This window comes from Sciurus carolinensis, chromosome 10, assembly GCF_902686445.1.
Source record: "Sciurus carolinensis chromosome 10, mSciCar1.2, whole genome shotgun sequence".
Classification (NCBI taxonomy): domain Eukaryota; kingdom Metazoa; phylum Chordata; class Mammalia; order Rodentia; family Sciuridae; genus Sciurus; species Sciurus carolinensis.
Genome location: NC_062222.1, coordinates 119,207,130 through 119,279,218, shown reverse-complemented (window position 1 = coordinate 119,279,218; position 72,089 = coordinate 119,207,130).

Here is a 72,089-nt window from a genome sequence, read left to right as displayed (position 1 = left end):
AGAATATTTATATTCACATTTATGCCTAAAGCTTTCTCTCTTTATAGGTGCATTTAAGCTGATTGACACCTGACCTTTTTTTGAAAATGTTAATAATCAAAATAGCATATGATGAAATAATAACATTCATTCATTCCTTTGTCTACAAAATATTAATCAGTATGGGTGACATGATATAAACACGATTAAATGAGTGATTTTGAAATGGTGAAATATAAAGTTATAGAGCTTCTGTGCTTGTCTAAATTTTTTAAATCTCTGATTTGAACAAATTGTCATTTATATCTTCCAAAGAACACATTACCTCTATGCGTGAAAAACCCAGATGATCAGCACTGTCAGATTTTATTATTATTGTGACAGATACTTTAGCATATAAATCTTAAACTAATGAAAAAATGTCATCTTCTTTCTGGAGCTAAGTGTTCAAAGTGCATCAACTATTTGATTTGATAGACATTTCTTCAGAAGACTTGGGAGGAATTACATATTAAAAATACTTTGTATATGAAATTCTTATCACTTATACTCACCTCTACAATGGATAAACTAATTGTAAACCACTTTTGAGAACTAGATTAACAACTTTTTTTTTTTTTTACCTGTAGCAATGGAACTCTAAAAATACTGAGCAATATTTCTGCACATTTCAGTCTATATCCATGATTTTCTTCTTATCTATTTTTATTAAAAAACAGAAAACAATGCAAGAACTTTAGGCACAGAAGCAATGCCTTATACATCTTTAAATCCATCATAGTAAGTGTGTCCCATACATTAACTAGAGACTGATTGAGTCCTTACCTGACCAATACTCTTGGATATTTTTAAATCATTCTTAAATATATTTATTCTTATATATACTTTTTATATGCATAGGGTAAGCGAGAGCTATTGTAATGTTTCTCAAAATTCTGTACACATCAGACCACCTGAGTGTTTACTAAACTGCAGATTCTCAGGCCACCTCCACGGGGATTCTGATTCTGAAAGTCTCTAGTGGGGAAACACCTAGATTATACTCATATAACACATGTAGGAACACATGTAGGTTTAATGATGTGCAATGTTCAGTTTATGTGATTATGTACAGACTGTCTATAAAATTGAATTTATAATTGAGTAAGGAAACAATATGTTTATTTTAAATATTCCTGCTCTTTTAAAATAAGTCTGTTATTATAATTATTTGCAGGAAAGAATTGATCAAAGTTAAATGTCTAGAGAACAACAATATTCACTCTCATCTTTCAAAGTAATTTTACTAAAACTGCCTCTGCTACATAATACATCAGGCTATCTTTGCTCTGAACAATTCTAGTGCAATAGTCTATAGGTCTCTTACCAGATACTAGTCTGAGCTTTGCTTCCATGACCAGAGTTTCAGTGTAAGTAATGCTTTTTGCTACTAAAGCACAGGCCAAAAATTCTTTGACAACGCAAGAGGCAGGATAATATTCCCCTCTAGAGAACTCAGGGCATGTGCTTGCTTCCATTAGGAAGATCACGAGGCATTCTGCTGACCTTCCTTCTGGACACACTCAGAATCATGAGCATTTGGACCACAAATCTGAAAGATGAGCCATTTTCATTTTGTAATCACTCCAAGTCATTTTCCTGCAGTGCAATGTGTATCTTCTGATTCTAGCTGAATTATTTTACTCTAAGGTGAAATATCCTAAATGATATTCACCATGGAAATAGCATTTTTGATCCTAAGAAAGTGCTACATTTAGCAGAATTTCATACTGAGTTTCAAGCAGTATTAGTCCATGGAGGTTTCCTTCTAAGAAGTAGTTTCATGGTCATATGGGAGACTCTGCATACTATGCTGTAGCTTTTAAAGATTCTCACAAACATTAATATATTAAAGGTCTGAAGTTGCCCTGGGAGTAAGAAACTTCTTTAAAATTGCTTAACTCAGCATTTTCAAGACTAATTTGTCTATATAGTCTCCTTTTCCTTTCGTTGCTATTGATTATGTACAACAGCCTATTATGTAGGACAGCTTTCTCCTTGGAGACCTCTTGCCACTTCATAATTCCTTTGGAATGCAGTGTCATTAGCCTGATCTAGACTTCACTCAATATGCTCAAAAAGATGAGCCTTTGGGCTGTCCCTATGAAAGATGATAGACAATGAGATTTTCTAAAATCACTTCAAGTCCTGTTAATAGAGTATAATTTGAAAAATCTCTATATTGTGGTTTGGATCTGAAATATCCCCCAAAGGCTCATGTGTTGAAGTCTTGGTCTCCAGAGCAGCAATGTTCAGAGGTGGGGCTTTTAGGAAATGATTGATCATGGGGGTTTTAACCTCATCTGTGGATTAATTCGTTAATGGTTTCGTAATTTGAATGGACTGCTGGGAGATAGTGGGACCTGTAGCAGGTGGGAATGGGTCCTGTGTGTGATCACTGGGAACTGTACCTTGTCTCTGGACCTTTCTGCTTGCTCTCTGTCCACTTCCCAGGTGCCAGAGGCTGAGCAGCTTTGCTCTGCCACTCTTCCACCATTGTGTTATGCTTCGTCATAGATGCAAAGCATGAACTGAAACTTCTGAAACACACAGTCAAAACAAATCTCTCCCCCTTTAAGTCGTTTTCCTTAGGCATTTTATCACACCAATGAAAAACTAACAATATCTTTAAAGAATTAGTTATTTACATTCTCTTACCCATCTCTCTCTTTTTCATACAGAGAAATGAAATACCAAGTCCGTCTGATTTCAGTTTCACACTAGACAGTCTCCTGTCCAGTCTCAGTGATATGGGTCTAAAACATCATCTTTTATTTAAAACATTTCACTCTTTTTTGACATGGTCCTTAAATCTGCATTTTCCTTTCATAAAAATCTACCTATAGATACTATTGATGGTGTAAAATCCCTTTTTAAGTATTCTAATGACTTTTCCTTCTATAAAGGATAAAGTTATAATTCCCTGGAATTTCATTTAACGTCATCTCGATATCATCGTAACTAACATTTTTAGTTTTATTATGCTTTAAGTTCATACATTAATATTTTTTACATGTCAAATGAGTTGGATGTTCAAAAAATAGTAACCACACAAGTGGGCATGTAAGTAGGGTGGTTAACCCATCTCTCTCTTGTTTGGTAAGAACTATAGACACCTTCTTACCCTGTTCACCTAGTGGCATACATGACACTCAAAGAAGCCATATTTCTTTAATGTGAATTTGATGATTTAGAACAATTTCTTGGAGCAGGGCTCAGACCTTAAAACAAAATAGAATAATGATTGATGAAAGAGAAATAAACATTTAAGCTCTGGGAAGCCATGTAGACAGCACAAGGAAAGTTAATTTGAAGTGAAACAGTCGGACAAAGCAGACATGGAGAGAGAAAGAGAACTATGAGACAGAGCATGAATTTCCATATTATTCACTCACCTAAGGTCAGTATTCTTGAAGCCTTGTAGGCTATAGCTATCCAACCAATGCTTATCTTTGAGCAAGCTTATCACAATCTTGATTTATATGTACCCAAAAGATTGAGGACCCCCACGAACTACATATATATGCACATGCACACGTACACACATTCCACATTACTTTTCTTATGCTGGGAATGTTTATTTCTCTGTACTTTTGTTTTGCCTACCACTTAAAACCTACCTCTTACTTGTAGCCCACCCTGACTTGCCATTCACAGATACTTGTTTTAGGCCTGTGGTATTCTAAACAATTTTATAAGATATCAGAATTATGCACATTTGAGAGCAAGACTGAGTCAAAGTTATTGTATAGAATCTAATGCTTATATTTAACAGCATGGATGCACTGATAATACTATTTTGAATTACAGAAGAAACAGGAGTCAATAAACTGACTTATCTCCTCTACAGACATACATTTTTTGATAGGAAAAACTAGCTTAACACAAACATCACAGTAGCCAGGAGTGTCAATTCCTGGAGAGCACACTTGCTTTCCTATTGTGATCTCAGCGAATACCTCTGTGCCAAGGATGATGAAGCTCTGATTATCTATTTGTTACTCCCTAGGAATAGTGAGAAATCACATCCAGATGGTTTGTATAAATATGAGAAATATCAAAAGCAAGTTTTTGTAAGGATCCTAGACATTATAGTAAGGGAGGGAGTCTGACGGCTGAACAGAGACCCCAACTGTGTTTGAGAGATGCTGCCAATGCGTAAGGAGTCAATTTCTTTCATATAATACCTTTAAAATGGATGGCCATGCAAAAGGGCAAAATCCAGTAGGCATTAGCAAGTTGATAGATGAAGAAATATTACATATGCTTTCCAAAAATTAAAGGTCATCTGGACTTATTGCCAATGGCATTCAGTATCTAAATTGATTTTTAACAGTTGAAGCAATGTGTCAAGCAAAATTGTGACTCACTTGAATAAATCAAATTATTTACACAGTATCTAATATAGAGACTCAACTTCTAACTTCTGTCCCTACAATGCACTTGCTGAGTTAGGGACAAGGGTTCACTCCAAGAAACTTAAGTTTTAATAAGAATAAAAAAAGCATGAGCTGAAAGGGTAGACAAACTTTTTCTCAAAATGAACTATACCAAGCATCTAGCCAGTCAATCTGTTTTATATCAGGCATTGTTCTAAGAAATTAAAAGGTCAGACAAGGCAGAGCAAGAAATGTAAAAGATAAACCATCATTTTTGATGAACTGTTAGGTTCCAGGTAATGCATTAATTGCTTTACTGGTATTTCATTTAATATTTTTAAAATTATTTTTCAAATGGCAGCATTTCATTGTATTTAAAATTATTATATTTTCTGATGAATTAAGTAGTTTGCCTCAGATTTGCTCAGTTGTTAGTGTTGGCCCAAGATTTAAATGGGGTTTCAAGATGGCGGACTAGAGGGTGGCTGCATTTCATGTTGCTCCAGGAGTCAGGATTCAAGAAGAGGAGATATTGAGAGATTGGGACCAATTCAAAGTCGCCGGGTGAGTCTCTCCCATTGGGGAGGTGTCCCAGATGGGGCGGTAGTCCCGGAACGCAGGGAACTTTGTGAAGTAGAATTGCCCAACAAGACACCTCTCCCCCCGCTGGAGCAGTGAACTCTGACAACTGGGAGCATCGTAGAGGAGGGTTGCTCAGCACAATGCTTGGACTCAGAGCAACCCACCGGGGCTCTGATGGGCCGCTCAGAAGAGGAGGCGCGCGGCGGGTCGCTTGGACTCAGAGCCACCACACCTGAACTCCAGGCGACTGCCCTGAGGAGGAGGAGGAGCGCAGCGGGTTGCTTGGACTCGGAGTAACCGCACCGGAAATCCAGGTGGCTGCTTGGAGAACCCGTGCAGCCAGTCGCTTGGATTCTGAGTGACTGCACTGGGGCTCCGGGCGGCTACCCGGAGGAGGAAGCACGTGGTGGGTCACTTGGACTCTGAGCGACTGCATTGGGGCTCCAGGTGGCTGCTCAGAAGAGGGGCCGCACAGCCAGGCGATTAGGTGCAGAGCATGGTCCCAGGACCTAGGCGGCTTCTTGGTGGAAGAGCTGCACAGAGACAAGCTGAGGGGTGGAGCAAAGGTTCCAGGACTGAGGACAGCTTCTCTGAGGAGGAGTAGCCTAAGGAGACTAGTCTGCGCAGGGCAAGGCTCCCAGGCCCAGGAGGTAGCTCTGGGACCCTGGGTACGTTGCCTAGGAAGGCTGCCCCACCCAGGCAGCAGTTATGGATTAAGGGGAACCTCTAGGAGGGTAACTGACCAGCGAGACCTTCCCACAAGGCGAGTCTTCCCTGCCGGGTAAGGTTTTCCCACAAGAACGGTAAAACCAGAGACACAGGCCCAAACGGACCTTGCCTCAGCCCGCAGCCTAGTTCCCCTTTGGATGACCATTGGTCAACAAGTGGAGGCACCTCTCCCAATAGCAGGGAATATACCCCACCTAAAGGCCACCACCCCTAGAGAGGCAGCTTCCTTGTGGAGCACCACATTATCAACTTCCTCCAAGACTTCAGGCTACTAAAGGCTAAGAGGGGATATACTAGAAATCTTCAGGGACACTATAAGTCAATAGAGGAAATCTGCAATATCTCAGTGATCCACTGATACCTGAACATTATGAGAAAACAAGAGAAGAAAATGCCCCCCAAAAATGTAGATGTTACATCAATAAAATCCAACGACAGCATGGCAGAAGACATGATAGAAAGGGAGTTCAGAATGTACATAATTAAAATGATCAGGGAAGCAAATGAGGAGATGAGAGAGCAAATACAGGCATTGAAGAAGGAGATGAAAGAGCAAATGCAGGCATTGAATGAACGCACCAATCGACAGTTAAAAGAGCAAGAACAGGAAACAAAAGATCATTTCAATAAAGAGTTAGAGATATTGAAAAAAAAAAAACTTAACAGGTATCCTTGAAATGAAGGAAACAATAAACCAAATTAAGAACTCCAAAGAAAGCATAACCAGTAGGATAGAACAACTGGAAGACAGAACCTCAGATATTGAAGAAAAAAATTTAATCTTGAAAACAAAGTTGACCAAACAGAGAAGATGGTAAGAAATCAGGAACAGAATCTGCAAGAATTATGGGATATCATGAAAAGACCAAATTCAAGAATTATTGGGATTGAGGAAGGCTTAGAGAAAAAAACCAAAGGAATGAACAAACTATTCAATGAAATAATATCAGAAAATTTCCCAAATCTGATGAATGAAATGGAAAATCAAGTACAAGGGGCTTATAGGACTCCAAATACACAAAATTACAACAGACCCACACCAAGGCACATTATAATGAAAATACCTAACACACAAAATAAAGACAGAATTTTAAAGGTTGCGAGAGAAAAGAACCAAATTACATTCATGGGGAAACCAATATGGATATCACCAGATTTTTCAATCCAGACCCTAAAAGCTAGAAGGGTCTGGACCAACTTTTTCAAGTCCTGAAGAAAATGGATGCCAACAAAGAATCTTATACCCAACAAAACTTACCTTCAGATTTGACGATGAAATAAAGTTGTTCCATGATAAACAAAAGCTAAAAGAATTTACAAAAAGAAAGCCAGCATTATAGAACATCCTTAGCAAAATATTCCATGAGGAAGAGATGAAAAACAAGATGCAAATCAGCAAAAGGAGGAACTATCCTAAAGGAATTGTCAAATAAAGGAGAAACCAAGTCGTGTCAAAAAAAAAAAAAAAAAAAAAAAAAAAAAGCCAAATGACTGGGAATACAAATCATATCTCCAAAATAACCCTGAATATTAATGGCCTGAACTCATCAATCAAAAGGCATAGACTGGCAGATTGTATTAAAAAGAAAAATCCAACAATATGTTGCCTGCAAGAGACTCACCTCATAGAAAAAGATGCCCATAGACTAAAAGTGAAAGGATGTGGAAAAACATACCATGCACATGGACTTAGCAAAAAAGCTGGAGTATCAATCCTCATTTCAAATAATGTGGATTTCAAGCCAAAGTTAGTCAGAAGGGATAAGGAAGGATATTTCATACTGCTTAAGGGAAGCATAAATTAGCAATATATAACAATCATAAATATCTATGCCCCAAACAGTGTCTCATCCATGTATGTCAAACAAATCCTTCTCAATTTCAGAAACAAATAGACCATAACACAAAAATACTAGGTGATTTTAACACACCTTTCTCACCACTGGACAGATCTTCCAAACAAAAATTGAACAAAAAAACCATAGATCTCAATAACACAATCAATAATTTAGACTTAACGGACATTTATAGAATATACCATCCAACCAAGAACAAATACACTTTCTTCTCAGCAGCACATGGATCCTTCTCTAAAATAGACCATAAATTATGCCAGAAAGCTACTGTTAGCAAATACAAGAAGATAGAGACACTACCTTGTATTCTATCTGATCATAAAGGATTTAAATTAGAAATAAACGAAAGAGTAAAAAACAGAAACTCCTCCAACACCTGGAGATTAAACAATATGCTATTATATGATGAATGGATAACAGAAGATATCAGGAAGGAAATTTAAAAATTCTTATAGGTAAATGAGAACAAAGAAACATCATATCAACATCTCTGTGACACTATGAAAGCAGTACTTAGAGGAAAATTTATTTCATGGAGCACATTCAATAAAAGAAGAAAAAAATCAACAAATAAACGGTCTAACACTAAAGCTCAAAGCCCTAGAAAAAGAAGAACAGACCAACACCAAAAGTAGTAGAAGACAGGAAATAGTTAAAATCACAGCTGAAATCAATGAAATTGAAACTAAAGAAACAATACAAAAAATTGACAAATAGTTGGTTCTTTGAAAAAATAAACAAAATTGATAAACCCTTAGCCACACTAACAAAGAGAAGAAGAGAGAAAACCCAAATTACTAAAATCAGAATGAACTAGGAAATATCACAACAGACACAACTGAAATACAAAACATAATTAGAAGCTATTTTGAAAAGCTATATTCCAACAAAATAGAAAATTTTGAAGACATCAACAGGTTTCTAGAGACATATGAATTGCCTAAACTGAACGAGGAGGACATACACAATTTAAATAGACCAATTTCAAGTAATGAAATAGAAGAAGTCATCAAAAGCCTACCAAAAAAAGAAAAGTCCAGGACTAGATGGGTTCTCAGCTGAGTTCTACAAAACTTTAAAGAAGAGCTCATTCCAATACTTCTCAAAGTATTCCATGAAATAGAAGAGGAGGGAACCCTCCCAAACTCAATCTATGAAGCCAATATTATCCTAATAACTAAACCAGACGGAGACACATCGAGGAAAGAAAATTTCAGACCAATATCCTTAATGAACATCGACGCTAAAGTTCTCAAAAAATTTCAGCAAATCGCATAAAAACCATATTAAAAAGATAGTGCACCATGATCAAGTGGGTTTCATCCCAGGATGCCAGTTTGGTTCAACATCAGAAAATCAATAAATGTAATTCACCATAACAAAAGACTTAAAATCAAGAATCACATGATTATTTCAATAGATGCAGAAAAAAGCATTTGCTAAAATACAGCATCACTTCATGCTCAAAACACTAGAAAAAATAGGGATAGTGGGAACATTCCTTAACATTGTACAGGCCATCTATGTGAAGTCCATGGCTAATATCATTCTAAATGGTGAAAACTGAAAGCATTCCCCCTAAAAACTGGAACAAGCAGGGATGCCCCCTTTCACCACTTCTATTCAATATTATCCTTGAAACTCTAGCCAGATCAATTAGACAGACCAAAGAAATTAAAGAGATATGAATAAGAAAGGAAGAACTCAAACTATCCCTATTTGTTGATGAAATAATATACTTAGAGGAACCAGGAAATTCCAACAGAAAACTTTTAGAACTCATAAGTGAATTCGGTAAAGGAGCAGGATATAAGATCAATGCTCATATAATCTAATGCATTTTTATACATATGTGATGAATTTTCAGAAAGAAAAATTAGGAAAACTACCTCATACACAATAGCTTTGAAAAAAATAAAATACTTGGGAATCAATCTCACAAAAGAGCTGAATGATCTCTACAATGAGAACTACAGAATGCTAAAGAAAGAAATTAAAGAAAACCTTAGAAGATGAAAGATCTCCCATGTTCTTGGATAGGCAGAATTAATATTGTCAAAATGGCCATACTACCAAAAGTGCTATACAGATTCAATGCAACTCCAATTAAAATCCCAATAATGTACCTTACAGAAATAGAGCAAGCAATTATGAAATTCATCTGGAAGAATAAGAAACCCAGAAGAGCTAAAGCAACACTTTGCAGGAAAAATGAAGCTGGGGGTATCACAATACCAGAACTTCATCTATACTACAAAGCAATAGTAACAAAATCGGCATGGTATTGGTACGAAAATAGACAGGTAGATCAATGGTATAGATTTAAGGACATGGTCACAAACCCAATGAATACAATTTTCTCATAGTAAACAAAGGTGCCTAAAATATGCAATGGAGAAAGATTGCCTCTTCAACAAATGGTGCTGGGAAAATTGGAAATCCATATGCAACAGAATGAAACTAAACCCATATCTCTCAACTTGCACGAAACTCAACTCAAAATGGATTAAGGACCTCGGTATCAGACCAGAGACCTGCAGATTATAGAAGAAAAACTAAGTCTAGATCTTCAACATTTCGACCTAGGACCAGACTTCCTCAACCAGACTCCCATAGTACAAGAAATAGAAGCAAGAATCAATAACTGGGATAAATTCAAACTAAAAAGCTTTCTCTCAGCAAAGAAAACTATCAGCAATGCGAAGAAAGAGCCTAAAGAGTGGGAGTAAATCTTTGCCACTCATACTTCAGATAGAGCACTAATCTCCAGAATCTATAAAGAACTCAAAAAACTCTACAGCAAGAAAACTAATAGTCCAATTGACATATGGTCTAAGAAAATGAAAAAACACTTCATAGAGAAGATCTATAAGCAATCAAGAAACATGAAAAAATGTTCCACATCTCTAGTAATGAGAGAAATGCACATCAAAACCACACTAAGATTCCATCTCACCCCAATTAGAATGGCGATTATCAAGAATACAAGCAACAATAGGTGTTGGCAAGGATGTGGGGAAAAAGGTACACTCATACATTGCTAGTGGGGCTGTAAATTAGTGCAGCCACTCTGGAAAGCAGTATGGAGATTCCTTAGAAAACTTGTAATGAACCCACCATTTGACCCAGCTATCCCACTCCTTGGCCTATACCCAAAGGACTTAAAATCAACATACTACAGTGATGCAGCCACATCAATGTTCATTGCTGCTCAATTCACAATAGCCAGATTGTGGAACAATCCTAGATGCCCTTCAATTGATGAATGGATAAAGAAACTGTGATATATACATATACAATGGAATATTACTCAGTCATAAAGAATGATAAAATTATGGCATTTGCAGGCAAATGGATGAAATTGGAGAATATCATGCTAAGTGAGATAAACCAATCTCAAAAAACCAAAGGACGAATGATCTCTGTGATAAGAAGATGATGACACATAATGGGGGGGTGGTAGGGGTTAGTGTTAAGGCTAGGGATAGGATTAGGGTTAGGGTTAGGGAGGGGAGCAAGAATGGAGGAAGGAAGGAAGGTACAGAGGGAAAAGAGGGGTGGGAGAGGTGGGGGGAAGGGAAAAAATAACAGAATGAATCAAACAACATTACCCTATGTAAATTTATGATTACACAAATGGTATGCCTTTACTCCATGTACAAACAGAGAAACAACATGTATCCCATTTATTTACAATAAAAAATAAATAAATAAATAAATAAAATAATCAAAATAAAAACTAGCTTTAACTTAAGCAACATTAAATGGTCTTATTGATTTAATATTGTAGAAAACTGATAACTGATTTATTAATATGAATTTTGTATGAAGAAGAAATGAAACAAGAAGCTGGAAACCTGAATTCTGTCATAGTCTTATGAGAGTAAGCTCTTCAATTTTTCTGTGTTTCAGTTTCCTTACCTCTATTCTTATGTAGTTTCCTGTCCCACCCTATAAAAATTGTATTTGAATTAAGTGTCAGTAATACAGAAAATGAGGAGTGTTAATAAACAAATTGAAAAAAAAAGATTTAAATGGAAGATTTTGTTCTATGAACTTCCAATCTTGTCCCTGAATTCTAGTTACTGTTTTCTACCTTATCTACCATGATTCTGTATGTACTTCTATTATATACTGTATTGCAGCTAGATAATATATTAAATACTGTTCTCATCTGAGAAATAAACAATTTTTTTTCCCCACCAATACACAAGATATGGAGCAAATAACATTGTGGAATCATTTTCTACTTAATTATGTAATTCTAATTTAGAGTTTCTTTGAGAAACACTTGTATTGGTAATGTTGTTCACATAGTTCTTAATATGAGTAGAGCATATAATGTAGATTAATGATGCTAAGGTGACTCAAATGAATGCTTTAAGTGCTTTAAGTATAAGAGGCCAGATTACCATATTTTAAATCATCCATTCCCTAGGATACCATTAAATTATAAACAAGAATCTCCTTAAAACTAGCAGACTCATACCAGTGGAAAAAGCAGGAGGTGGACCTATAAAAGAAAAGACTTTTAACAGATTACAGAAATTAAGAAATAAGTGGAGGAAAATAAAGTAGATTGTGAATAATTTTAGGTACGTATACCATAAAGCAGAGCAGACCATCTATTTTTTTGGAAGCAGTTGTTCATAAATTCATCCTGAAAAGGAACAGAGATTAAGATGCTAGGTAAAAGAGAACTAGTTTTGGAAGATGTGCCAAAAATTTTATTGAAAATAGACATACCTAGGAGGATCCAAGATGGCAGACTAGAGAGTGACTGCATCTCCTGCCACTCCAGAACACAGGATTCAAGAAGGGGAGGCATTGAGAGACTCAGACTAACATAGAACTGCGGGGTGAGTCTCCCCCACCGGGTGAAGCTCGGCCCAGAAGGCAGGCCCGGACAGGGGCGGCTTCTCAGAGCAGGGAAGGGCACTAGAATCTTCCCCACGCAACCCTGCTCCCTCTGGTGGCGGGCTCCTTCCACAGCCAGTTTCTCGGAGCAGGCTGCCCAGTGAGAGCCTTTCTGCACAGAGCAAGCTCCAAGCCCTGGACCCAGTGGTGAGCTCCGACCTGCAGGCAGCTTCAGGGACCAGGGCAGGGCAGCCAGGGATTTCCCCAAGCAGCCCTGCTCCCTCCGGCGGCAGGCTCCTTCCACGGCCAGCTTCTCGGAGCAGGTCACCCAGTGAGAGCCTTTGTGCACAGAGCCAGCTCCAAGCCCCGGACCCAGCGGTGGGTCCAGGTCCGCAGGAGGCTTCAGGGACCAGGGCAGGGCAGCCAGGGACTTCCCCAAGCAGCCCTGCTCCCTCCGGAGGCAGACTCCTTCCATGGCCAGTTTCTGGGAGCAGGCTCCCCAGTGAGAGCCTTTCAGCACAGAGCAAGCTCCGAGCCCTGGAACCAGTGGTGGACTAAGGGCAGCTTTCTTAGGAAGCACTGCATTATCAAGTTCCTCCAAAACTTCAGGCTACTGAAGGCTGGGAGGTGATATACTTGAAATCTACAGGGACACTATAAGCCAATAGAGGAAATCTGCAATATCTCAGAGTCGACTGCTATCTGACCCATAAGAAAAAACAAGGGAAGAAAATGCCCAAAGAAACCTAGATACTGTATCAATAAAACCCAATGACAGCACAGCAGAAGAAATGTCAGAAAGGGAGTTCAGAATGTACATAATTAAAACAATCAGGGAAGCAAATGAGGAGATGAGAGAGCAAATGCAGGCATTGAAGGAGGAGATGAAAGAGCAAATGCAGGCATTACATGATCATACCAATCAACAGTTAAAAGACCAAATACGGGAAACAAGAGATCTTTTCAATAAAGAGTTAGAGATACTGAGAAAAAAAACAAACAGAAATCCTTGAAATGAAGGAAACAATAAACCAAGTTAAAAACTCCATAGAAAGCATAACCAATAGGATAGAACACCTGGAAGACAGAACCTCAGACATTGAAGAAAAAATATTTAATCTTGAAAACAAGTTGACCAAACAGAGAAGATAGTAAGAAATCAGGAACAGAATCTACAAGAATTATGAGATATCATGAAAAGGCCAAATTTAAGAATTATTGGGATTGAGGAAGGCTTAGAGAAACAAACCAAAGGAATGAACAATCTATTCAATGCAATAATAGCAGAAAATTTCCCAAATCTGAAGAATGAAATGGAAAACCAAGTACAAGAGGCTTATAGGACTCCAAATATACAAAATTACAACAGACCCACACCAAGGCACATTATTATGAAAATACCTAACATACAAAATAAAGACAGACTTTTAAAGGCTGCGTGAGAAAAGAATCAAATTACATTCATAGAGAAACCAATAAGAATATCACCAGATTTTTCAATCCAGACCCTAAAAACTAGAAGGACCTGGAACAACATTTACCAAGCCTGAAAGAAAATGCATGCCAACCAAGAATCTTATACCCAGCAAAACTTACTGTCAGATTTGACAACGAAATAAGATCCTTCCATGATGAACAAAAGCTAAAGGAATTTACAAAAAGAAAGCCGACATTACAGAACATTCTCAGCAAAATATTCCATGAGGAAGAGATGAAAAACAACAATGCAAATCAGGAACGGGAGGAACTAGCCTAAAGGAATAGCCAAATAAAGGAGAAACCAAATCATGTCAAAAAACAAAAATGAATCAAATGACTGGGAATACAAATCATATCACAATAATTACCCTGAATGTTAATGGCCTGAATTCATCAATCAAAAGACATAGACTGTAAGATTGGATTAAAATGAAAAATCCAACAATATGCTACCTGCAAGAGACTCATCTCATAGAAAGAGATACCCATAGACTAAATTTGAAAGGATAGGAAAAAACATACCATGCACATGGACACAGCAAAAAAGCTGGAGTATCCATCCTCATTTCAGATAATGTGGACTTCAAGCCAAAATTAGTCAGAAGGGATAAAGAAGGTCATTACATACTGCTTAATGGAAGCATAAATCAGCAAGACATAACAATCATAAATATCTATGCCCCGAACATTGGCTCATCCACGTACGTCAAACAAATCCCTCTCAATTCCAGAAATCAAATAGACCACAACACAATAATACTCGGTGATTTTAACACACCTCTCTCACCACTGGATAGATCTTCCAAACAAAAACTGAATAAAGAAACCATAGATCTCAATAACACAATCAACGATTTAGACTTAATGGACATATATAGAATATACCATCCAACAAAGTACGGATACACTTTCTTCTCAGCAGCACATGGATCCTTCTCTAAAATAGACCATATTTTATGCCAGAAAGCTACTGTTAGCAAATACAAGAAGATAGAGACACTACCTTGTATTCTATCAGAACATAATGGATTGAAATTAGAAATAAATAACAGAATAAAAAACAGAAACCTCTCCAGTATATTGGTCTGAAATTTTCTTTCCTCGATGTGTCTCTGTCTGGTTAGGTATCAGGGTGATATTGGCTTCATAGAATGAGTTTGGGAGGGTTCCCTCCTCTTCTATTTCATGGAATACTTTGAGGAGTATTGAAATGAGCACTGGAGATTAAATAATACACAATTATATGATGAATGGATAACAGAAGACATCAGGAGGGAAATAAAAAAATTCTTATAAATAAACGAGAACAAAGATACATCATATCAAAATCTCTGGGACACTATGAAAGCAGTACTTAGAGGAAGATTTGTTTCATGGGGCATATTCAACAAAAGAAGTAGAAATCAACAAATAAATGACTTAACACTACAGCTCAAAGCCCTAGAAAAAGAAGAACAGACCAACACCAAAAGTAGTAGAAGACAGGAAATAGTTAAAATCAGAGCCGAAATCAACGAAATTGAAACAAAAAACAATGGGAAAAATTAAGAAAATAAAGAGTTGGTTCTTTGAAAAAATAAACAAAATTGATAAACCCTTAGCCACACTAACAAAGAGAAAGAGGGAGAAAACTCAAATTACTAAAATTCGGAATGAACAAGGAAATATCACAACAGACACAACTGAAATACAAATCATAAGTAGAAGCTATTTTGAAAATCTATATTTCAAGAAAACAGAAAACCTCGAAGACATCAACAATTTTCTAGAGACATATGAATTACCTAAACTGAATGAGAAGGATATACACAACTTAAATAAATCAATTTCAAGCAATGAAATAGAAGAGGTCATCAATTCTACCAACAAAGAAAAGTCAGGGACCAGATGGATTCTCAGCTGAGTTCTACAAAACCTTTAAAGAAGTGCTCATTTCAATACTCCTCAAAGTATTCCATGAAATAGAAGAGGAGGGAACCCTCCTAAACTCATTCTATGAAGCCAATATCACCCTGATACCTAACCAGACAGAGACACATCGAGGAAAGAAAATTTCAGACCAATATCCTTAATGAACATCGATGCAAAAATTCTCAACAAAATTTTAGCAAATCGCATACAAAAATATATTAAAAAGATAGTGCACCATGATTAAGTGGTTTTTATCCCAGGGATGCAAGGCTGGTTTAACATCCGGAAATCAATAAATGTCATTCACCATATCAACAGACTTAAAGTTAAGAATCACATGATTATTTCGATAGATGCAGAAAAAGCATTCGATAAAATACAGCATCACTTCAAGCTCAAAACTCTAGAAAAAATTGGGATAGTGGGAACATTCCTTAACATTGTAAAGGCCATCTACGCTAAGCCCACAGCCAATATCATTCTAAATGGTGAAAAACTGAAAGCATTCCCCCTAACAACTGGAACAAAGCAGGGATGACCTCTTTCACCACTTCTATTCAACATCGTCCTTGAAACTCTAGCCAGAGCAATTAGACAAACCAAAGAAATTAAACGGATACGAATTGGAAAAGAAGAACTCAAACTATCCATGTTCGCTGATGACATGATTATATATTTAGAGGAACCTGGAAATTTCAACAGAAAACTTTTAGAACTCTAAGTGAATTCACTAAAGTAGCAGGTTACAAGATCAGTGCTCATAAATCCAATGCATTTTTATACATAAGTGATGAATCTTCAGAAAGAGAAGTTAAGAAAACTACCCCATTCACAATGGCATCGAAAAAAATAAAATACTTGGAAATCAATCTCACAAAAGAGGGAAAGACCTCTACAATAAGAACTACAGAACACTAAAGAAAGAAATTAAAGAAAACCTTAGAAGATGGAAAGATCACCCATGTTCTTGGATAGGCACAATTAATATTGTCAAAATGGCCATACTACCAAAAGTGCTATACAGATTCAATGCAATTCCAATTAAAATCCCAATGATGAACCTTACAGAAATAGAACAAGCAATTATGAAATTCATCTGGAAGAATAAGAAACCCAGCATAGCTAATGTAATCCTCAGCAGAAAGAGCAAAGCAGGGGGTATTGCAATACCAGTACTTCAACTCTACTACAAAGCAATAGTAACAAAAACGGCATGGTATTGGTACCAAAATAGACAAGTAGATCAATGGTACAGAATAGAGGACATGGACACAAACCCAAATAAATACAATTTTCTCATACTAGACAAAGGTGCCAAAAATATGCAATGGAAAAAAGATAGCCTCTTCAATAAATGGTGCTGGGAAAACTGGAAAACCATATGCAACAGATTGAAATTAAACCCCTATCTCTCACCCTGCACAAAACTCAACTCAAAATGGATCAAGGACCTCCGAATCAGAACAGATACCCTGCATCTTATAGAAGAAAAAGTAGGTCCAAATCTTCAACTTGTTGGTTTAGGATAAGACTTCCTTAACAGGATTCCCATAGCACAAAAATAAAAGCAAGAATCAATAACTGGGATAGATTCAAACTAAAAAGCTTTCTCTTGGCAAAGGAAATTATCAGTAATGTGAAGAGAGAGCCTACAGAGTGGGAGAATGTCTTTGCCACTCATACTTCAGATAGAGTGCTAATTTCCAGAATGTATAAAGAACTCAAAAAACTCTGCATCAAGAATACAAATAATCCAATCAACAAATGGGCTAAGGAAATGAACAGACACTTCACAGAAGAAGATGTACAAGCAATCAACAGATATATGAAAAAATGTTCAACATCTCTAATAATAAGAGAAATGCAAATCAAAACTACCCTAAGATTTCATCTCACCCCAATTAGAATGGCGATTATCAAGAACACAAGCAACAACAGGTGTTGGAGAGGATGTGGGGAAAAAGGTACACTCATACATTGCTGTTGGGGTGCAAATTAGTGCAGCCACTCTGGAAAGCAGTATGGAGATTCCTTAGAAAACTTGGAGTGGAACCACCATTTGACCCAGCTATCCCACTACTTGGCCTATACTCAAAGGACTTAAAATCAGCATACTACAGTGATGCAGCCACATCAATGTTCATTGCTGCTCAATTCACAATAGCCAGACTGTGGAACCAACCTAGGTGCCCTTCAGTTGATGAATGGATAAAGAAACTGTGGCATATATATACAATGGAATATTACTCCACCATAAAGAATGATAAAATTATGGCATTCGCAGGCAAATGGATGAAATTGGAGAATATCATGCTAAATGAGATAAGCCAATCTCAAAAAACCAAAGGACGAATGATCTCGCTGATAAGAGGATGATGACATATAATGAGGGGTAGGAAGGGTTAGCGTTATGGTTAGGGTTAGGTTTAGGTTTAGGGTTAAGGAGGGTGGTAAGAATGGAGGAAGGAAGGACTGTATAGAGGCAAAAGAGGGGTGGGAGGGGTGGGGGGAAGGAAATAAATAACAGAATGAATCAAAAACATTGCCCTATGTAAATTTATGATTACACAAATGTACGCCTTTACTCCATGTACAAACAGAGAAACAACATGTATCCCATTTGTTTACAATAAAAAAAAGAAAATAGACATATCTAAAGTTTAACAACATGACCCACACAGCTTAAGCAAATCCCTCCTACAGTATCAATTTATGATTCAAGCAATTTAATTCACTATTGCTGAATTAAAAGTAATAACAAGAAGTAAATTGTCATCATCTACTTATCAGGGAAAACATTTGGCAGGAGGTAGGGGGGTGGGGGATGAGAGAAGGACGGAGGAACTTTAGATAACATAGAGGAAAATGAGAGGGAGAGGAGTATGAAAAATGGTGAAATGAGACAGACATCATTACCCTATGTACATGTATGATTACACGAATGGTATGAATCTACATCATGTACAACCATAGAAATGAAATGATAAACCCCATTTGTGTACAACAAATCAAAATGCAGTCTCTAAAAACTAAAAATAAATTAATCAATTTAAAAAAAGAAGTAATTTCGTGGGGACTTGCTTTTCCGGCAATATGTCTGTATCAACATACATAACTCCTCATAACAAAACACTTAAAAATATGGGCAAAACACATTTACGAATGCTTTTTCTGTGAAGAATGAAGATAGAAAAAAAAAAAAAGAGTAAGGCTAATTTATAATGTCACAGCCAAGAGAGTAGTAATGATGAGAAGTAAGAAGTTTCTGAATCTGGCCTCTATCTAGGGTATCAGCTGCCTTGCTTTGTTCCAATAGCTCATGCTTGGGGGCCTCAGAGTGTAGGAAATACTACCAAAGATCCTACATACTTCCAAGAAAGACAAAAACATATGCCATCTCTTAGTTAGCTTTCTGTTTCTATGGAAAAAAAAAATCCCTGAAATAACTTAAAGGAAGAAATATTTCAGAGGTTTCAGTTCATAATCACAGGCCTGGTCTTGGACCTGTGGCAAGGCAGAATATCATGCTGGGGAGCGATGGATCATAGCTGCTCATATCAAGGTAATTGGGATCGAAAGAAAAGAGAGGAAGACAAGGGTCCCTCCTCTATGCCCTACCTCCTCCATACAGAACCACAGGAAAACTGAGAGGAATTGTGCTTGTTCAAATCTACTTTGGGTGGAGGTAAAGTAATACCTATGTGAAAACATATAATCACAATCTAGCCTTCCCAGGGTTTGTGTTCTGTGAAACTCTTGGTAAACTCTAGGGAACAGCTTGGGTTATCATGCTCTTACCAAAATTACAGTGGGGATGGTAAATATAATTAAAATTCTCTTTTTAACTCAGGGTTCTGTTGATATACATGCTCTTTTATCTTGTTACTATATAGTATTTTATAGTCCAAATGCATTTTGTAAACAGAATATACCATAAGTACTTAAAAATTAATTGTCCAAGAATGAAGGGTGGTGAATTGGAATGTGGCCTCCATAATTACTCTCCATCAAACTGGGCCTGCTAGTTGATAAGCCTCCTCACCTTCACTGAGCTCCCTATCAGTCTGCCTTTTTGATTTATTCCTGTGTTTAAACCACAGTGGTTCTCAGTTACTTGAGAACAGACTGGCATGAAAGAACAAGAGGTCAAGGAATGTAAAGGGGGAAAAATAATAAAACACAACAAAAAAACCAAGGAAGAAGATGAAAGAGGAATTTAAATTCAATCAATATAAAAAATTTCATATCACACTCCATTAATGCATTCAGAAAAAATTAATAGTAAAAGTCATCTATGTGAATGCCCTAAAAATCTAAAAATTGATCCAAATTGGAAATCTACCATTGCTTAAATTACATTAGCATGCTGTTGTATGATTGTAGCATAATGTTAAGCTAATCTTCTAGAAAATGGAGCAGGAAAACAAAAAAGAGAAGTTAAAAGACAGAAGGAATCAAGCTAGAAATTGTATCATTTTACTAGTAAATTAATTAGAAAAAAAGAGAAGAGAAATCAACCAAAGGGCATTATCATGAAAATAATAAAAGAGAATTTGTCACAAAGGAACATTATCTTCAAGCTGAAAAAGCCTATCAAGAATTCAGAGAAAGAAAGGATTTAAAAGAACTCCACCTTATAAATAGCAATTTGAATTTTTTTAACAATACAGATAAAGAAAAATGCCAAATAGCACTTGGACAGGAAAAAATGTAAACTTATTTGAGAAGAAAATAAAAACAACTGGAAAGAAAATGTATTTAACTGAATTAAAAGTAAGGGAACAACACCTTTAATATTCTCAAAGAAAATGTTTCAACTATTACATACTTATTCAATTAGAATACTGCTCTGACAGTTTTTCTCTCTCATACTCTTTTTTAGGGAATTCTCTGAAGTTGGTTTTAGGAAAAATCAGGGAGGAAATCAAGAAACAAAAATGACAGGGGATACACACAACATAGAACATAGCCAGGGAATAAGTGAAGAACATCCTAAAAAACAGTTATGCAGTCTACCTCCAAAGTGGTCTAGGTACATAAGAGCAGGGAGACACAATCTTTGGGGCAAGAGTGTGGGAAATGAGAAGAATCTATGGTTTTGATGGTTTTCTTAAATAAATAATAAATGCAAGGAACTTTTACAAAATCTTAGACCTGGGTATGTAAGTAAAGGCAATTGAAGCATAACATATAGTTCTGTAGTAAATGTCCTAATAAAATCCCACTGAAGTAAACATTATTTACAAGTGCTCTGATATAAAGCACAAAATAGAAGGTAAATGCTGCCAACTTAATGCTGTAAAAGTCAAATAACATGTAGCTGAGAAGTTTTTCCCACAAGTATTTTTTCACAGATTTAACCAACATCACTGTATTTTTGTTGCATTCTACATCTGCACAAAAATCTGTCCTTAAAGATAGGATTTTTCTCTCAGTAGAATACTGGAGTCATCTGGCTGGCATGAATATTTCTCCCATATAGTAGGGAACATATCAGTGGGTGATATGTTCTTGCAACAAGAAAATATGAAAGAGAGAAAAGCAAGGAAAGCATATGGTATATTCTTATCATGGACAGTTAATCCATCAAAAGGAGCAAGAAAAAACCCAGAGAGTAAGGAGGTGAAATCAAATATTTTCAACCATCCATTCATTCATCCTTTTAATACCTATTATTTGAATACCTCATTGGTTTTAGTCAGGGTTCCAGGTGCTGCTGTGAAAGTTCCAAGGGAATGATCTAAAAATTATCTTCTCATCGAATTTAATTCTAGAGAATTGTAAGAGCTGACACTTAGAACTCTTACTAAGTAATCGTCAGGCATAGTTCAAAGCATTTTGCAGAAGTTAAATTTCTTATGATGGACTTTCTGGTCTCTAGGACAGACCTAGGATTTATTGATATGTGTTCAGATATATTGAAAGTCATATAGAAGGCAAGACCGCTCCCCACTCTTCACCCAGAGTGAGATGGATTGTGAGTTGCCTAATTTTAAGGTAGCTCCTCATCTCTATTAAACTGAGATATGGCCATACTGACATTGCTGGGGAAAAGGAGCTTTTGCAGTTTAGTTCTCCCAGTGCAATCTCAATTTCCTTATAATAATATGTTTTAAAACTAAGTTACTACAAGAAATAACCACCATGTCTCAGTGACTTGGTGAGAAAATTTTTATTTCCCATTGGTAGTTAATTGACCACATTTGTGTCTCTGAGTGATTTATTCATCCAGAGATGATTGATAAGCCCTCCATCACTGGGAACATATTGCTTCCTCAATTACTTCAGTAGAAAAAGAGATATTCTAGAGAATTCTATAGAGGCTTTTAGTGCCTATTTTGGAAGTGACTCAGATCCCTTCCACTTATATTTCACTGGACAGAACAGCCACATAGCCTAGAAAACTGCAAAATTTGAAATTAGTGTGGAGCAAAGAGAGTATGTGATGAATAGAGGGTTCTTTTTCACCTTCTAAATGAGGAATTTTCAGTGAAATTGAACTTCAAAAGCAGAAGATTGAGTTACAAGAACATTCTAGATAATAGGTGAACTGAATCAATAGCAAATGTTGTGGTAAACCAGTAAGTACAAGACCAGACACATGATAGAAAGTAGACTCAAAAAGTTTCTCTGTCACATATGGCCAACATGATGCTAATTTACTTGTTATATGGAAGCTGTTGGTCCTGGGTCAAGTCAAAAGACATCAGATCATGAAGTTTCATCAAAATGCAACTTCACTATCTTCATTCCATTAAGCGCCGAGATTGAATGAAGTTAGAGGAGTTCTATGTGAATTTCAGAAGAATTTGTAGACCACATTTCACTTCCTCTAAGTTCTTTACTCCCAGTCCCAAACTTCATCAAGATATATCCTTAGAAGTTAAGATGGACACAGGTATGAATTTGACAGATCTCCCTTGAGGGAAGTAGTCAATGATAACAGCAGAGTCGCCAGATTTTGGTTTTTTACCTTAGATAGAGGGAACAAATTTATTCAAGAGTATGTCTTACCCAAGATGGCAATAACTGATGTTGGTATGGCCTTGATGGCTTAGGTATTTTGGGTTAACACAAAACACATCTGATGAATTATTTATAACACAGAACTTTCTGTGGAGTTGATTGTGACTTTCTTAGTTCAAAAAATGGACATTTTTCTCTGACTTATCTTCCTATTTCTGCCTTTGTTGCATTTTGGATCTGGGATATTTCCAAGAAGCTCTTGTGTTGAAAGCATGGTTCCCAAAGCAGGAAGATTCAGAGGAAGGGTTTTTAGGAAACAATTAAATCATAAGGACTCTGAACTCATCTATTAATTCACCGATGGTTGAATGGACTACTGGGAGTTGGGACTTAGTGAGATCATGGAAGCAGGTTACTGGTGCATGCTCTGGAAGGGTTTGTCTTTTTCCTACACCCTTTTATGTCTGCTTTCTTATGTCATGAATTGGATATCTCTCTTCCACTGAGCCTTTCAACCATGATGTTTCTGTCTTGAAACTGGCTAATCATAGACTGAATTCTCTAAAATCACAAGCCAAAATAAATCTTTTCTCCTCTAAATTATTCTTGTTAGATGTTTTAACCATGACTGTGAAAAACTGATTAACCCTCCCTTCCACAAAGGTTGATCCTCTAAAACATCTTACATACACTGAAATGCTCAATAGTTTAGGACTAACTCACAAGGGAAGGGAGGTCAAGAAAGAAGACTGGAGAACTTAAAAGAAAAATCTACTTAAAAATTCTATCCCAAATTCTCATACCTTTCATCAGTCCAGGTAAACAGATCTACTTTGATATCCAAAACAAAAACATAATTTTGTCTCTTGGAGAAATAAAAACAGAACAAAATGCACCTGGAATGCAGAGATTGTTCTGTAATCCAAGGCCTTAAACCAGGATAGGTCATTACATAAGGGGGTTTGATGAAGGTAATAATATAATTGACAATAGTGTTAACATTTTAATACTAATTTATTAATAGATAATGGACAACTGAAATAATAGAACCCAGTTGAACATATTTAATCACCAAAAGTTAGATGGGTATAATTATTATCTAAGTGGCAAAGTCGAATTTCTGCTTATGGGCAGTGACATAAAGAGTTAAAGAATCAGTTAATTGAAATACACTTTCATAGGGACAAATAGATTGTCATCCAACATGGCACAAACATTTGTAATAAATTAAAGATAGAACTGGGCCAGTTTGTAGCCCAGAATTGCTGACTGAAGAGGAACTTGGACCTCCAATGGGAAGAAGCTTGCAATATCATGGAAAATATTCATGGAAATGACGCCTGAAGTCCTTCCCAAAAGGAACTGACATCCAGGCATTGTTTCATGACAGATGGATCAGTGCAATTGGACAGGCACCTGTGCAAAGAAAATGACTGGTACTTAGATTTATTACTTGGCAATCACCTTCTCGAAATTTTTAATAATTTTATCTTTTAACCTGTGATATATAAAATTGAAGTCCAAGGGAACCAAGCAACATCTGTTAAGGATTTGGAACTTTAATTTACACATGATCCTGCCTCCTGCCTCCTATCACCTCCCTACTTCCCTGTGACTTGTTCGCTGTCTACTCTCTCCCAGTAACTGCCATTTCCCATGGGTCTGGTTGGAGTTCTGAGCACAGGTACCCAGGCTGGGTGCAGGTGGTATCAGATGTAAGGTCTGCACTCACCTAATAAACATCCTTGTGCCTGAGATAAGCTGTATTAGAAAATATGTAAAATACACCATGACAAATTGAGAATGAAACCATGGAAGAAAGGAAAAAGTTATTTTTTCTTCATTTTAAGATAACTGTCCTGCATTTTCAGTTTTCACCTGATCTAACAAATTATGGAGGCACTACTTTAAGACATTTACTCCGGCAAGTATGCATTGGGAAGACAGAAATGTTCAAGCAATTCAAGGAATGTCAGATACGGTGTTTGAACTGCCATTGATATCAACTGCTTGAAATGTCATTAACTGTGGTATCATTGTTAGCATGGGGACATATAAGTATCAGGTAGTAAATGGAATCCCAGACTAGGTGCAATATACACTGGGTACATTCAGTGTGCGTCTCCATTCGGTGGTGTTTACCAGCTCCCTGAATGCATAATTGGAATTGCCCTGCTTAGTAGTGTGTGCAACTTCTGCATTGCATACTCAGTGTGTGAGATAAGGAATAACATGGTGGAAAGGAAAAGTGTTAGCCACTGAAACATTTCTTTCTGACCAAAAGAGTTAATTGTAATAATAGGTAATGAGTGGGAGTATGTAGGGAAGACAGAACAGCACCATCTCACAGGATCTAAGGGTTGTAAGGGTGAGAGTACTTCTTTAATTCACCAGTCTGGTCTTTGACTCTGTATTTCAGGTCACAAGAGCACTGTAAGATGATGGTACCTACTGTAACACACAAATGGCAGTCCCACCTACAGCTGCTTACTTCATATGGTTTATTTGCTGGAGAAGATGAATAAAGCACAAGGTGGGGAGAGCAGCAGCAATGTTGCAAATACACTGTTTTCTATTCTAATGAGAAAAGAGGATCAGGAATAGCATTCACATGAAGCAGACAATAATAGACACTTCCTGTTTGCTTCAAGGATAAATTATCGACTCTCTTTCCCTCTGTCTAGACTGGACTGCATAGACATCCATATTGATCTATGACATCAGACTGAATAAAGAAGGCATATTTTGTAAGTTGGAGGACTTGTGAGAGTCACAAGCTACTGAACATAGGAGAAGAGCCCTAGAAGTTTTAAGGGCTTTATGATCAGTAAGTATTTTAGGGTTTGGTTGATGAGAAGTATTACAGAACATTGTCTCTAAAGTAAAAAAAAAAAATGGAATATCACATCTCATAGGTCATGTACAACTGACAACCAGCAATGTTCTGGAGGCAGGATTTTCCAACTGGAAAATGATCTGACACATATCCTGGTGGTGACAAGAAGTCCTACAGCTTTTGGGAGCAGAATAGGACAATTTACCAAAGTACATCTAGGCTTAGATATAAATAATCCTGCCACATTGACCCTCTAATCTGGAATGATCTACAATTTTAGAGATATCCTGGTGGGCAAAATGTCATGTGGTATAGGAGAACTGTGATGCAAGTCCCCTTAGGTCCTGGAGAAGAGTTATGCCTCCTACAGCAGGAATTGATATACCTAAAGTAAAACCCCTTGGAATGCTCCTGGACTCTAGTAGAAACAGAGTGCAAAACAATGTGACACCAGATGAGCACTCTCTGGAACTGCCTGTCTCCATGAAGTCTGTCAGATCCACGAACTTATAAAATCATGTGGATTCTGGAGTAAGCATCACATGATGGAAGAGGTACTCTTGAACTGATCAGCTATTGTATGGGAGAATAAATGTCCTTAATTTCTGGATTCTGAAGAATAGAGGTCCAACCTACTCCAGGCTTCCATAGTCATTGGGAATCCCCTATACCTCAAGGGGCACATGTAGGAGATACTGGGAAATTGTTCCAAAAGTTCCACTGGGTAGGACTTACGAGGGCAACCATATTAATTATGGAAAATAATATATATTTATTTTACATATTCAATGGTTCAGTGAATGTATTTTGCCACAGCTTGACATAGGATGACAAAAATTGAAAAAGTTAGGAGGTGGAAACCAGGGAGTTAAGGGTGGGGAGAGCAGAAGGGAAGCAAGGAGATCATGCGGTATTTTTCTTTTAGCATCTGGTATATTTCGCTTAGTATAATGTTCTCTAAGTTTTTATTAGTACATTTTCCTGCCACTATAGTGAAACCCCTGAAACTGGGTAATTATTAAGAAAAGAGGTTTATTTACCTTGCAGTTTTGGAGACTGAAAGTCCAAAGTAGATTGCAATAGCTCTGTCAAGGATCCCTTGCTGCTCCACCAACACAGCAGATGCAACACAAATATGGGAGCATGAGCAAAAGAGAGAGATCACATTGCTAGACATGAAGTCAGGGCCAGAAGAAGTCCTTAGTGTCTTTTACAACAACCTCCTCTGGGTAATCTAACAATGGTCCCACAAGAACTATCTTAATTGCTTCCAAAGATAGTGCCTCTAATGACCTCCTACCAGCTCCTGCTCTTTAACGGTCCTACCACCTTCTAACATTGTTATCCTGGTAACTAAGCTTCTAACAAATAAAACTTTGATGGACAAACAACCTTGGAACAATGCCAAGTTTCATTCATGTTGTGATAGAAGACAGGATTATGTATTTGTTTATTTCTGGGACTAGGGATTGAATCCAGGGACACTTAACCACTGACTCATATCCCCAGCCCTTTTCCCTTTCCTATTTTTTTTGAAACAGGGTCTCACTAAGTTGCCGAGGCTGACTTTGAGATTTCAATCCTCCTGCCTAAGGATTCGAAGTTGCTGGGATTACAGATATCTGCCACCATGACTAAGCTTGTCAGCAATAATTGCAGCAATGAAAAACAGACTAACACATATGCTGTCCCTGCCATGCTGATCTGCCTCACTACAGACGCAGAAGCAGGGACACCAAATGATCATGGGCTGAAACTTCTCAAGTCATGAGCCAAAATAAATCTTTCCTATGCTAGGTGGATTTTTTCAGGCATTTTATTATAGCAATGGAAAACTGACTAACATATTTGTCAGTACTTACTTTTTTCTTTTTGATAATAGCCATTATTACAGGTGAGAGGTTTTCATTGTGACTTGATTTGTACTTCCCAGATGATTAGTGTGGGCCATTTTAAATGTTTCATTTTTGCCAACTTTGTAATCAGGTTCTTCGTCTTCTTGTAATTGAATTTTTAAAATTCTCTATATGTTCTGGATATTAGCCCTTATTGAGGACATGGTTTTTAAATATTTTCTCTTTTTCTGTAGTTTGTCTCTTCATTTTGTTCATTATTTTCTTTGCTGTGTAGAAACCTTTTAGCTGAATGCATTTCCTTTCATCTATTTCTGCTTTTGTTGCTTGTGCTTCTAGGTCCATATTCAAAGAAATCTTTTCCCAGACCAATGTCAAGAAGCTCTTTCCCTAGATTGTCCTCTCAAGAAATCCACTTTCTACATAAAGTGAAAACATTTTGATAATAGTATGCAGGATACAAATTATTCATAATGATATCAGTAATGAGAAAACCAAATATTTTTATGCTGTTCTTAAAAATAAAAACAGATTTATTTTCCTGGAAAATTCAAATGGCAGGTATAATCACATTTAATTTTGTTGGTTCACTAAAAGTTGAGAACCAAACAAAATGAAAAAACACAAAAATCAACAAAATTGCTCTTAGTTCATTTGCAAAAGGGATCCTCAATTATTTAAATAGGATTTATTCTGGATGTAGTGCTTTTTCTCCACCACAACTGCCCCACCTCCCAGGCAACGAGCAACAGCAGAGCTTTTATTTAGTTTGATTCTATTATGTGGCTCATCTCAATTTGTATGAAAAGACCTAGAGCAATATAGGGTTCTCACTAATGCTAGTTATCACAAACTTCACTTCTCTTTTGCCCATATATTTATTTTCCTTTTTAAATACTGTATTCATAAATATTAGGCATATCACGAAGACAGTATTTGTTTTGTCTTCTTGTTTTTTAAAGTTAATTAATCTATTTTTATTTTACAGACAGCATCTTGATTCATTGTACACCAACTTTTGGTTTCTATGGTTGTGCATGATGTAGATTCATACCATTCGTGTACATGTACATAGGGTAATAATGTCTATCTCATTCCACCATCTTCCAAACACCTGCCTCTTCCTCCCTCTCATTTCCCTCTACTTAATCTAAAGTTCCTCCATCCTTTCTCCTTTTCTTTTTTTTAAATCTCTGGTGTCAATTGCATCTCTGCAGTCTCGTCTTGTTGACTCCTGTCTGTCCTGACTTCCCCAAAGTGGAACAAGGTAAAATAGGTCCTCAGTAAAGTTCCTTTTATTGGAAATCTTAGCTTGTTCCTGCTTTGCTTTTATTTATTTATTTATTTTTTACCTAACAAGATTGTGACAATTTCTTAATTGAAATTCATGTTTTCAGGGAATACAATATCCTTGGTGATTCTACTCAGTTATGATCCAGCCTCATGGGTCTGAGTTAAGATGTGTAAAGCAAAATGAAATTTAATACATTTCTTTAAAAATGTATTTTTCACAGCTGACACAACTTCGAAGGCTGAGCAGTCAATTCAATTTCAAAGAGGATTGAGACAAATGAAACACTAACCACTTATGAGTTTCTTAAGTACTTATTATGTTCCCTGTGCTTTTCTATCAAGGAGTTTTAATAGAATTTAAGCAAGGTTGATGGTCATTCTGCAAATGCCACTTCCCAAAGTGAATATGCTGATCTGAATTTTGGGGATTGGTTGCTTAAGGATTTCTGGAACAGAAAGTAATTGGTGCCTCCACTTCAATTTGCGTTATATAGAGATGCCTTTGGGGAAATTTAATATTTAAAAATTCAGTTCTGTAGAAAAAAAAATCACACAAATTAAGATGGTTACTTTGAAGAAGTTTGATGTCAATACATTTTTGCAAGCTCTGAGTACCAACAAACGTGGTGCTGCCACAGTCATATCAATGTGTGACCATTTCATGAAATATAATGAATGCATATATAGTAGCTAATTGTGGAAGAGGGAAACTTGATGGAGTGGTATCAGTAAAACTTTAATTTGAACTTTAGTTCATTCACTTAGCAGGGCTTTGGACCATGTGACCTTGATACACAGCACATTGAAAGTTGTTGGGTCTTTGCGTCCTCCTGTATTAAATGAAGTTACCATTACCTAACTTCCAGAGCTCATGTGAGTACCATAAATGGATCAATTTTGTTAAACTCTTGTTTAATAATGAGTGTGCAATTAATTTTAAGTCTTCTCATCAAGATTCACTGGTTGTTTTTTTCTGAAAAATCATACAAAAAATTCTTGTGACTTTGTGGTTGTTTTGGAAGTCAATTTTTATTTTCATAAGGCTTTTTAGAGACTTCCCATGGCTGCTGCCTGCTGGAATCATGCATTACTTGCATATTCTCATGTGTTTCATATGAGCAACTATGTACTGGGTGTAAAAGAACTGTAAACTCTTGTCAGGTGTGGCTGAGCTGGAGTCCCATTGTCTCTGTGAACTCAGTTGGCAGTGATCTAGTTGGTATCCATTATAAGTATCAGACTGTTCTGGAATAGATTCCAGAATTTTCACAATGTCTTTCTTCATGTTGGAATACATTTTATTTAATTATTTGCTTCTATGTGTTTTGGAACGTTTTTCATACATATACTATGGAAATATTTTGTACATCACATGAATGTATAATGCAAGGCCCCTTTCTGCTTTTTATCTGCATTTCTTACAGGGATATAGAAAGGCAAAGGAAAGAAAATATTTTAATAAATTTAATACATAAATCCACTAATGTCCTTATGCTCCTATGAGCAGACTGTAACATTAAACTCACCATTTAATTAAATTTCACCATTCATTAAAGCATATTTTTATTATTTAAGTAGTGTAACAGAAAATAAATGGTTAATACCCACCAAATATCCAAGAAATTGGCTCAGTGAGGTTGACTGTAAGGGGAACTTTCATCAGACCTGTCAGACATTAGTACAGTTTCCCTTGAATTTTTGACCACGTTTTTGTACTTTTTATTGATGAGTTTTTAATAAGCATAGATAAAAATATACATGTGTGTATTTTTTGTGTGTATATATGTATATATGTATAATTTTGATTGTACATCATTCTTTTCTCCATATTTTAGCAAAATCACACTGATGTTCCATTGAAAACCTCTTCCTTTGGTATTCCATTCCACTTAGGGATAGGAGTAGTGACCAGATTTAGACCAGACACTTCTCCCAGAATTCATACATATATATTTATATATATAAATATATATGTATATAATATGTATATACATATACATATATAGGTGTGTGTGTATATACACATATATGTATTTCACATGTGTGTTTGTGTATATATATACACATGTACTGATCCTGACTTTTTCCATGTAGCTTTATGAATTGGTTTTGTCTACTTGATGAATGTACCCATGCTCTAGTACTTATTGTTGCTATTTAGAGCTCATTTGCATTGTTTATCCCACAGCTTGAGCATTAGAAAGCTAAAAGTAGTTTCCACTTTTTAGCAGCTATGAACATAGCTGATGTGAACACTTGCTTATAGATTTTTGTTTGAACCTCGTTTTCATTTTTATTCCACGGTAAGTGACTAGAAACGGGATTGATTGATCATATGTGTGGTTAACTCTGAAATCATGGGTCCACCTCTTCTACGAATATTAGAAATGTGAAATTTGAAGAAATGTCTCACATTTTCACCAATAATTTATGAGAAGTCCAGTCACTCTATACCCTCACCAGAACTTGGTATCATTATTTTTTTTGTTGTTGTTTACTTTTGGCATTTTAACAGGAGAGATGGCATCTTACTATGGTTTTAATTTTTATTTCCCAGATGGCTATTGATGAAGAGAGTGCTCATTCTCTCTACACATATCTTTTATAGTCTATTGCTTTTCTCTAGTCAAATGCTTTTCTCTGCTTTTTTATTGGACTTTCGTGAGTGTGTGTGTGTGTGTGTGTGTGTGTGTGTACATACTATTGGGTTTCAAGATTAATGTAGATACAAATAACTACTATACATATGTTTTAAAAATATTTTCTTTCAGTGTATAATGTCTTTTCATTTTCTTACAAGGGCTTTTCAAGGAGCACACATTTGTAAATGTTTAAGTGTTTAATGGGAAGTCTGTTGTTTGGGTTTTAGTTTATGAATCATAATTTTAATGTTATAAATAAGAACTCTTTTCAAAGATAATTGTTCCTACGTTTTCTTCCAGAAACTTGAAAATCTTAGGTTTTAAATTTAGGCTATGAACCATTTTTGAGATACCTTTTTCTATCATGCAGAGTATTTTTTTGTAAATAGCATGGTTTTTAAAAGATTTAATTTCTAATTTTTGCCAGTATGCAAAAAAGTTCACTTTGCATATTGGTCTTTGATTGTGTAATCTCACAAATCAACCATTATTTATAGTATTTTATATATTTTCATATGATTTTCTACATAAACAATTGTATCATCATCAAAATTTTGTTTTTTTTTCTTTCATCTGGAAGTCTCATTTCTTTTCTTGTATCAGTTTAAGGAAGTTTCCTTACATTTTATTTTGCTGGTAATTTTAAAGCATTGTGAATAGATATGAGTTTTATCAAATATTTTTCTCTGCAACTGTTGAAATTATGCTGTGTATTTTCTGCCTTAGTCTATTGTGATTAAAATAAGATAATTTCCAAAATATCCCAGTAATCTTTCATTCATCTCAAGGAAAAATGCTAGTTGGTCATGATATGATATTCTTTTATTATATTGGTGGATTAAGTTTATAATATATTGTTGTTCATTTGGGTCTGTGTTCATGAGGCATTTGGTCTGTAATTTCTTTTTCTGGAGTTGGCATCAGTATTATCCTAGCCTACAAATTAATTGTTAGTGTTTCCTTTAAAAAAACAATATGGAATACTTTATCTAACATCTGTAGTTTCTTTAAATACTTGGTAGAATTATCAATGAAGTTGTCATGACTTGAAATTTCCCTTCTTGGGAAGTCTTTAGCTAAGATTCAATTTTGAGAAATATATAGGAATATACGCTGCAAGATCTTAATTATTTTATGTTGTTCAATGAAATTGTTGACTATCATGGTGTTGTTAGTTTTGTAGGCATAATGAGATTTTCACAGTATTACATATTTGCAGCTTTAATGAGTGTAGTAGCGGCAGTGATGCCTTATTTTTTATTTTTTTATCTGGTAACCAATGTCTTATTTTAGAAGAACCAATTTTCAATATCACCTACTTTTTGCTAATATATTTTTGGTCTTAATGTCATTGTATTCTCCAACTTTCTTAATTGTTTCCTTTGTCTATTTGGGTTGAGTTTAATATGCTTTCCTTTCTCTGACTTATTAAGGGATAAATTTAGAACATTAATCTAAGAATTTTCCTATTTTCTAAGAAGCATGATACTATTATACATTTATCTCCAAGAACCACTTTACTTGCTTTGAACAAATTGACTATTGTTTTTATATTAATTTAATTTAAAACATTTCTGTTTTCACCTGTAAGTTCCTCTTCTATCCATGAGTACTTAGAAATGTGTGACTTAATTTCAAATATTTCACATTTTTTTCCAGGTATATTTCCATTAATGACTTCTAGTACAGTTTTACAAAGGTCAGTCAATGTACTTCATATCAGTTTAGCTACAGTTGGTATCAGCCAGAAAAATTCAGTAAACGTCAGTTTGGCTACACCCAAGATGTTACGAAACCAATAAGTTTGGAAATCACATCCAGTATGTAAGGAGCATGGGATAATTTGAAACAAGGGCAAGAAAATAGAAAACATGAAAAGTTTGGAAATTGGCACATCAAAAGTTATACAAGACAACATTGCACCAACAGGTAACAAGAGGTATGGTGCACTTACAATATTGTTCAGAGGGTAGATATCATATTAAGCATTCTTCCTACAAAGATGAAGAAGAAGGAGGAGGAGAAGGAGGAGGAGGAAGAAGAAGAAAGAAAAATGTACATAAGGAAAGTTTTCATGGTGATAGATATGCTTATTACTTTGATTTCAACAATAATATCATGGGTATATACCTCTGCCTAAATTTACCTAATTGTATACATTAAACATGTTCAGTTTCATATTTGTATATCAATTTATGTCACTAAAGTGTTTTAAAGTTGAAGTGACAAGGATTCTTTGGACCTAGATAGAGATGGAGGTTGCGAATTTTGTGAATGTACTAAATATCACTGAATTTACCAATTTAAAATGGCTAATTTTATATAATAATTGCTACCTTATGCAAATGTTATGTAAATTAAATAAAATATTTAAAAGTAAAATAAAAGAAAAGCAGTCTTTAATGAGCTTCTCAATAGAATTCCTGGCATGTTAAGGATTTGATGGAACACTTCCTGGAATATAGCGCATGTTACAGTTTGGTGCCCCCCAAAAGCTCACATGTGAGACAATGTAAGAAGGTTCAGAGGACAAATCATTGGATTTTGAGAGTCTTAACCTACTCAGTGAATTAACCCTGATGGGATTAACTGAGTGCTAACTGGAGGCAGGTAGGATGTGACTGGAGGAGCTATAAATTGGGGTGTGACTTTGGTGTATACATATTTGTATCTGGTGAGTGGAATCTCTCTCTGCTTCCTGATCACCGTGATGTAAACAGCTTCCCCCAACCACCCCCTCCAGCCATGATGTCCTGTCTCACCTCAAGCCCCAAGGAGTGGAGTTGGCCTTCTATGGACTAAAACCTCTGAAACCATGAGCCCTCAAATAAACCTTCCTCCTTTAGAATTGTGCTGGTCTGGTCATTTATCACAGCAGAGAAATAGCTGACTAAAACAGCACATTAATGTGATGTCCTTTTGGATGCAAATGAATACGAGGAGAGGAGAACACTTAGTTTCTCTAATAGCTTATCTGATTATTTACTGAAAAACAGTTCAATAAATATATATTAATAACCTGCCATTTTAGTGATGGAGTCTTTTTGTTCCATTATACAGATGTGGTCCTATTATATGCTAGATACATCTTGCTTTTATTTTCTCTTTGTCCACAAATGCTGTGTCTCCACGTTACAGGAATTTATTTTACCCTAGTTAGAATATGTGAATAATCCATACTAATTTTTTTTTTTTGTGGGAGGTACTGGTGATTTAATCCAGGGGCATTTTACCACTGAGCATATTCCCAACCCTTTTTTCTTTATTTTGAGATAGGGTCTCACTAAGTTGCTGAGTGTCATGCTAAGTTGTGATCCTTCTACTTCAGCCTCCTGAGCCACTGGGATTATGCCTGACTTCATGCCAAATTTTATTATTAATTATAATATTAAATATTACAAAAGAGATGTTAATTTACTAAGAAACAGAAACCACTTGCTTATTCATTTTATATTCATAGCTAAAGAATTCTTCTTGTCAGTTAAATTGGGATACAATTAATTTGCACCATGGATGTGCCTTTCAAAACAGAATTATTATCTCTCTTCTATATAAACACGTGTATAGAATTTAGACCTAAATAGTTTCCTGTGTGAAAAATATAAGTTGGTAAAGTTATAAAGTATCTCATCTCCCCTATAGAGAATATATCTATAATATTTACATGTTTTATAATATTATTTTTCGGATTTGCATATGGCCCCATAATGTCTGGAAAAACTGAGCTTTATCAATATTTATAAATAGATTTTATGAATCATAAAACTTACTAAAAGTTCACAAGGACTGAACATAATAAAAATATTTCAGGAAAATGTAAAATCCAAGTGGTAAACAATGATGCCCACACTGGGAACCTGGTGATGGGGAAGTGAGTATGAGTCTGGGGTTGTTCAGTTTCTAGCATTGTGCTGGACCCCCGCATAGTCAATTCCCAGGGCACAGGAAGCCTGTCTAGTTTCTTCTCTGAAATTGAAGGAGAAAACATATTTAGCTATAGTCATTTCTTCTGCAGTTAGTAGCACATTTTATATGCAATTTCTAGAAGAGCTAATATTCATAGCTGAGTTTTCTGTTAATCTCCTTGAATATAAGGGAGGGTTAAGGGTCCAGATATTTGTTTTTCTCCCTATATCCTAGAGGTGAATCAAATAATCCTTTATCAGAGATTCTAGGACTGACAATAACTCTTCAATATTTATACCACAAATTAATTATGTCATTTTTCAGGAAAATATTTTGTTGTACAATTAAGTCATAATATTAATTGACCATCTTCAGAAAAAATAAATGAACTCTCAATCTCTCTCTCCTTAATTTTTTTTTTTTTAGGTACTGGAAACTAAAAAAAAAAAAATATTGACTTTCATTATTACAGTATCTCAAAATGTCGTTATTTATAAGAGGCTCTGAAAATACTGTGGTTGAGCATTATTTTATAGACAGAAACACTGAGACTCATGCAGTTTACATTAGTTGTTCAAGGTCACATAGGTAATTAGTTTTATAACAGGGATTGGAAAACTGATCTCCTGATTCTAAGTCTAGTGTTCTTCATCAGGATTATGTGATATGCCACAAAGTCAATATATACTAATAGTCGCATTTCATGACAATTCTCCATGTGTGGGCATCTAATGATGGGGTCTAGATTTTTAAATGTATTTCCATTTCCCTTTAACTTTTAAAGTGAAAAACAATCTTGTTCTTTTTTTAAAATAGAAAACTTTGGCTGACTTGAATAACAACCACAAAGCAATAAAAACAGAAGCTCTTTTTAAACTTAATTATAGATATACTAGTAAGTTTTTACAATGAGCTTTCCATTTGCATGTATTATCTTATTACATTTAAATATACTATGCAGAGAGAAAATAATTGTTAAAAAGTCCATGCACATTAAGCAGAGTGATTTTTCTCCTCATCTTTAAAAATTTCTCCACTCAATTTGGGGGTTTAGGTAAAGGACAATATTTAATAAACCACAAAGAACTTATATAGCTTTGTAATTATGAATGGAGAAAATAAAAGAAAGGCAAAGTTAGCAAAAATCTTTAAAGTAAGCAAAAATTCTTGTCACTCAAAAACATTAAAGCTAGATACTTTCAAATTCCACTTGCTAAGCCTTGGGCATAAAACAAGAAAGTGATAAGGTTAGCTGAATAAAACATACACATTTCTCAATTTGGGGCAGCTTTTGAAAAGGTAAAAATATGAATGCTATTATATGTATATGTGTGTGTGTGTTATACATATGTGTGTGTGTATGCATACATATACATACAATTATATAGATAAGTAAATAAATAGTTATTTATTTAGAGGTAATTTTTTAAGGAAAATATATAATAGTGTAACCATGGATCAAATCTTAAGTATAAGAAACACTAAATGCAATATTGGGACAAATTATTAATACCTATGATGAGCATTAAATAACACAAAATGCTAGCATGTGCATCTTTTGACATTAAATGCTTACAGTTTAAAATATAACTCTTGCTTTTATATTAATGCAGAAAGACATTTTGTTTTTATTAATCGGTTGCAGTAAGTGTTACGCCTAGCAAGCAATACTCAGAAAAGGAAAAGTTGTCATCTGAAAGTCAATTAAAGTGGGGAGGCTGAATTCACTTGTGAGGAGAGCCTGGTAGGACAAATGTAAGACACTGCAGCTGGGGATTTAGAATGGAGCTTTGACTAAATAATGGGTTGTTAGCACCACAAGGAATGCAACATCACTTGGGAAATACCAGTTAGGATTGGCCTTCTGGAGGAATCTTTATTTATGGTCATTTATTAAACTAAAAATTTGTCATGATAGTTGCAAAAAAGTAGTATTTTCAATTGCTTTCCTACCAAAGCAAATGTTTTTTTGGGTCAAATAAAGAATACTATGAAAGATTTTACTATGTTTTACTATAAGAGTCTCACCATGTATGGAACTGGGCCTCTGACTCATTCACCTGCTGTTCAGCCCAGATTCTTCCTTATTCTATACACTGTACTTCTATTTCCATTCTGAAATGTGCTTCTGTGACATCAATTTTGTTTTTGCTCATGGTATCTGTATATCCTCCTTCTGGTATTTTATGCTTATACTGATTTCATTTTGCTTATACAATGCCAATAATGCCATTTTCCTGGACACTCAATGGAGTGAATTAGTGTTAAGTTAAAAGAACACGCCATTAACCTTCTCTAATCTCCCAAGTCTGCCAGGAGGTACAGATGAGCACTACTCCAACTGTCTTTGGTATTTTGACGTATTTCATATCACATAGTTTCTTATTTTATGTATCACTCTTGGATTCTGCACTGGTTTTAAAGTCTTGAATTAATTACAAGAAGAACTTCAGAACTTTAGTGAAAGTTGTGTCTTTGAGTCTTATTCTCTTATGTTTGGAAAGGACATTATTACTCATCTCATCTGCTGTCTTCTCAAAGTAGAATCCTTAATAACTTCCTGAAGGGACAAAGACCCTCCCTGAAGGGTAAAAAGTTTGAAGATTTTAGTACCTGTTAAGACAACTCATTTCATTTTTGGTTCAACATATTGTTTGAATCATTCTTCGCTTTATTGGTTTATTTTTTAAATTTCCATTTTTGATTGCACTCTACAGAATGGAACAAGTTGCAGTTATTGCTGGTGTGGTGGCATATACCTATAATCCCAGCAACTATGGAGGTTGAGGCAGGAGGATCTCACACTCAAAGTCAGACTTAGCAGCTTAGCAAGGCCCTGAACAACTTAGCGACACCTGTCTCAAAATAAAATATAAAGAGGGCTAGAGATGTAGCTCAGTGGTTTAGTGACCCTGGGTTCAATTCCTGGTATCGAAAAAAAAAAAAAAAAAAAAAAAAAAAAAAAAAAAAAAAAAAAAGAAAGAAAAAGATAAAAGAAAAAAAAAAAAGAAACTAAACTAAAGCACTTTTTACTTTATTTTGGTATTGTTAGAATGCCCCTATTTACTCTCTGATTTTTTTTCCCCTAAAACTAATGTTACCTAATGCCTCAATTATTTTGGTAGAATGATAGAGTTACGGTCTTATTATTTTAAAATTATTTTAACAATTACACAATTCTTCTTATATTTTAATTAGTTTTTAGTTGACACATAAAAATGGGAGGTTTTACATATTAATGAAGTGCTATGTAATGTTTAATACATGTATCCATTGCATAATGTTTAAATCAGCTTAAACTTATTTACCTCTTCAAGTATTTATTGTTTATGTGGAAAGCTTTCAAAAGCCTTTCTTCTAACTTGAACATACACAGTACATTATTACTATCTGCAGTCTGTACTATGTAATAGCACCCCAGAGGTTCGGCTCTTCTCAAACTGTAGATAACCCACTGACCAAACTGTCCCTGTTCCTTTCCTCCCCACCCACTCTCTCCAGCTTCTGGTAACCACCATTCTGCTCTCAACCTCTATTCTATCAACTGTATTAGACTCTAAAGATGAATGAGATCGTGTAATATTTGTTTTTCTGTGTCTGACTTATTTCACTTGGCACTATAATTTTTATTTCCATTCATGATGTTGCAAATGAAAAGATTTCATTCTCTTATGGCTGAAGAGAATCCCATTGTGCAGATTCGCTACATTTTCCTTATCCATCAGCTGAAGGACAGAGGTTGTTTCTCTCTCTTGGCTCTTATAACTAATACTGCAATGCACGGGTAGTGCAGGTGTCTCTTCAACATATTCATTTCATTTCCTTTAAATAAATATCTAGAATTTTTAGTTTAAAAATATCTAGTATTTTTAGATTAGTATTGTTCAGATAAATATCTAGTATTGCTAGATCATATGAAAGTTCTATTTTTAAGATTTGAGGATTTTCCATATTGTTTTTCATAATAGCTTCACTAACTTATATTTCTGCCAATAGTGCACAAGAGTTTTCTTTTCTCTGTGTCCCAGATGGGTGTGGCTTCTTATCTGTAATCTTTGTGATAATAGTCATTCTTGCTGGAATGAGATGCTATCTCATTTGGCACAGTGCCTCTTAACCAGAGAATTATTCTTCTCTCCTCTTTAAAAAATATAGTACGTTGATAGGTTATTTGTTTAGGGATAGCACCTCAGGGGCTATGCTGATGGAGGCCTGTTGGAAAAGAAATATTTGCAGGTGATCTACACAGAAGAGAAAAATGTGTTTTACTCAAAGAATGAAGCTTTAACCGGATGAAAGAGGAAGTCAGTAAGATTGAGAATCTGATATAAGGTGATATAAGGACCCAGGAGTTATTACTCACCTTTCCACTCAATGCACTGAATAAAGTCAAGAGACATTTCAATATTGACTCTGGTTCGCATTTCAAGATATTGCTGAGAGACTGAGTAAATCTGCTTCCTTGTTCTGCTTTAAGTCTTATTTAAATTCTGTGATGTATTCTTATGTGGTGAAGGAGTTTGTGTTTTGTGGCATATGAGGTTGGTCTATTCTACATAACAGGCAGAGCATAATTATAACAAAAAGTTAGAGAAAACTATGTGAATACCTGGAAATTGTAGAAATGGAACAAGATTTTAAAATTTTTATATTTTGATTGAAAGGTTCTGCTTATTTTTTGCCTAGATTTTCCAAAAATGTCATTGTTATACTATTAAAAATTCATATTTTCTTTTCTACATGTAGTTTCCTAGATGTTCCTTAAAATATGGCATCCAGAGTACAATGCAAAAGTGAAAAGAAATGAGCCATTTGACTTGTATTTCTCATTTTCTCTGTGGTTAATTTACCTCATGCTTCTAGATCTCAAACCCTAAGAATATTCCAAATATACCAAAAAGTCTTACAATTTCCTATGAATGCTCTCTTCTTATTTTGAAAGGTTCTAAAATTTACCTTCTTTTGTTCCAAATACGTTAGCATCATTTACAACCTCCTTTAAAAGATCAGTAGATGATTTCACCTTGAGAAATGTACTTTATCCATTTATTCACTCAATATATATTTACTAACTCCATACTTATGCATGCCAAAAACTATTATAAAAATTAAGTAAGCAAAAACTGTAGATACTCAATAAAAAAATGAGCATTTAAAAATTTTTATTGTTAAGTGAATTAAATAAAATTTCAGCATACAGTACAGTCTGATTTACTAAAATATTTAAAAAGTCATGCTGTGGTTGTGGCTCAGTGGTAGGGCGCTTGCCTAATACGTGTGAGGCACTGGGTTCAATCCTCAGCCACATAAAATAAATAAATAAAATGAAGTTATTGTGTTCATCTATAACTAAAAAACTTAAAAATAAATAAAATTACATAGATAAATGAAAAAAAAAGTCATTAATGTGAATCCTCATATAAACATACCGAAAACACAGATAAAACACTTATTCATGGGAATAAGAGGAGGAAGAAAGGAAAACTATTACTTTTACTCACATTTCCTTGATTTTTCCTAATGTCCTTTTTATGAGGATTACTGGTCAGGTATTTTTTTTTTTTAAAGTAATTTGACTAGAATTTGTTTATTTTTTTCTTATAATTAGAACCAGCTTACTGGTTTGGGGAATAAACCAAAGAAGTAAAGCACCATTAACAGCAAAGCTGGTCAAGGCTACGTACCATCAGCATGGCGTTGCTGTCAAGTCAGTCATTTGGCTGAGAAGATTTTGTTCAGTGCTTCAAAGACCCTGGGTTTTGATCCTTTCCATTTCCATAGTGAAGGGAGTCACTATGCCCAGTCCACCCTTGAAAGCCATATATTTTCTGGAAGCAAAGTCCAGGACCTATGCATGTGTGGGTAGGGGTGGGTGGGACTAAGACAATGGCCCACAATGGTGTTTCATTGTCACACTAGGTTACACTAAGCTGCAAGCAATTTGTCAAAATTGCCATTTCAGTGTTTCTACAGTTTATGGCTTTAGTACTTTTAGTTCCAGGCAAGTAGATTTCAGCTATGAGTCTCTGGAATCCTTTTTCTCTTCAGCTTTCTGGTTGTAGTTTGCCCTCCAATCTTAGTTTCCCAGTAGGTCCAAGAAAATATATGTCTTCTCAATTTTCCCATTTTTTTCTAATAACAATGGTATTTACTGAGACTGCTAAATCACAGTGTAGCATTAAGTCACAGGCTGAGTGATTTCATACTACATCAATGTGTATCTCACTGTTTGGGAGATCAGCCATCAAGATGTAAGGAAGGTAATTTCTTTGGAGGTCTCTCCTTGGGTTGTCAATGACCATCTCCTTGTCTTATTGTGTCTTTACGTTTCCTTCCTTAGGTGTGCTTGTGTCCTGTTCTTTTCTTATATAAATGTTGTTCATATTGGATTAGGGTTCACTCTATTAATCATTTTATTTAATCATCTCTTTAAAGACCTTATCTACAAACACAGTGACATTTTAAGCTAATGGGGATTCATTCTTCCATGTGTGAATTTTGAGTGAACCCATTCAGCTTATCACAGATGACAGTGACAATTTAAAATCTCTACACTTTGAAACAGAAATTGGAACTTCCAGTAAACAAACTTTTAATGTCAAAGTTACGTACACACTTTGGTTGTGCTAAATATTATGAACAAAGAGTCTATGTTGAATTATCAGTAAGGGTTCTATGGTGAAAATTCACTTAAATTAAAGATCTGGAGACTTGCACTGTGTAAAAACTGTACAGGCCAGCTATAGATATTCAGTGTGTTCTATGTGCCCCAAATAGTGTCTTCCACAGAACTAGAATTAAATAATTGGTAGTGTGGTTACTGCCATGATCAGTTCAGACAGCTATAATAGAATACTGTAGACCAGTGGCTTATGAATAGCAACGATTTACTTGTGACTTTTCTGGAGGTACCTGCAGATTCAGTGTCTGATAGGGGCTTGTTTCCTAGGTCATAAATACCAACTTTCATTGTGTTCTCACACAGCAGAGGAATAGGGAAACTCTCTGGGCTCCCTTTTATAAGGGGCATAATCTTAATTCCCTTACCTCCAAATACCATCATCTTGGGGATTAGGTTTTAAAGTATGAATTTTGGGAGACCATAAATATTCAGTCTGTAGCAATTACCAAAGCTAAAGAAGATAATCCCTTAAGTAGGAGAAGATGAGTATACACTGTCATGAGTTCAACTGAGATAGGAGGTAGAGAACTGAGCTGCCAGAAGTCAGAGTGGTTCAGTAAAATGAAAAGCCATAAATTAAAAGAGTGAAGACTGTAGTCATCACTGTGATGGTATAAGCTAGAATCTAAACCTGAATTGTATGACAATGAGAAAACAAGTACATTATCTTTATTTCAAAAAGTAATCATGGTCAAACTTTACCTTACAAAAGTACAAAAATACTTATTATGGCAACAATTCCTGAATTTTTTGTTCAGTGTGTCACAAGTAAAGCCTACTATCATGCATATTTAACAGTAATTATTATTTACACAGTCTTCAGAATAGACTTTGAGAGACATTTCTATATGGTTAATTTTAAGGAAAACATGCAACTGTTGTAAATGAAGGGAAATAATTTGATGTGATGAAAAAAATGCTTGGAAGTTTTTTTTAGCTCTTTCTTATCTGAGACCTGCCACTGAGTCTTGGGAAAAATTAACTCAACAGTTGTCCAAAGACTGTTTCTCGATTGTTAGAATATGTTCTTTTAATCACAAAATCTCAATGTTTCTAGAAAATTTAAAATATTCCAAAGTTCTATCTGGAAAGAAATCATGTAGTGTTATTATAGAAATGTCTTTTTACTAACTTTAGAGTAACTTGCACTCTAATAAATATATGAATTATTTCAGTTTTAATAGGTTCAGATTTATTTTAAACCACTTCTTTAATTTGAGGAATATAAACCAATTTATGTGCACAAGAGATGCCTTCATGGAAATAGCATGCTCACCACTCTGGACTTACTCTGTTCATGTCATGGTGGTCTCTGCTTCATTTTTGTAGCTGATAGGAATGATAGATGTTTCCATTACATTGTGTGACACTGAGAGATTTATTGGTCAATTGTAATTTTGGCATGGGAACAATTTTATTTTTACATTTTACTAAAAAATAGATTACAATAATTATTTCCTTATGTTTTCTGAATCTTGAATTACCACCTGAAAAACATGAGTGTCTTGTATAATCACTTTTTAAAATTTTGTAAATCTAATGGTCTGTATCACTTTTAGAAGCAAAATAGAAATGTGTTTAGGTACGAAATGTTTAGATATCAAACTGCCCTACTAAGTCCAAACCCTACAACTTACCTGCTTGAACTCTTAGCTAAATGATTAACTATTTACATCTCAGCTTTTAATTATCTGCAAAATAGGCATGTTAATAATGGCAGTTGTCTTTTTTGTTAATGATTTGATCACAGTGCTTTTCATGCAGAACTTATCTTCAGCTTATAGAGCATACAATCAAAACATATTTTGAGGAAATCTTGATTAAATTCACACATCGGCAAACTACTTTAAAAAGTACTTATTGCAAGATAGTATACTTAAACCTAGATAAATTGATGGTGTTATTTAAGGTCATAATGTGTATGAGGAGGTAGAAAGTCAAATACATACTACTTCTAAATATTCACACTCTAGGACAAATGTTATAATTTTTCAGACATGTGTCTCTGAAGGAGATGTAACACCCTTATAAATACTGACCATGGTACTTAGGCCCAGCTTAACTTTTCAAGGCTTATTGTTACCTTCTGCTTTTGGAAAGATATACATGAGGGATTTCAAACAACTGGCACCCCTAATTTAATTTCCTATATGTGCAGAGGCACAGTGGAGCAAGAGGAAGTGTATATTTAACAAAGCTATAGCTATAGTTGCACACAGCTGTAACTTAATATCTAACAGAGTCTCAATGAACAAAAGGGAAGATTTCCCAGTATGAGATTCTGCTGGAGAGATGTGTGGCCCCAATATTACCTTCTTGAATTCCTTGACTGAGATAGTATCCTTGTGATTATGTCACTTTATATGGCAAAAGGAATTTTGCAGATGTATGTGAGGTTATCAGTTAGCTAATGTTGAACTTAACCAAAAGGGAAAGTATCAGGGTAAAACTAATTACACGAGCTCTTTAAAAGAAGAGCATTCTGTGGCAAACATAAAAGGAAAAGTTAGATTCAAAACAGGACAAGACTTAATGCAATCTTGCTGGCTTGAAGATAAAGGGGACAGCCATATGTGTATGAACATAGATATCTTCTAGAAGCTGAGAGCAGTCCTCAGCTGACAACCTGCCAGGGAACAGAGACATAAGCACTACATAAGAACTGGATTTTGAAAATGGATGAACTGAGCGTGTTGTAGATTCTTCCTCAGAGTCTCCAGAGTTGACCCTGCCCAATGGATACCTTGATTTGACCTGGAGAGATCCTAAAACAGAGAACACATAGAGCCCTCTTAGACTTCTGATCTACAGATCTGTGAGCTAATAAGTGGGTGTGTTTTAAGCTACTTACGTGGGGTGTTTTGCTACACACCATAAACTTGCTTTGTGCTTGTGTTGTCCCTGAGCCACTCCATACAGAGTGTAGCTGTGACCATCAGTTGGTGTCCACACTGTGTGTATGGCAAGCTCCACTTCATCATGCCCACACAGACTGGCCAGGGGCTTCCTAACGTGAATTTCAGACAGCACTTTAGAAAAATTATTTTTATTGGTTATTTTTATTTATATATGAGCATAAGATTCATTTCTTTCATTATAAAAGAATGGAATATCATTTGTTCTAATTCAGTCCTGAATACTTCACTTATCCTTCTCTTCCTCCCTCGCCCTCCTCTGCTCTATTGATCTTTCTGCTACTTATTTACAGATTTTTTTAAAATTGGTGTCTTATAGATGCATGTGCTGGCGAGACGCTCTGTGGTATATTCATACATGTACACAGGAAATTTAGGTCATATTCATTCCACTCTTTGACAGCATTCTTTGGCATCAGAATCTTAGCAGGAAAACCTGAGGATTCCTTTTTGTGATAGGCACATATGCTTTGGCCTAAAAATTCCTCAGGCCAAAAATGCTATGGTCTACTTCTTATTTTTTCTGTGAACTTAAATAATTTATTTAATCCCTTTGGGAAACTCTTTTTCCTTTTTATAATTGTGACTACGAGTATCTACTTCATAATATTATCTTGAAAATACAATGAAATATGTAAAGTGCTTAGCATAGTCTCTGATACTGATTCAAAATTATTGAGTCATTTTTTCTTTTTTTTGCAAAGAAGGAATTTGAGATGTTATAATTTTGCATTATGAGGTGTCCTGAAATAATGTAGTATTTCTGTCTGCACATTATTTATAGTATACTGAGGGAGGGGAATAACATATTCAATTACATTATAGTAATACATTGTCATAAATGCTACAAAGAAAATTTCTAAGGATTTGTGAAGAAATGTAAATAAGTGGTCAAGAAGGTATTCTGTTGGTGAATATGTGGAGAAAAATGTACACTTATACATTGCTGGTAGGAATGCAAAATGGTGCAACCATTATGGAAAGTAGTATGGAGATTCTCAGAAAACTTGGAATGGAATCACCATTTGACCCAGCTATCTCACCCCTTGGTTTATACCCAAAGGACTTAAAGTCAGCATACTACAGTGACACAGCCACATCAATGTTTATAGCAGCTCAACTCACAATTAGCTAAAATATGGAACCAACCTAGATGCCCTTCAACAGATGAATGGATAAAGAAAATATGGTATATATTCACAATAGAATATGCTGGTAAATTGATGGAGTTGGAGAATATCATGCTAAGTGAACTAAGCCAAACCCAAAAAACCAAAGTTCGAATGTTTTCTCTGACATGCGGATGATGATTCATCATAAGCAGTGGGGGGCTAGAGAAGAATAGAGTTAGTTTAGATTAAGTAAAGGGGAGTGAAGGGAGGGGAAGGTGTATGGGGGTAGGAAGGATAGTAGAGTGAGACAGACATTATTACCCCATGTACATGTATGACTGCATGACCCATGTGATCCTACAATATGTAGAATCAGAAAAATGAGAATGACACTCCATTTATGTATGATCTACCAAAATGTCTAAATGCATTCTACTGTCATGTACAACTAATTGGAACAAATAAAAATAATAATAAAAAAGAAGGTATTCCTTGATAATGTGATGCATGACTTGAGATAGGCAGTATGGAAGTACAGAAGTTGTGGAGCGTGCAGAGGTGCTACAGTGGCGAAGGGCAAACCCTGTGTAGAACCTCTGGGTTGAGAAAACCCAGGATGCTTGAGGAACAGGAAAGTCAGTAGGAATGGAATTCAGAAAATGGGGCATCTTCTAGAAGGGCGGTAATGCTGTACCTGTACAGAGAGCAGAAGACAGACCAAACTTTGAGGACCTACTTTAAGGAAAGAGTTATGAAAATGTTTTCTAACTACTGGGAAAATGACATTTTAAAAATAAAAGTCATCCATGTGTTGGGAATAGAATTTGAGGCAAGCCAAAGGAAATACCAGGCAATCAGTTTAAAATTTATCAGAAAAACTAGTCTACGGTAGAAAAAATTGAAACGATCTCACGATGGGGTAGAAGTACAGATGATTGGGAAAGTCAGGTAAAAGGTTAACATCTGGAGTGATGATCATGTATTATATTTTGGTAGGGGATCAAGCTTAAACAGATAAACATGCTTGCCAAAACTTACTGGATTTGGACACTAGTGCATACACATATAAATTTTACCTCAAAAAACTATATGTAGATAGAAAACAGCAGTTTGTCATGCTGAAGTGTTTAGATATAATGTACATTGATATAGACCACTTATTTTTAAGTCTTCCACAAAATAGATAGATTCATGACTGGATAAAGAGAGAGATGGACATGTGATAAAGCAAATCTAGCAAAGCACTAACTGTAGAAATCAAGATCATGGTTAAATCCACTCATTGCAAAATTACTTTAAAACTTCTCTAGTTGAAAATTTTTCATCAAGTTTTTTAAAAAAATAAATAAATAAAAAAATAAAAGGCACTGCAAACTATTGTCAATAAATGGCAGATGCATGGGCCTGCATTGCTTTGTTCAAAAAATAGTGAGCTTGGGCTGAAGTAAATAATATATAGAAGGTAAATTGACCTAGATTTGCTTATAATTTGTCTACTGAAACAAGGAAGAAGGCAGGGATAGTTCCTAGCTTCTGGGAGGCTTCTGCAATTGGTGTCTTGGCAGTACTATTTATGCATTTTATCTCAGAAGGAGGACTTAGTTACAGTAAAATCTGGTTTGGTTACAGAAATATTAAACTGCAACCTATTGAAATCTAAGAATTGAAAATGTCAAATTGAAAATGTATATTAATTGCAGCACTCACAATGCCCAAGACATTGAATAAACTTTAGTGTTTACCAGAGAAATGTGGCATATATATACAATGGAATAGAATATTACTAAGTCTTAAAAATAAATTCTGTCACCAGGTGCAGTAGGGAACACATGCAATCCCAGAGGTTCAGGAGGCTGAGGTAGGAGAATTGCAAGTTCAAAGTCAGTTTCAACAAAGGTGAGGCACTAAGCAACTCAGTTAGACCTTGTCTCTAAATAAAATACAAAATAGGGGTAGAGATGTGGTTCAGTGGTTAAGTGCCTCTGAGTTCAACCCCCAGTGCCATACCCCCTGCAAAGAGAAAGAATAGATTAGGAAGCATTTGAAACTTGAAAAAGTTTTAGACAGTTACAAAGTTGGTGGCACAATCCACACAATATTACATTCACAACATCAATTGAATGTTTAGAAAATTCCCAAAATTACCTTCAGTTTTGATAAGAAAATCTCATAGAATTCAATTAAAGCTGATGTACTCATGGTTGTGAATTATTAGAGGGAAAACTTAACATCAGATAAAGGAAGTTCACAGGGCAGTTTAAGATATCAAAGTTCACTAGATATTGGAGTTTTCTTTCTTTTTTCTTTTTTTGTACTGGCGATTGAACATGGGGACACTTACCACTGAGTCACATCCCCATTTCTTTTTAAAAATATTTTATTTAGAGGCAGAGTCTCACTAAATTGCTGAAGCTGGCTTTGAAATTGCAATCGTCCTCTGTCAGCCTCCAGAGCTGCTGGGATTATAGGCATTTGCCACCATGACTGGCCATATCAGGGTTTTTATTGGAAAATTATTATGGCTTCTGTTGTTTCCTGCTGTGCCTTCAAATGTGCTACTTTCCCAGCACTGATTTTTTATAATACATATGAAATACTGCTAACCAGGAAAGCTTATCTGAGCTTTGTGTCCAGAGTTTAGTTAGTTGATCAGCTTTTGACTGTAAACAACTTCGTTTCCATTTGGTCCAAGGCTTAGGAGAAGGGTGCATGATAATTCAAAAGCTGCCTAGTGACTGAAGGGAGAGTTTGGGACAGAAGCCTTGATATCTGGAGATACAGAAGGATCAACTCAAAGGTGACTTAGCACCCTCCTCTGTTTGAGGGTGACCCTTTGACAGATATTTGCCAAGCCCCACTTAGAAGCCATAAGCCTGCATAGAGTGGTCAGGTGGTCATTTGTTTTCTTGATGAGTCTCATCTTTTCATCTAGGAAGTGGATTGCCAGGAAGCCACACAGATGAGGTTCTGTCCAAGCAGAACCAAGGGCATAAGATCCAAATCTTAGTTCAGGTTTTTCTCCAGGGCCATGGTGGCTTCCATGGCACCCAGTTTCCTCCTACTCATCCATCTGCACATTCTGGAAGAAGATGCTGTCACTGTGCTGGTTTTACTTCTTAGGCAAAGTTTGGAGGCCCTGTACCTCTCCTCAGCCAGTTTTCAGAAGTGGCCCCTACCCTGCACAGCCACACTGTGGACGTTGAAGTAGAAGTTCAAAGATAGGTAAGTGTAGGAGACTCATTGACTTGGAGTTGACAGTGGTCAGCACCTGAGTGGGGTAATGGTGCCAAATCTGTAAGGTCACAGTTGTCCATGATAAAGAACTGAGCACAGGAAAGGGTGCTTACTATTCCTGGAATCAGCAGATGAGTGAGGAGATGGTCTTGGAGGCTGTTCCTAGAGAGGAGATTGGAGGGCAGGTGAAAGCCCTTTAGGTCTTTTGTCCCCAAGTCTTTTCTGTCTAAACACTCTTGAAACAAAAGACAAATCTTCAGGACCTCCAAGCACATAGTTTTTATTGGGGATGCATCACATGTGTAATTGATTAACTGACTGTCCACATGGTTGATCTCTAGTAACATGTGACCCAACACTTCCACCTAAAATCACATTTCTTTCTGACATGGCTAATTACTATTCTGAACAAAGACACAACTTTCAGGTATGACACTCCAAGGATTTAGAGATTATCTCCCCACATTTTAAAAAGAATCCAGACTTCAGTTTGGACAAGGTTGAATTCTTTATTGCACAAATATTTTTCAAAAATTAGCACTGGCACTTGATTAGTTTATAGTACATACTGGTATTCTGGTCTACTATGCTACAGTATGCATGGAATAGTCATTTGAAAAATCCCAAGTCAGTGCATTTGTAGATTCTGGCAGACATAAGACGCTCATTACCTCACAAACTCAGATACAGTAAGTACCTGCATTATACACAAGATGATGATGATTTAAAATATTAAATGAAGTGATCTTCTATAATTCACCTCCTCTAAATTGACACTGCCTTAAATCAGTTGGTTGGTGGAATCATGAAATGTTTTGCAATTTGCTCATTTATACTAATGTATTTCCATGTTTTAAGCAGACAATATTCACAGTCAAATTGGAAGCAAACCTGATATTATCTAGAAATAGAGAATTTCATCTGATTTACTTATCTGACCTCTCTTATCTTATTCAGATTCCCAGTGCCTTCAGTTTTGCACAGACTTTCATCCTGTAGACTTGATAAATGACCAATCTTTTCCTGCCTCAATATTAATTCATTTTTACTTTCTTATTTAACATAACTTTTTGTTAAGTGCCAAGTATATATAATATGCTAAGTTTACAAATGGGCATGATTCAAAGCTATTGTTACAATCCAGTGGAGAAAACAACTATATGGACACACATTAGAGTCAAATAAGTTCTATAAGAAACAAATGCAAAGTCCTAGATGAAAGGAATCAACATATTTGGTACTGACATTTCAAATTGGTGTAATTGTCCTTCCCCTGGGATGATACAAAGAGATTTACCAAAAGAAGGAGGCACTTTGGGAGAATTTGAAAGTGAAGATTGAAAGAGGAAAGAAGAATAGAGAAGGACAGTGATGGGACATCTTACTGAAAGAAATCACAGTGTCATAGAGATGAATCTGGTCTAGACTTACAGTCTAATTTCTAAACCATAGGAGATAGTGAATCAATAGATATGATTCATTTTCACCTGATGATAAAAGGGAGACATTGAGAACTTGAGATGAAAGTTTGGAATGATCAAAATTGTGTAAGATCACCTGTAATAATTTTCATCCTTACAGGATAAGACAAGGATGGTATTGGTTCTTGGTGAAAAATCTTTGAATGCTCAACAGTTGTCTTCATTATCCTTATCTTTGTTTTATATTCTTGCTCTTTTCCATTCATGCAGCTTCACCCCTTACCATCTTTAGTCTCATGGGTTGTGTTCAAGTCATACTGAATTTTAAATTTTCCTCCATTTGTCCCAATGATAAAAACACTGTTCGATTTCTGCTGTTTTTGACATGCATTAGATGAAATTTTTTTCCCCAGTTAATTACATTAAAAATACCTTAAATGTTGAAATTCTACAGCAAGATGCTCACATTCTGACTTGGATGTAAGAACTGAGGCTGGCCAAGTGCTGACAATCTGAAGGTATCTAGGACAGACTGTTCTCTCATGCCTTTATGCTTTGTGCATGCCATTCTTTTTCTAGAACAAGGGTTAGCAGACTAGAGCCCACTCAGGCTGTGGGATAAGTGTAGCCAACTATGTATCATAGGACCATAGCCTCTCATGTATTCATTTACTTGTTTATGCTGCTTCACACTGCAACTGCAGAGATGAGCAGTTGTAACAGAGACTTTATGGCCCACAAAGCAGCAGATACTTACTCTTACCTTTATGGAAAAAGGTTTACTAACCTCTGCTCCAGAAAACACATCCTGTCCCTTTAAGTTGACAAATCCAATTAATCCTTCAAAATTAATTCAAGGTGACATTTTGTGCAAGAAATGTTTGACCTCATACTCTTGTTTAGATACATAAACAAGATTGTTAAAATGTTAACCCATGAGAAGCTCCTTCTTAAATTTTATCATGCGTAAGTATTTATATTTCTATATTTCTCCACTAGATGGAGAATTTATTCATGCTAAGATTCTTAGCATGTTAATAATAGTGTCTATTACATGTAAGGATGTTTATGATAAATTAATGAATGACCAATGAATAAAGATGCAGTAAGATGCAAGAGTGCAAGTCAAATATAAGCATACTTGGAATGAATTAACTTTTATCCTCTGCTTAAAATGTGCCAGATACTGTGTTAGGCATTGAAAGATATTAATTCATTTCATCCTAATAAACTCTAAAATTAGATATCATTATCACTGTCATTTTGTAGGTAGCCTAAGACAGTTGCCTGAAGTCACCATGCTAGTAACAGAGACAGATTACATAGGCAATCTAAGTCCAAAGTACATATGCCTAACGATCACAGGATGGTGGAGTTATAGAGCTATAAAGAATCACCTATAGAATATATTTTTTAATGTTGAATTAATAACATTTAACATTTGTTGAATCAAATTAATGTTGAATTAATGTGGTAATTATTAAAGAATGTGTGGGTGACATTAAGAAATCTATGATATTAAAAGTATTTTAAAGGTAAACCATGTGTCATAGCTTGATTGGATTAATATTTTTTGTTTATTTTTATTTAATTTTTAAAAATCTTTTTACAACTAATTGGGACAATAAAAAATTAAAAAAAAAAAAAACCTATTTCCTTACTTTTGCTGTTGTCTTCTTTGGTTCTTTGTTTCTCAAAGTGTGATCCCTGGAAAGATAGCATCGGTATTACCTAAATCTGAGAGAAATGAAATTTTGGAACCTTACCACAGATCTTGTGAATTATAGTTTGTGAGTGTGAGGGCAATGCTTGTACTTAATAATAAGTTCTCAAGATGATTCTGATGCATGTTAAAGTTTAAGAACTACTGTCCTCTATCTTATTCTTTAAAAAGCAATCAGAGTTTCTTTTAAGGAAGGAGTTAAATCATGCCATTCTTCTACCCCCAAATCTTCCAGTTGTTTCCTGTATCAGAATTAAGTCAAAAATCCTTAAAATAATTGATACTTCTTCCATAACTTCTGTCCCCAATTCTGTGTCAGAACCTTGGCATTTACTGATTTCTTTGCTTAAATTGCTTCCCCTTCAGTGGGTCACAGGACTTATTCCACACATCTTTGAGTCTTTACTCAAATGCTAATATTTCAGTGATACCTTTCTTGGCTACCCTTCCGCAACATCAACCATGCCCACAGTCCTTTCTAGTCTCCTTTCTGCTTTGTTTTCTTCCTAGTAACTGTCACCCCCGAGTACAGTACTATGTATATTACAAACCTATGTTGCTTTTCCTCTTTGCCTGGCATCCTGCAACTCGCATGCAAGCAAGTTCCATGATAGCAGATTTTTTCCCCCCAATTTGTATCTTATTTTCAATAAATGGTTGACCATATAGACTGAGTTAGAAATTACTCTACTGAAGAGATATCAAAATTTGATGCAATTCTTTACCATGGGGAGTGGTGATATGGATCAAGGTTTTTGGTTGACTCATGTTTGTGGTGTGCTTACTCTGGGAACCCCCTGTGCAAAAGTACAGGTTAAGATTATCCAGTTGCTAGGAGACACCCTGACCCTGGAAACTTTGTGCAAGGGCTCAGAGTTATTAGTCTTAACTCTGAAACTCAGACATTAAATCCCACAGATAGGGTATTCTGAGCATAACAAGAAAACCATAATATTTCCTCAGTTCTATGAACTTCATGCCCCTCTGCTTTGCAGAAACTTTCCTACAAATAACTTTTGATGATAAAACCTATATAATTAACATGTTAAGACAGCTCTGGTTCACTGTTCTCAACAGAGATCAGTTTCCCACCGGATCCCAGCTTTCTCTCTTAATGTTTGTATGTCTTCCTTAATCCCCAATTGCCCCTCACAAGTATCTGAATTATAGGCCATGTGGATCACAACACTTTACTGTGGAATTTCATACTGATAACACTCTTTTCTTAAATAAGTTCAACTAACATAAAATAAAATGATATATATTCAGGCTGGAAGTTAGATGATGTTAAGGTGAGGTATTAGGAAAGACTATTTCCAAGAGTATTTTTCTTCTTTTTTCACTTATGATTAGTGACATTCTCTCCAACAGATAAATGTTTTCACATTGTAATACATACAAAACACCTCGTTAAAATTTTAATCAATCCCCAGTACTATAAAAAAAAAAGTAGAGATTTTTATTTTGATTCACAAGACTTGGAGTAAGGCCTAAGAGTTTGCATTTATTACTGGTTTTCCAAGGCCAAACTATAGCAGGAATAGATACCACCAGCTCCCTAGACCTGCACAAAGCCAAGTCTTATTATACTAAATCCAGAAACAACAGCTTTGGACCTCTAGAGGTTTTATTATGCATTATCCTCCTTTCTTTCATTCAGGAGGCTGGAACATAAATCCTTCCTTGTAAGTTGCCACCCTGATAATGAATCACAAGCCCTCCATCTGGGTTCACATATTTTGAAAAAAAAATTGCCTGGAGGTTAGGAAAAGAGTTTGAATAGTTTTCTCTTGGAAGCTGAAACACAGTAAAGATAAATTAAGCTAGACTTTCCTCATCATTGATCTCCTAACTAAATACAGTGTATTTGAAAGAGCTGTACTTTAGGAATTTATTTTGAGCACCTTACTATCTTTTCCTGGGTCTCTCAATTCCTCATTTTTATTAAAACAGAATATTTAGAGGAGAAAAATCTCTGAAGTCCTTTATGAGTAGAATAGATACTACTTTATTTCATTTTCAAATGGATAGCTCATGCAATATGATGGTCCACTGAATACATGTGACCATCTGAAAGCAACTTATGATATAAAAGTTACATTGGATCAACAAATATGAACACTGACATTAACTGGAACTGTCCTTGTGGTTTACATTTACAAGAATAGTAAATACTTCTTTCTTCTTTTTTGGTAAATAAAAAAGTTGTTTCACATTCCTGGAATCAGTACAAACTCAGCCTGATGTCCCTATTAAAGTAATATTGTCATAATTCATTTTTATTGCTATCTCCATTACTTACAAGATCCTTATTGAAGCTTGGATTGTTCTGTTTAATTACATTTATAAGAAAGAGAGTGGAAAATGATGGCAATCATGGCATTTTAGTTAAACCTTAAGTAGAATATACCTAAGTCTGTGTGGGGGTACATGTATATATTTGTACAAATATTCACATATACATCCTTATGCATTTTAGACTATTCTACTTAATGAAGTTTTAAATTTTATTATTATTATGGTCAGTTGGTAAGAAACTGTTAGTATTCTAGGAGGACTCAACCAATGAGTTGATACAAACAACACAATATATTGGAAATGATATCTCCTTGGATCCCAATAATACAATTCCAGGTGTGATTTTGACACTAAGGTCTGTCTGACATGGGGTAGGTGAATCACTTTTCTGGGATTCAATTTTCCTATTCACAAACCCAAAGTGTTGGGGAAACTTATTTGAAATGGAATTTTTTTTTCTAATTTCCTTTTCAATTCCTATTGTCTAAAATGGGTATTTTTATAATTTTAAGACTTTTGAAGTTTTTCAGGTGAGATGGAAAATAATAGTTAAGGTGTGGGAGTCATAAAGAAGTCTAAGGATGACTTCAAATTTTTAAAACAAAGAGCAGGAGTTTAAAAAAGCAGCAGAGACATCAACAGATGACATCCTTGTGGGAGGAAGAGTAAATAATAAAGAGAAATAAAGTAAGATACATGAAGATTTAGATCATTTAAATGCTAGAAGATGAAAGCTACTTCAAAATAGCTCTAAACAAGGACAGTGACACATCTCTGCAAAAAGGAATATCAAACAATTGCATATCATTAAGTTGAAGATATATAAAAGTAAAGTACAAAGGTGATTCTGTGCACATCATTAAATCTGACAGATCGGTAGTAATAGGAAGTAATGAGATTGTTTAAAAAGCTGTGACATTAAACAGATAAACCAACTGTAATTAAGTAGGGCAGAAAGAACCTAAAGGTTTGCTGAACATTACTAATCTTAATAATAGGAAAAAATGGGAAAAAACTAGGAGAAAAATATCAGAAGTGGTATTATTAGTGGTAAATATCAGAAGCTACTATTAAACTACCAATAGTCTCCATTAGAATTTTTTAAAAGAGCAGAAAACTTTATTTGCCAATGTTTTGGAATTTTCTTAGAAATTGTTCTCCACACTCTCATTTAATCTCAGACCAACTAAGTTAAGGGTGGTGGGGGAAGAAACAGTCTTGACTGTCCTGCATTCTGAAAGTCGAGTCATGCATTATATGTTCATCTCTCACTAGCATGGACTGCCAAACACACATTGCCGGCAGGTAATCAATTGGAGGTTGTGCGTCCACTGGCTCTTAATGTCACTCACGCAATCAACATCTCAAATCTTCCCCAGGATGATCTCCAGAGCATGCCAAGAGAATGCAGGGGAGCACAGCCTACCAAAGTGGATGTACACTCTTCAGGTTGTCCTTCTGCAATTTCTTTTCTCTTTTCTCAATGTTGCCCTTGATAGCTATTCAATCCTATTTCATTTGTATAAATGAGAGTATATTGCATATACAAATGTGCCTGAGGAACTGAAATGAAAAGGCAAAAGAGAGATGATTTTAAGAACTTTCACATCCTCTCATTACTGGGGATTGGATGTTAATAATTCCTCTCTCTCTCCCTCTTTTTCTCTCCCTCTCTCAAGTTTTTATCCAGTTTTGAAACAATTGAGACACTAGGCCTGAGGATCAGGTAGATAAAGATCCTGGTTTGTATTTCATTAGAGATAAAACAAAAGGCTCAACTTAGGCCAAGGGACCTGCATGCTTTCTGATCCCTGCTTTTCCCCCCTCATTATCCTATCTTAGACAGAATTACATATCACTAAATCTATAGGAAAAGAAAGAAAAAAAAATAGAGTGAGTAATGTAAGCTTTCCTTTGGCCTGATTAGACAGATGAAGAGGTGTGAATTGGGGTTTGTGGAGGTACAATATATTTTTTTCAACTGATTTTCCTGGGAAGTAGAATACAGAATCCTTTCCCTCTATGAGAAATGAAGGAAAAGATCCTATATGACTTTTTAGATTTAAGACTACCTCATGTGGGGACATCTCAGAACCCAAAGATTACATAGTAAAGGCTTTAATATTTGCATATCTCTGATTCCAAGTCCTATGAGATTATTCACTTCACCTTTGTTCTTTACTTTTTTTAAGAATATTTTAATCTGTCACTAGATAAGTGACAGATTACAAGTGACTCTTGTAAGAAACATGATGTTTGTCCAATAACTCTCACCAATCTTTTCTCTTAAGGAAGTAGTTCATCAATTTACTTGCAATACAATTATGATATCTTGATGACGTACCATCTTTCTGATTTCTGTTTGTCTCACACTGCTATGGCCTTTGTGTTTTCCCATCTTGTTTCAAGTGAATAAAGTTTTGTCATTCTCGTTATTTCATTGTTCCTCTCAATTATGTTGTTAGTCTTACTTTACTTAACTGATGATTTTAGAGTTATCCTAGAGATCACAACATGTATCATTGGCATATGATTTTTATATGTGTTAATACTTGTATCCCTTCCTGGGCAATTCTAGTAATTCATAGTGCAGAAATCCATTTACATCTCTCTAAACATTATTTATTATAATTATGATTTTAATTCTATGCTTTTTAAAAAAATTTTTAGGAACATTACTATTGTTTTCAAAGCCAATGTTCATTTACATTCATTCACATATTAACACTTATGCTAGCTTTTTATTTGCTCCTACATTTCCATATTTTGAGCTAGAGTAAACTTTTTCCACCTCAAACATCTTTAAATGTCTGTTAGGATAGATCTGCTGATGACAAATTATATCAGTTATTATTCATTTGAAAACCTTCTGTCATCATTCTATAGAGTATTTTCCTAGGCAGAGTTTCTGGTTGGTGACCATTCTTTAGCTATTGAAAGACACCCTGCAACCAGTGTCTGGATTTCAGTGTTCCTGTTGAGAAACCATCTTCATTCTTGGGTTGTTCATTTTAACATATAATCACATATCTGACATCATAGTATCATACAGGGTAGTTTCACTATCCTGAAAATCCTCTGTGCTCCCTAACCTTTCCCCCATCCACTGGTGCCTGGCAGCCATTGATTTTTTTAACTGTTCTTGTAATTTTATCTTTTCCAGAATGTTGTTGAGTGGGAATTATATAGTATGTAATCTTTGCAAATGGACTTCTTCCACTTAGTAATGTGTATTTACTATTTCTCCAGTTCTTTTCATGGCTTGATAGCTCCTTTCCTTTTAGCGGTGAATAATGCCCCATTGTCTTCATGTAAAACGGTTTATCCATTCACTTACTTAAAGACTTGGTTGCTTCCAACTTTTGGCATGTGTAAGAAAATGCTGCCATAAGCTATAAACATCTGTGTGCAGGGTTTTATGTGGAACTAAGTTTTCAATTCAATTGGGTAAGTAGGAGGGAGTGAGCTCTTCCTTTTGCAGATGTGTGTGTGTGCATATGAGCAGCTTTGTGGCTTCAATATTTTAGTGAGGTTGTCAGCCATATTACTATGTGCTTAGGTATGGGTTTTTGTAAAATCCTTTTTGGGATTTGCAATGCTTCTGTAAGCCTTATCTGACAGTTCTAGGAAATTTTGATCCGTTACTTCCTTCCTATTTTCTCTGGTCATCTCTTTCTTGGACTCAATTTAAATGTGGTTTAGGCCTTTTTGCCTTGTTCACCCTGTTTGTTATATTTTCCTCCTTTTTTCTCTTCATCCTTTAGCTTGAATATCTTCTACACCTATTTGCCAAGTTACTAGTCTTTCCTTCTGCTATGTCAAATTTATTGAGTTATGTTTAATTAGAGACTTTTGCTTTAATTTTAGATATTCCATTTCTTTGATTTTTAAAGACTCCATTTAGTAAAAAATCCATCTTATCATTTATTGACTTGGACATATTTATCACTATTATTTTAAAGAGATATGCTGTTAACCTACTACCTAAGACACCTGGGATATATTTCTATTTCCAATTTATTGTTTTGGGAGTGTGTCTGTGTGTGTGTGTGTGTGTGTGTGTGTGTGTGTGTGTGTGTACATGTGCGGGTGCATGAAGTTGCACATATGTATATGGTATGAGGTAGAGAGAGAGGAATAATACATTTTAATTAAGTATTTAACACTGTATATAAAATACATCACTTTCAAAAGAGTAGGTTCCATTCTTTTATAAGCAGTCTGAGTGGGAAGAAAATTACATTAATCTAGGACAGACACCAGGCATCAGGCTACTGAAGATTAGGAGGTTTGAACAATACAGTATAGTTTTATTGTAGATATTTTTTTATTAGTAGTAATATCATTATATCTACTATTATTCCTACTTTTCTTTTCTTTTATTAATATTTTTCTCACCCTATTTTTCTCTTATCTATCTGTCTCCTTGGAGATTCTTTCTCCTTATTCTCATGCTAACAACCAATTTATTTTAATTGTTTTCATTACTTCTGTGACACATAGGCTCACTTTTTATCTCATTAACATTGTCTCCTACACCCCTCTCCATCCTCTTTGTCCATCATTAGAAATTGTGGTCCTTATTGCAAACCTATTGGCTAAGCTGTAGGTAATAATGGAACTCATAATCTCTGTTTATTAAGACAATATGGTTAATATCTTAAAAGGGACTATTTGAGTTAAGAATGATATTGTTTGTATGGTGTGCTGCTAATGTTCATCTTCCACTTCAAGGTGAGGTATTGGAAATCTGCAGGGACACTATAAGTCTATGGGGGAGAAACTGCAATACCTCAGATTTGCACTCCTAGAGGGGAAGACACATTTACAACAGGAGAAAACAAGGAAAGAAAGTGTCCCAAACAAACCTAATGTTATACCAATAGAATCCAATGACAGCATGGCAGAAAAAATGTCAGAAATAGAGTACAGATTATACATAATTAAAATAATCAGAGAAGCAAATGATGAGATAAGAGAGCAAATGCAGGCAATGAATGATCTCAGCAATAAACAGTTAAAGGATCAAATGCAGGAAGCAAAAGATTATTTCAATAAAGAGTTATCGATTCTGAAAACAAACAAACAAACAAAAATCCTTGAAATGAAGGAAACCATAAATCAAATTAAAAACTCAATAAAAAACATAACCAACAGGTTAGATCACTTGGAAGACAGAGTCTCAGACATTGAAGACAAAATATTTAATCTTGAAAACAAAGTTGATCAAACAGAAAAGATGGTAAAAAATCACAAACAGAACCTACAAGAATTATGGGACATCACGAAAAGACCAACTTTAAGAATAATTGGGATTGCGGAAGGCACAGGGATATAAACCAAAGGAATGAATAATCTATTCAATAAAATAATACCAGAAAATTCCCCAAATGTGATGAATGAAATGGAAAATCAAATACCAAAGGTTTATAGGACACCAAATGTACAAAATGACAACAGATCCACAGAAAGTCACATTATAATGAAAATACCTAAGACACAAAATAAAGATAGAATTTTAAAGGCTGCAAGAGAAAAGAACCAAATTACATTCAGGGGGAAACCAATATGGATACCAGCAGATTTCTCAACCCCAGACCCTAAAAGCTAGAAGGACCTGGAACAACATATTTCAAGCTCTGAAAGAAAATGTATGCCAACCAAGAATCTTATACACAGCAAAACTTACCGTCAGATTTGACAATGAAATAAAATCCTTCCATGATAAACAAAAACTAAAAGAATTTACAAAAAGAAAGCTGATACTACAGAACATTCTCTGTAAATTATTCAATGAGGAAGAAATCAATGAGGAAGAAATGAAAAACAACAATGTAATTCAATATAGGGAGTAACTACCCTAAAGGAATAGCCAAATAAAGGAGAAACCAAGTCAAGTTAAAAACCAAAAATAAGCCATAATGACCAGGAATACAAATCATATCTCAGTAATAACCCTGAATGTTAATGGCCTGAACTCATCAATCAAAAGACAGACTGACAGATTGGACTAAAAATAAAGACCCAACAATATGCTGCATTTAAGAGACTCATAGAAAAAGATACCCACAGACTAAAGGAGAAAGAATGGGAAAAACAGATACTATGCACAGGGACTCAGTAAAAAAATGAGGATTTCCATTCTCATGTCAGATAAAGTGAACCTCAAGTCAAAGTTAGTCAGAAGGTATAAAGAAGGATATTTCATACTACTTAAGGGAAGCATAAATCAGCAAGACATAACAATCACAAATATTTATGTCCCAAACAAGGGCATATCCATGTATGTCAAACAAATACTTCTCAATCCCAGGAACCAAACAGACCACAACACAATAATACTAGGTGACTTTAACACATCTCTCTCACCATTGGACATATCTTCCAAACAAAAATTGAACAAAGAAAGCAGAGAACTCAATAACCTAATTGATAATTTAGACTTAACAGACATATATAGAATATTCCATCCATCAACAAGTGAATACACTTTTTTCTCATCAGTACATGGATTCTTCTCTAAAATAGACCATATGTTATGCTACAAAGCTACTCTTAGCAAATTAAAAAAAAAATAGAGATACTACCTTGTATTCTATCAGATTATAATGGAATGAAATTATAAATCAATGATAAAATAAAAAACAGAAAGTACTCCAACACCTGGAGACTAAATAAAATGCTATTGAATGATGCATGGATAACAGAAGACATCAGGGGTGAGATAAAAAATTCTTAGAGGTAAATGAGAACAACTATACAACATATCAAATCTCTGGGATACTACGAAAGCAATACTAATAGGAAAATTCATTATATGGAATGCATTCAACAAAAGAAGAAAAAGTCAACAAATAAATGACCTAATATTACTGCTCAAAGTCCTCAAAAAAGAAGAACAGAACAACTCCAAAAATAGTAGAAGATAGGAAATAATTAAAATCAGAGCTTAAATCAATGAACTTGAAACAAAAGAAACAATTCAAAAATTGACAAAACAAAAAGTTGGTTCTTTGAAAAAATAAACAAAATTGATAAACACTTAGCCACACTAAAAAAGAGAAGGAGAAAAAAACTACAGAACACTAAAGAAAGAAATTGAAGTAAACTTTAGAAGATGGAAAGATCTCCCATGTTCTTGGATAGGCAGAATTAATATTGTCAAAATGGTCATTATACCAAAAGCGCTATACAAATTCAATGCAATTCCAATTAACATTCCAATGATATACCTCATAGAAAGAGATAGAGTAATCATGAAATTCATTTGGAATAATAATAGACCCAGAATAACTAAAGCAATCCTTAGCAGGAAGAACGAAGTAGGGGGTATCACAAGACCAGACCTTCGACTATACTACAGAGCAATAGTAACAAAAACAGCATGGTATTGGCACCAAAACAGCCAGATAGATCAATGGTGCAGAAGAGAGGGCACAGAGACAAACCCATATAAAAAACAGTTTTCTCATACTTAACAAAGGTGCCAAAAACCTACAATGGAGAAAAGATAGTCTCTTCAACAAATAGTGCCAGGAAAATAGGAAATCCATATACAGCAGAATGAAACTAAACCTCTATATCTCAAACTGCACAAAACTCTACTCAAAATGGATCAAGGACCTAGGAATTAGACCAGAGACACTGCACCTAATAGAAGAAAAAGTAGGTCCAAATCTTCATCACGTTGTCTTAGGACCAGACGTCCTTAACATGACTCCCAAAGCACAAGAAATAAAAGCAGGAATCAATTATTAGGATAGATTCAAACTAAAAAAGCTTTTTCTCAGCAAAGGAAACAATCAAAATGTGAAGAGAGAGCCTACAGAGTGGGAGAAAATCTTTGCCATATGCGCTTCAGATAGAGCACTAATCTCCAGAATCTATAAAGAACTCAAAAAATTTTACACCAAGAATATAAATAACCCAATCAATAAATGGGCTAAGGAAATGAGCAGACACTTCACAGAAGACCTACAAGCAATCAATAGATATATGAAAAAAAGTTTAAAATCTCTAGTAATAAGGGAAATGTAAATCAAAACTACCTTAAGATTTCATTTCACCCCAATTAGAATGTCCATTATCAAGAATACAAGCAATAATAGGTCTTGACGAGGATGTGGGGAATAAAGTACACTTATACACTGCTGGTGGGCTTGCAAATTAGTGCAGCCACCCTGGAAAGTGGAACCACCATTTGACCCAGTTATCCCACTCCTCGGCCTATACCCGAAGGACTTAAAATCAGCATACTACAGTGATGCAGCCACATCAATGTTCATAGCTGCTCAATTCACAATAGCTAGATTTTGGAACCAACCTAGATGCCCTTCAATAGATTAATGGATAAAGAAACAGTGGTATATATACACAATGGAATATTACTCAGTAATAAAGAATAATAAAATTATGGCATTTGCAGGTTAATGGATGCAGTTGGAGAATATCATGCTAAGTGAGATAAGACAATCCCCAAAAAACAAAGGCTGAATGATCTCTTTGATAAGTGGATGATGATACATAACAGGGGGTGGGAGGGAAGCAAGAATGGAGGAAGGATGAATTGTATAGAAGAAAATGGGACGGTGAGGGGGTTGGAGAAGGAAAAATAACAGAGAGAGACAAACATCATTACCCTCTGTGCACGTATGAGTAGGCAAATGGTGCGACTCTACTTCATGTACTACCAGAGAAACAACATTTGTACCCCATTTGTGTATAATGACTCAAAATCAAAAAAAAAAAAAAAAAAAAAAAAAAAAAAGAAAGAAAACCACATTAATCTAGAAGGAGACTGAGCTGATCTGCAAGTTGGGCTAAGTTTTTCATGAGGTTCCTTGAATTCCTACTTTCTCTGTGTCACGATGTCTCTGATTCATCATTTCCAGACTAAAAGAGTCCTAAAATTATAGAATGCTAGAGATAGGATATGCTTTGGAGATCATTAACCAAATGCCTTCATTTTTACAGTGGAAACAATGCCAGGTAATGTGTAGGATTTGCCAAGTTACAGAAGGATATTAAGTAGAAATTCCAAAAATGAAGCCCAGTCACCCTGGACTTCAAAGCACTGTTTTCACATCTCTTAAAATGGCAAGCTGTCTTCTCCCAGTGTATCTTTCAAGATTGTGTTGCCTAATTAAGAAATCAACTCCAGTGAAGTTAAGCTGACATATGATTTATTACAGATTTACATTCTAACTCTCAAAATTACTGGTCATCTGGAGAGCTAGGGTCCAAAAGTGCTCAGTACCTAAGAAAGGTAGCAGACAGTGTGGGTCAATCATCTATAGGAAAACAGCTCCCTTAAAAGTGGGCCTCCTGGATCCTTCTAGGTGTTGCCAAAGTGAACAAAGTCAACACCCATCATCTGTCATCACCTCATCCACTCACAATTCAGAGTTCTGGACAAACTATGTTACAAGGCAATGTGGTTTGGACCTGGCATCTTCTTCAAAGGCTCATGTTTTGAAGCCTTGGTCCCCAATGCAGCAATGGGAGAGGTAGGACATTTGGAAAGTGAGTGGATCATGAGAACTTTGATCTCATCACATGATTTTATGGCATTAATGGGAGGTGGTGGAAAGTGTACGAGGTGGGACCTAATAAAAGAGAGTGAGACCTTGGCGGGTACGTGCTTTTTGGACTGTATCTTGTCCTAGCCCTTTCCTCTCCTCCCCTCTGCTTCCCAACTGCCATGCGGCAGAGGCTTTTCTCTGCCATGCCTTTCTGCCATGTTCTGTTTCACCTTATACTCAAAGCAATGGAGCCTGCAGATCATAGATTGAAGTCTCTGAAACTGTAAGCCAAAACAAATCTTTTCTCCTCTAAGTGGTTTTTCTCAGGTATTTGTCACAGTGATAAAAAGCTAAGTACCACACCAGGCAAGTTTTGACCATGTGATTTTTTTTCATCCCCCCTCTGGGATGTAGACCAAGAGTACACTGGGGAGCTTTCTAAGCAAATAAGAATCTGATTCTCACGATTTTCAAAAAAAAAGTATATGTGAGCCATTGTCAACATAGTGTGAGCGAGGGAGAGCTTTCAGTGAAGAGATACTTTTCTAATGCAGAACCAAAAATGTTACAATTTTTAGACAATTAGTATGAGCTCTACACGTCTTTATTCTGTTTTCTGTCAAATAGGCAAATTAATCCTGACTCTTTTCCTCACTCAGAGAGATATTGGGAAGATCCAGAAGTCACACAAAGTAAATAGGTTATTTAAACATCATTTTTTTTTTTTTTTGGTACCTACTACTACAATGTAATAGCAGTCTTATTAAAATGAATGAAGTCATCATACTTTTCTTTTTTTAAATAGCTTTTCTACTTATAAATTTAAAAGTAGACTCTGGAAAAATCAGCAAAACTTTCATAAAAATGGAAGTAATATATCCAAGTAACTGTAAGTTGATATTTAAAATATGTTCAGTATACACCCCAAAACATAATCGATAGTTAAATTTAACATTATTTGTAGTCAAATGAGGATCATAATTTTTAGTTTCATTTGAAGTTCCATGTCCAAAATCTTTTTCATTATTAAAGAGACAGCATATCAATTTCTGGACTTCAGTTTGCCTCATCAGTTACTCGTGAGCAATTTTAGTTTCTAGGCTATTATTCGTAAAATCCCTGTACATTGTCCATTATAAATATGTCTGTGAGACCAATTACAAAGCAGGGTAGATTTTTGAGGCAGTGGGATATATATTAGATGATAAGAGGCTCTATTCATCCTGTAAAGTCTCAGCAAAGAGGTCAATGGGTAATTGAGTATCAGACTCAACTCTCTTTTTTTCCCATCAGGTATTTGCTCTGTGTCTAGACTAAAATTTATCAGCATTATTGTGAAATAAAATTGCAGTGCTATTACTATGAGTTACTTGGTAGTTACTGCTCAGATTCCTGGATTGAAATTCATCCTAAATCAAACCATTCACCTATGAAAATACAAACATAAATAATATAGGTCTACTCTGGGTCAGAGTTTTCCTCCATAATTAATCAGCATATGATAACCATTGGAATAATGTAAGTCCATCCTCCAAGAAGACATTAGTATAATAAAACAAGGTGATTTTATGTAATTGCTTAGGTTTCAACAATAAGCAATTCTAAAAGTAACTGCACAATTTATAAATTCTGCAAGAAAAGTCATACCATATTTCAAGAAGTGAATTTACATATATATATATATGTCAATAGTAGTAGTAGGAAGTCACCCATGAGAGAGAAAATGGTTATTTTTTTTTTTTCTTATTTAACTGTGTCTTTTAACATGTTAGAGAAAGGAAAACAGAAATAATAGAATGGTAATTTATTTACTTTAATAGGCATCAATGTTTTAAAAGTTTTACTGTGTGTAAAATAATTCTTAAGAGCAAACTGAAAGCTATCATATCAAACTTACTCCTAAAATGGAAACAAATAATTAGTGACTTCTTTGTATATTGAATTATTAAAGTAATATAAAGATGGTGACACAACAAAATCCATTTTTACTGACCCCTGTTTAATATTTGAAATTATACCAACAGACCAATGCATTTATGTTCATAAAAGTGTTAAAATATTTCTGCTGTATTTTGTGAACAACATGAATTGAGTCTTTGATATATTTCATTTGTTATAATAAAACATGGGCAAATTCTTGATTTTATTAGAAAAATGAAGAAATTTTATTAGAAAAACTAGTGGAATATGAGAGCATTTGGGGGGATAGAGAAGTGTTGGGGGGGTTTCCATGTCCCACACCGATGATGGGAAGAGTTTCTGCCGGAGGATGATGGTACGGGCAAACAATTAATTACTAATAAACCTATCTAATCAATAAACACAAGAGAAAATATTCTTTTCAAATGGAAGACAGTATGATGGACTGGTCATACCAGATCTAGTTTCCAATAAGACTGAGAAGCCCCACCTTCACCTTTATGTATTGTCCCACAGGTAAAGGTGCCCTGACTGGGAGGGGCTGCTTCTATGAGGAACAGGACGGAGTGGAGTTAGGGAAGCCATTTGCTTAGAGAATTATCATATCCTCAGATGGTGAGCCACTTCTGTACAAAGTCCCCTCCCCCCGGCCATCTGAAGCAGTCTCCCATGACAGGCAGTTCCTGGGAGTCAGACCTATGCATGCTATGGCTCAGCCAAGCCTGATTCTGGAAGACAGGAATGGCTCCCCATGGTGAAGCTATTTTAGAAAATTGGTTGCAATATAATGACATATCTGACGTACAGTCTATATGTTTGAACACACAGCATAATCTATGGGTCCAAAGTTAAAAGGCTAGAAATGTATCCACAAAAGAAAATCAAAGACTTCTACTACATTAATTACCATAAAGACCTGTGACTAGGCACACATAGCTAAGACTGTTTTACCAGGTCCCATGGCTGGTCATTTGCAAAACTAGTCCAAGAAAAGAAATTCTAAAATTATTCAAAGTTTAAGGTCAAAATTATTTAAATAAATAGATATTTACAATTGGGGGTTCTGTTATTTTTGTTTTCTTTGAGGAAAGAAAGTTGCTAATTGTAAAGTTTTCTTGAAATTCAATCAAGTGACCTTTTGGCTTGTCAGATAGGAGTGTAATAAATCTTTAGAATCTCTTACAGCAAACAAAGAAATACAAGATAAAAGCTGTCCTTTGGAAAAGAATGTAGCCTATGTTGAGTACTTTTATTGTATTTTCTTGTGATCTTCACGATCATATTATGAAGAAATATTATTAGCCAATATTCTGATGTGAATTAAAGATTTATAAACCAAAAAATAAAAAAAAAAATAAAAAATAAATAGATAATTTTAGAATTCAAGTGTCAACTTTGGAATACAGACTGAATGGATTCCAAACTCTTTTTAAAAAGAACTAACTGAACTTTAAGATGAAAAGCTTCCAAAATAGATCACCGGCTCTGAATTTCGCTTCCTACATACAAGATGATAAGTGAGTTTCTTCCCCCATTGTACAGTAAGTGACATTATGAGCGGTATGATTTTGATGTTATCCCCCAACAGGTCATGTGTTGGAAGCTTATTTCATAGTATGATGCTGTTTGGAAGTGAAGGAACCTTTACATGGTGGATCATAGTGCTAGGTAACTGGATCGCTGGGGAATCTGCCTGGGAGGGAATTGATGTAGTTCTCTTTGGAGCCCTAATTCCCATAAAAGTGGGTTGTACAACAGCAAGACTGGAATCCTCCTAATCTTTGGTGTCCTGTCTTACCATGGGATCACTGCCTTTTGCATTTGTTCCCACCATGATGGTGTCCACTATGGGGTCCTCAGCAGTGTTGGTACTTGCTATTCTGACTTTCATCCTCTAAAACCATGACCTAAATAAGTTTCTTAATTTATAAGTTATCTATTCTCAATAATTTTATTATAGAAATGAAAATAGATTAATAAAACAAATAAACATTATTGGGGATTTTGTAGGGATCTTTTGACTGAGTGTTCCACCTTGCTAAGTCAGTTGGGATGAAATATTGGAAAGTATTTCAATGATATCTGTGTGACCGTAGGGCCATAATGTCCCTAGTAAGACAGCATATCTTCAATGCCTCTTCTAAACATTACTTTTTGTCCATTTTGCAATGTTTAGAATTATGTTGTACTCTTTTGGAAACATCCATAAATCTACAAGATATGTTCTCATTGATTTCCCTGATGAAGTTTTCTAGACAGAGTAATGAAGTTATGCTAAGAGTTTACCCGGGAGGTACTAATAGTGGGAATCCTTGCATAAGATCACCTATTGGGTTTCAGTGATCCTCAGCAACATGAGAATTATGAGAGCAAGTTGGTTGGAGATCAGGCAATAGTTGTTCAGGACCTGATAACAAACTATGATTGACTTGTAGGGAATCTGCTTTGTATTTTAAGGGATTTTCTGTTGTGCACACTTTTTAACTCAATATATTAATTTAATCCAGCAATATATTAGAAAGACTAGACTAATTTGAAACCATTTCAAAAAATTAAGACAGAATTTTTTCCTTATGCTTTACTTTTATACATGGAGAATGATCATGGTTCTTAGTAGGGAGTATCAAGAAAAAAAGTACAATTCTAATACTACTCTCACGTTAAGGATATAACTAATAATCTGGGAATTGGGAATACATATGATACTCATTTGTGGTAGGATGGTTTTGGTAATAAAGAATGAAGAAAAATTCCTTAGCAAAAAGGATATGAAGATACAGAACCCAAAACAGATGATTTTTATAAAATGACAATGCTAATATGATAATGGCACCCATTCACATTTACTGTGTAAGTAGATCTGGGAAAAGACTTAACTGAACTTTTACATTCATTGTATCACTAATTCTTCATAAGAAATCTATGCTAGAGGTACAATTATTTCCACATTGTACAAGAAGGAACTAAAGGACAAAGATTATAATTTAAAATGTTAAAGATTAATACAGATAGAAGGATTAAATTATTATGGTTTATGCAGCAAGTAACAGAACTCTGATTTTATTTTCAGTTGACTGTGACCCCTTGGTTGGTTGGGTAATGTATGATTTATAATTTCAAAGGGCAAGCATTTCAAAACCCAGTTAGGAAAGATTTAAAGAATTATATTCAGGTTTACCTTAAAAAAAAAAAAAAAAAAAAAAAAGACAAATATTTTAGGGTTGAATTTAATCAGAAAAAGTATATGAAAAGAGGCAATAACTAAAAGACAAATAATTTTTATATAGACAGAAAGAGCACAAAATGCTGGAGACTATAATAGAAACGCTGAGGTGCCAAAAACAGAATGCTAATACCTGCTCATGGAAGTTGGATTCGCCCTATTAGGAAGTTGTAACTGTAGCTTAAAAACAGTGATAAGCTTTAAAAGATTTTACGTGAGCAAAGGGGCAGTTGGATTGGAATGTTAAACTAACTACTAACTCTTCGGCTATTTTAGGGAGGATGATGAATTCAAGGATGAGGAGATCGGAGTTACAGAAACCAATTAGAAAGATTTCAGAGTTGTCCAATGGTGAAATCCTTGGAGTCTGAGCTAAAGCAAGAGTAACAATGGAAATTACAAAATGAATCTGAGAAGTAGTTAGGAAGCCGGGGGATCAGTATTCGTGTGCCCCTGTGGGGAGGTGCACAGCAGGGAGGTGAAGGGCTGGGAGACTCACACAGGCATCACGGAGGGCAGTGCCTGGAAGGAGACAGGAAGTGCGTGAGGAAGTAAGCACGTGGGGCCTATTAACCACCAATGAGAGCTGTTTTGCAGGTGATTAGATGTAGAGATCTAGAGTTTGGAAGAGTGATCTAAACAGAGAGTTGGGAGTCGTTGGCATATAGATAGTCATTAAAACATGAGAGTCCCTGAAAGAGCTCCTGGGCGACTGGGGACAGTGGAACTGAGAAACTCCTTTCAATGACGATAGCATCAAAGTAATGTGAATACCCAGGAACTCGACACACCTGAATGTGTCCCCTTCCCACAGCAAACACTAGTGAAGCATTAAACCTAGTGCTAGTCAGAGTGCTGGCCATCACCTACTTTGAAATCTTCTGGGCTAGTTATTGAAACTGATAGTGCCTTTGTTCTGCTCTAGGTATAAGGAATTAAATCCTCTGAAGGTGTGGATCAGAAACATCTATTTTCAATCAGCTCTCCTGGTGACTTTCTTTTTTATTATTCCAAACCTGAGAAAGTTCTATTTTAGCCGGTGCTTTTCAATTATTAATGAACATTCAAATCACCTGGATGTTATATTATAAACTGCAGATTCAGATTCAGTAGCTTTAGACTGAAGCTGAACAGTGGACATTTCTAACCCTCTTGTTGGTGAAAACAATGGTCCAAAGCCTTAAACCCTTGACGCTCTCTCAAATTAGAATTGGAAGATACAATCAATGCATTTAGGTTGTTAGTATTATTTATTAACTTTTGCTATAGTTTCAATGTTGAATGTTCACCAAAGATCCATGTGTTAAAGACTTGTTCCTCAAGGTGGCACCACAAGGAGGAAGTGGGACCCTAAGAACTGAGGTTGAGTAGGAGGTCTCAAGTCACTGGGGATATACCCTCAAATGGGATTGTGGGACTCTGACCTTTTTCTCTTCCTCTCTGATTTCTTACTCCTGAGATATACAGTTTGTTCTGCCACATCCTCCATGAGATTGCCATTTAGCACCCCTACTAGAGGGATAAAAGCAATGGACTGCCTGATCATGGACTAGAACCCCTAAAACCAAAAGGCAATGTAAATCTTTTCTCTTTATAAGTTATCCATCTCAGGTATTTTGTTATAGTGACATAAAGTTAAAAAGTATTGTTCTCATTATTTCCTAAAAGCACATTATGGCTTCCATTTCACTGATTTATTTTGGAATTCTAATCCTACTTTTTGAGTCTGCTTCTAACTCTATATCCATAATTTAAAAGAAAATCAAATCTCATGATTAATAATGCTAACTTAATAAATGTAACCTTTTTTATACAGTATTTTTTAAATCTCTTCCAGACTTGAAATATGCAATATGAGTGCCCAAGAGGGAGAAAATGGTAGGCAACTTGACAAATTTATTTGACCATAGACCTTTATGCGTTTACCACTTATTAAAGTCTCAAGGAAATATAGTTTGGAAATATTGCCTAAAGTCATACTGGAGTTGACTTGAGAATATTTTTGCACATTGTTTGCTAAAATATATGTGCGCCTTTGTGTTGAAAAGCAGGCCCTGTAAAAATGCTGTGGTATGAAGGTAATTCTGGAGTTTGAACTTTGTTTCAAACCCTGACTCTACTCCCCAGCCTTTGTGCAATAGTAAGTTTTTAGTTCTTCTGAATTTCACTTCCCTCTTCAAAAAAAAATGGCACAATTTAGTTTCTATCTCAGAATGTTGTTAGAATTTAGTAAGGTGATCTGGGTAAAACACCTAGCATTTTACCAAGTGCATATTCAATATTCAGTGCTACTAATAATTAGTGTGAATTTAGTTCCTCTTAATTCACTCTATTTTTTACCATGAGACCCAAAGTTTTTTTTTATTACTTTTTTACTTATATTTTGATTGTGTAAGCTCCACTTGAGCATTTTATCAAAGATATTTTCCTTATTTTTTTTACTTATTTGATAAATAAAAATTACATTTTCTGTGTAAAATATATTGCTTTGAAATATGTATACATACTATGGAATGATTAATTGAGGTAATTTAAGTATGACTTCATATACTTATCTCTTTTTTGTGGTAAGAACACTTAAAATCTATACTTAGGAATTTTGAAAAATATAATAGGTTGTTATTAGTAATAGTCATTGTATAATAGATCTCTTGAGCTTATTTCTCTTATCGAACTGAAATTTTGCATCCTTTGACGAACACATATTGGGTTGTCTCATAATTGGAAAAGAAA